Raw genomic sequence first — 72,089 nt, forward strand, 5'->3', positions numbered from 1 at the left:
GATTTCATGAGTACACGCATTATTTTTTTTGAATTGTTAAAAATACATCAAATATTTAACAGGGGTGAAGTTATGTAATATATACATCAATTTATTTCTTCGTTTAATAGATATGTACACCGTAAAAAAATTCCGAAACATTCCTGAGTGTTTCCTTGCAACGTTTCGGGATTTCAATGGTTTTTATCCACTTCCCGGAAATATCAAGTATCATTGTCAAAAAGTTTCCTGAATGACTACAAGTTGTCCGAATGCAGACTTCTCTCTGTTGTAAAAAAATATTTTTAGCTTCCAGTTTAAAGATTAACTAAGAGTATTTATAAGGTACATCGGCATTCGTTCAATTCTGGACCATCCATGCTGATTAAACTTCCAAAGGGAGCAAATAAGTATGGACTACGTAGCTTTGCAAGAATTGCAATCAAGCGAGATGCTTAATACTTGCAATTCTGGCTTAGCTTTGGCTATTTTTGCAATACATACATTTGCAAATGACTTGATTAACCAGGAAGGTGCCAAGCTGCTATATTATCCCTACCAAAGATTACTCTGAAGTTTGGGAGACACGACTGGCTTTAAATGGGAAGATTTCTGGATTTTTCAGAAAGGTTACTGAATTTTGTCGAAAAAAATCCCGGTTTTTGCGAGATATGTTACCGGCAGAAATTGGGCACATCAGCTGCCTATTATTTTCCAGGAAGGTTTCTGAATCGTTTTTACAGTGTAATCGTTTACATCATCATACATATTATATTCAATGATCGAGTAACGCTTATGACGTCATCAACAACAATGAAACTCACTACACGTCATGATTATTTTATGGAAAGTCTTTATTGTGACGAGGTTGAACTGGATCCGGTAAATTAACTGTTTTACTGGCAAGACTGTCATTTCAGAGGAATGAATAAAGGAAAAAGTGGTCAAGAGTTGACGGTTTCCATTTTGGAATTTAGGGTTAATCCACCGGAGTTAGGGTTAAAATATCAACTATCAAACTATCACCAAACAGGCAATGGCTTCCTTCAAATGTAAATGCAATCACCCGTCATATTTTGCCTTGCGATTTTCTAGTTTGATCATATTATTGTTCTTAAAGTAGCATCCTATCACTTAAATAAACTATTGTAACAAAAACCAATGAAATAGTTAAATGAAATCGAATTTCATAGATGACATTGATTTCACAAGATATGAATTGGTTAATCTCTCCCCCAAACATACGTCTGGTAACGGCAGCGGCTTTGATTGAATTACAAGATATTTTGCATAGTTTTATATTTAAGTTTATTATTTGTAATTTTAATTTATTTACTTTTTTGCAAATTAAAAAAATGAATGCCTTTTTATTTATGTTCTTTGTCAAATTTCCAGATATATTTACTTCTTACAACTGAAATAAATTAATGTTTCAAAGAATTTTAAACCAAGAAGTAAAATGAAATATTCTTTACAATATAAAAAAGAAGCCTTGATATAAACTCGAGTTTATGGTTTCACATTTCCCTTTTAGTACACAATTGGATTCTTGTTTTATAATCTCCCGGTGGAAAAAAAAAGGAATGAATCAAGTTTCAACAGAATAAAGCAATCTCGATTTTCGAGAACTTTCAAAAGGTTTCTTTTTTATTGCACGAAAGCAAAAATTACTCGAAAGAGTTTTCGAATTTAATGTTATAACTCGTATTTCAATTTCTTAGAGAACGTTGCTTTGGTTTTGGTTAAATTGTTAAATGTCGAGCAGTGTATATTAAAGATGGTTCGAAAAAAATCAATTTTTTTTATTTCGGAATCACGTTACCTCTCAAAAGTTGTAGTTTAGTATACTCAATTAGGGAAAAATAAAAATAAAAAAATTCTGAGTTGGCATCTTCAATTCGCGCATGAGGCTGAAAATTTGAAAAAAATATGCTAAAAATTGAATTTTTAAAAAAGTAATAAAATTAGTTTTTTTTTTTTTTTTAAATATTTTTAAAGCAACAGCCGTAAGTTGTCCTTTTATGGCGTAGCTTGAACCTAAAAAAAATATTTAATAACTTTTACATAAGATCTTTCGTTTGCGTTTATGCCTTAAATTTGGATAAAATCTCCTGAAATTTGAGGCCCAATTTAAGGCGTATGCGCGAACTAAAGATATTATTTAAAAACTATAAAATATTTTTTTAGGTTCAAACAACCCTTTTTTCTGATAATGTACTGCTGTTACGTTAGGAAAACATACAAAAAAGAAAAAAACTAATTTTATTATTTTCCGAAAACTTCAATTTTTAACATATTTTTTCTATTTTCTGCCTCAAGTGCGAACTCAAGATGTCAACTTGGAATTGTTTTTTAGTTTTTCCCTAATTGAGGATACCAAACTACAACTTTTGAGAGGTAACGCGATTCCGAAATAATAACTTCGATTTTTTCGAACCACCCTAGTTTAAATTTATCATCAAATAAATTGTTATAAACTGATCACAGTAGAAGAAATATGCTGATAAAGGAACTTCGTAAAGTTTGAAGAAAGCATTTTGATTTCCTTTAATCAATTACCTTTGTTAACAATAATTTCAAAAATATAATGGCAATACTATTTATTTCGTAACGCATGATGGAACTGAAACTACCGAAAAAGGAATCATCTTTTTTTTTTTTTTTAAGTAAAACTTTTAGTAAGTAAAAAAGTTTTATAGCCGAAAATTCGATGCGAGAATTTTTTTAACAATTATTTACAGTTTTTAACAAGAATTTTAATTATTAACTATGTACCATATGGAAATAGAAAATTTAAAAAATATATTTTTTAGAACTATAGGGAATTCAGTTTCATGCCTGTTCGGTTGAGTAAATTATGCAGTCATCAAGCAAAATTGATTTTGAAACCTTTTTTTTTTTATTTTCTTATGAATGCTTAGAACAAACATTCTTGCTACGACCTTAACTGCCGTGTATTCAGTTTGTGTTTTATTGTTGACAACTTTGAAGATTTTAATGCACGGAAGAAGGAGGAATATCTATTACTGCCAGAGAAATATATTTTTGTTACCATCCTGACATGGAATAAAGAACAACCACGATAATCCGAATGTATTTCAAACAAAATATAGCTAAGCCAGCGTTTATTTTAGTAAAATGTATTATTTGGGAAATAAACAATACTTCCTTAAAGTCACCGTTTAAGAAGTCATTCCTTCTCCAAGTCTCGTGAATGACTTTTTTCTAATATAAAAAAAAACCTCGTTCAGGTGGGCTTGAACCACAAGCCTTTCCAGCCAAACGCGCAAGCCGATGCTCCACAGAGACTACGCTTCGGGTGAGTTGCTAAACCGTGGTTTATAAAAAAAAAAAAAAAACTCAGCGTATGCACGTCGAAGGTAGTAGATAAAGCACTTTTTCATGTCGTTTTATTCTTGATTACTGGGGCCGCACAGCGTCCCATAAAAAGCATAGCATCAATGACATTAACACTATTATTATTAACTGGAAAATCGCCCGTCAAGAAAATTGCTTCCACATTTAAAAGAAACAATTGCCTGTTTGGTGATATGTTGATAGTTGAAATTTAAACCCTAACTCCAGTGAATTAACCCTAAACTCCAGTAGATAGCGTTCAATGCACCATTTTTACGTTTCTTCACTCTCCTAAAATGACAGTCTTACCAGTAAAACAGTTAAGTTACCGGATTCAGTTCAGCCTCGTCACAATAAAGCATTTCCCTGCATGCCAAAAATTACCAAAAAATCTTATTAAATTATCATGCCGTGGCGCGAGTTGTTGCGCGTCATTTTTGATGACGTCAGGGAAACATTGATGACATAGGGTTACTCGACCACTGACTATTATACGTATGAGGATAATGCTACAAATTGTAAGATTTTTATTTTTTTTTATGTCCGACTAAATTTATACGGCATATATAATGTTTAGCTTGTTAAATAATCAAATATAATAGTAATAAAGTACAAAACATTGCATTTTGTAACTATTTTGTAAAGGTGTATGTTTAAATACAAATTAAAATTTATGTGATTAATCATTTTCAATTTGATATCTTTTATCCGGAGTTTTCTACTTACCGAAGGAGGTTCGGTCCCGACAACTTTGTTTAGTAGATATTCCGCTGTTCACCAGTTTTGCAAACTGAGTTAAACTTGGTTGACTTGTTAAATGTCATGATTTAATTTGCAGACTAGGCTGTAGAACACAACACTCCTAGCCAGGCTATGAATGTCATTTGAACAGTATAACCTTTCCCCGTAATTCCTAATGATTCCGAATCCACTTAAGACTGTAAGCTTACCAGCAATCGCTAGGGGCAGTTTGTTCTCCCCCTCTTTAGTCAAAGTAACAATTATTATATTTTAGATTGGCGCGTGACATTCCAAAATGTTATCTAGTTCAAATCTGATTTCGAAGATAATCCAATAAACGAATGCACTAAAAATCTTTAAAATTTCTTTTTATTTTTCTCAGAGCCTGACATTAACCCTAATCTGACGTAAGAAGAGTTACTTTAGTCTGCCCATGGATGATATGAAGTTAGCAAGCATCCAGCTAAGACAAATCTATCTGTTACCATCGCAATATGTATTGGACAGGTTAAGTCTCCGGACAATAAATGATCTGAGGTCCTCCTGTTTAACGGCGTGATATGGACCGATAATCATTGTAACAGAATTTCTTATAGTATGTCTTGTAGATTCTAATGATTTGTAGTTAAAGAAAAGTTTCAATAGTTTGAAGACAATATTCATTTCGGTAGATCATGATGGTGTTTGGTTTACGGTATTTAATAAAATCCGTTACTTATAGTATTTATACAGTAAATAGTACAACTAACCAACCAACCTTTGCCAGTCATCTTTGTTGTTACAAATAAAGCAATGATTTTTAAAAATGTGACCAAATGTGGCCCCAATCTGCTCTTAATTTAATTCCCAAATTTAAATGTAACAACTGTTCTGCGCAGGACGCTCAGTTTTTGAAACGTATTGGATAAATATTTGAGCACATTGCTCTAAACGAGTTCCCCATGAGAGCCGGAGCCATTTCTTTATGTTTGGTTGTTTGAAAAAAGATTTTAAACTTGCGGGAAATATATATCCTATGGTAGTTTAACCACTTAACACATTTAGCGCTGTTTGGAATGGGTGAAAGCTACTGGTAAACATTTTAATTTTATATTATTTTTTTATAAATAACCACTACCTCTCCCACTGCTCCCTAAACACTTTACACTCAACACAACTAAGGGTGTAAAAAACCCCCCTCAAAACAAGCCTATATTTTAATTTTCTGTAAATATATATATATATATATATATATATATATATATATATATATATATATATATATATATATATATATATATATATATATATATATATATATATATATATATATATATATATATATATATATATATATATGTATATATATATATATATATATATATATATATATATATAGTTTTCCTGTGGAAAAATCGTTCTTTAGAGATTAAAGGGCTATAATTAGTGTCACAAACCGACCAGCATACATCTGAACTGATGCAGTTGTAACGAAAAATAATTTTCACTAGTTCCTACCAGTGACCATTTGTGTAACGAATTTTATTACTTACTTATATGATTAACTGAATAATGGCATCCAAAAAAAAATTTATAATGTGTTAATGTGACATTTCGAAATCTGGTAAATGTCTCTGTTCGCCAGTGAATGTCAACAATTTAAGACCAAAGACATCAAGGAAAGACCCAATATTTCACGTACATTACTGGTGAAAGTCGATATTCTCCAACTTTGGTCTTTCACGGTAATATGCAATCACGAGAAACCAGTCCCTATAAAAAGTTCACAGTTTTGTTCAGCACCTCATTGCTATCAAATTGTGTAAATCCATCCAAATTCAAATCTTTTTACAATCTAATATACCTTTGTTTGTATTTGTTACATATATATGAAAAAATGAAACGTTTTTTCCAAACTTGTTTAAGGCTGAAACTTATCTGCTAATGCAAAGAAGACAAAGAAAAGACATTTAATTAAAAAATATTCGAATAACAACGAACATCGTGTTTACATTATTATCTTTTGTTATTATTATTATTTAAATATGGGGAAAAAAAGTTGAAAAAGAAATGTTCCTTCGTTTCTTAAAGAGTCATAAAGTACTGAGATTGCAAAAAAAAAATGTTTGATTTCAAAAATAATAAGTTTTATTAATATTATTGAGTCTTTTGATAAAATCATGTCATTTTAATCCTCTAATGCGCTTAAGAAGAGGGAAAAAATAGAGTTAAATGAAGCATACAACTTGGTCTTGTACAAAATCAAAAAACAAAAATTTTCGTAAAAGCAAAGCTACTTAAAATAATATAATTTCAACTTGGTATCATTTTTTATAGAAGACGTATTAAAAACTGAATGCAACTCAAAATATATTTAATCGAGCATACAAGAAACATAAGCTTCATTAATTTTAAAGAAATACTTCTTTCCTTATGTATTCCTTCTGATTTTAAGAATTTTATAAATGGTCACAGTTCTGGATTGTTATTTCATTCATGTAATTCAAGAGTAATAACGATAATATTAATTTAGATGTAAGTTTTAAAAATTCCTTAAGCGAACTGGTTTTTGTTCTAAACTTGCAAGTCTACGTGGTCCTTCTTTATTTAAATATTTGAAAAGGATGAAAAAAAAAAGAAAGGATGTAGGAGGTATTTGAACTCTGACTTGTCACTTTGTAAATATAGGTTCAAATATTTTCAAGAATTATTTCTGAATAGAAAGAATGACGATTACAAAAGTACATAACCATTTTGATTTTTTTAAAGCTTCGTACGTTGAAGAGATTTTAATGTATTTTTCTTAGTGATTGTCAGCTTGTCGATCACCAAATGACTAGTTCCCAATATCATCATAATATTATGCGTTTCAAAAAAAATGACCCGATTTGAAATGCGTATATTATGAAAACAATGGAAAATAGACATTTCGGCTAAACTTTATACTACATGGATAGTAATAAACATTTGTTCAATTCAAAACTAAAGGTGCTCAATATGTCCACCCTTGGATATACGGCATATGTCTACACGGTATTCAAATTCGTCCCAAATGCTAGTACTTATACAAACAACCCGATCTTTAAATTGTTTATACCGTCTTCTAATGCTCGTCAGGACAAGAGGTTCAACACCAGGTACTCTCGACGAAAATCACGCTGAAAAAATGCTACGGACTCGTACTTCGCGAAGCGTAGAACACAATATGATTTTTGTCGTGTAGTCGAAATTTTCAAACACTGAAATGGCCGCGAAGAAAGAGATTTAGCGTTGCATAGCAGCAACTGCCTGAAATTCGAGATTTCCCCCATCCTAACGATACCTTTATTTAATGAAATGGATAAAAATCTGAAAAGTCATGATTATTTTGAAATCGGGTCCATCTTTTTGAACCGCCCTGCATTTCATGTCGGTGGACTGTCGACAGAGAAGAACGCCTCAAGTTTAAATCTTTTCTAACCAATCATTTTGAAAGTTTATCTAGTGGAATTTCTTTCAGAAAAGTATATTTTTATAGAACGAGACATAGTTCAACTTTAAACAAAAAAGAAGTCTAATGCATCATATTCTGAATTTAACTGAATTGTCTTTTAACTCATGACGCATCGGCTCAGTATTTTTCTGAGTAATGCGAGGGACTTTTCACTTGAATGAATTTTATTCTAAAGCTTACAACTTTATTCCGCTGATAAAAAAGTTCGTTGTTACCAGGAAACATTTATATGGACGATTTATTTCCTAATTTTAAGCGTCAAAACGTTTCATCATTCCATAGATTTTGTTACAAATGCATGTGGGTATGTCACATTAATTACTTTCCCAACTTTTCCTTAACTGAATGTACAGAACAATCAACTGAATTTGAACACAAAGTTATCCTAAAATTTTTAAAGTTTCATCTGAGTTCGAGTTTGAAATTTATATACCTTTTGAAACTAGGGGATGTGAATAAGCTTTGAAAATTAAATCGGATGAAATAAATCTTTATTAGACGATCAGTAAAGCTTCTTTGTCCTCATTAAAGTCTAACTACCAAACGGCACGAACTTGAGGGTCACGGATTTAGACAAAATTCTATATATAGGTTCATTTCCGCCAGATATGAGCCCAGGTAAAGCGGTTTGACAGCATAGGCTCTAGTTTGGTTGAAACGAGGGTTTAAAGTTGCTATTTTGGCCCAGAAATGCAATAGCATTACCATTGGAATTTCAGACTTCGACACTGTGTTCGATGTCCCTACACATTTGTCATCTTTTGTTAGTACAACGAGTGGAAGGGAGAACATCTATTTATTTATGAGCATTATTTAAGTTACTTGAAAAGTCGAAACTATCTTGCATTTTTGTTTTTGTATGTGCAATAAATTAGAGCTTTTTCTCCTCTCCCATTTTTTCCTTATCATTGTGGAATATTTCTGATAGCAGACGATAAATATCCAGTTAAAATAAATGTTTTCATTAGCAAACGACAAATACTTTTTACTGGCAAAGAATTAATATAAAACCAAAATAAATAGTTTCATTTGCAAACGATAAATATCCTGTCACCATGTTATTTTGGCATTCAAGTTATTAAAATTAAAAGTAGTGTTCAATTTGAATTTGAGAACCACTTATTAAAAATTGGTATTCACCGTAATTAATTCAAAGGTAGGTACATGCAAATAGCTCATACTGAAGTACAATAGCAGAAAAAGGGGTAAAAATGGGAATTCTAAAGGAAACCCCATTGCGTTTCTGGGTCCGAATTATCAACTTTGGACCCCCGTTGCAGCCAAACTAGGGCCTATGCAGTCAAACCGTTTTACCTGGGCTCACACCTAGTAGGAATCGACCTATATCTAGGATTTTGTCCAAATCCGTGACCCTCAAGGTCGTGCCGTTTGGTCGTAAGTTTTCTACACTTGTAGTAAAAGTAATCAATCGCAAAAATTTTGTATTAAATAATTTTCGTTTAAAAAAAGGATATATTTTTTTATTATTATTTAAATTTGGGTATCTTAATTAAAGCTGCGTTAAAAAAACGTATCAAAATAAATAATAGGTGAAAGTAGATAGACATTTAAAATGATTATATCATTTCAAATTCTTTCAAAAATCCAAAAAAAAAAAAAAAAAAAAAAGCACCGCTAAACATGTAGCACTGGAAAAGCTAGATAATAAATTTCAAATCAAGCCACATGAGGGAAATAGCCGTAGTTAGTACTTGGAAGTTAACTAAACCTCTAGAGCTGTAAGGAAATCCTCTGGGAACAAGAAAATCGTGTTCCAGTTACCCCAACTAGCTTCTTAAAGACGATTCAAAAGAGATATCCTCAGGTACAGAAAAAGTTAATGTTCTTTTTCTTTAGCCATCAGTATGTTAGTTGCCTCGTCAAACAGTTTCCCTCTTATCCTTTGAGGAATCTAAAGTATTCCTGGAATTTAAGGGGAACTGCTTTGGATAAAATAGAATTGATAGCTTTATGCGAATGTTCTAACTTAAGGTGCTTTAGAGAAATGGTTCTGGTATATAGTGTAAGTAGATTATATATGTATATAACAGAATTCAAGTGTTCTTAGGTTTATATATTAGGAATAATGCTACCAAAAATATTTCTAATAATCATAAAATGAAATACAAACACATAAAATAAACGCTAAAAGGCATAGGTCATTGTAAAAATACTAAAATTAAAGGTACTAACTTGAAGATAAGCAAAGCAGCAAATTCCTAAGTTTCTTATGTAATTGTTTTAGTAAATTGACGTCAAATCTTTCTTAAAAGGGACAATAAATTAAATTTGAGGCATTGAATTGAGACTAAGGTCATCAGTGTTGGAAGTTTTATTAAAAATGGTGTATCAAAAATTGTTTAAAAATTGGGGAGAGTTGGAAGGAATGCGGCAGTGCTGCATTGATACGAAAACAAATTGTAAAATATAAAGTGCTGATAAAAAAAATTGCGTCACCCTCGCATTTTCAGACCATTGGGATTATATGAGAAGTTTTGGTCGACCGATTAACGATGAATGTATGTTAACGGTCTTGTTTAGCTGTTCCAAAGTCAGCGGCTTTAATTTCAAACTGCCACCGGAACCCTGTTACTTTGCTTTACAATTACTTTTAAATGTTTTTTGGTGTATTGTGTTTTTATGAAATTTCTCCGTTAATGCACTCAGTAATCTGTGTGTTACATGTAAGTGTAATTTTCAAAGCAAGAAATTTAAGCTGTTTAAGTATTTACACATACGATACGTTTTAACTTTAATTCTACATACATCTAATTTGCAAAAAGGACGTAAGTACGTGGAAGTATAAAAGTGTTACATAAGATAAAAAATTTCTCCGAAGATAATATGTGAAATGTATGCGCGCAAGCATCTATTGCAAAAAAAGGCCATTGAAAGAAAGAAAAAAAAAACACTACAAGCTTTAAAGGTATACATGAAGATTTAAAGAAGTTAATATTTATTTTATATACTATTTCTTCGTTCTGAAATCGTTCTGATGTAGCTCACTTTTAAATGATTCGGCATAAGTACTTTTTTTATTCTTAGAATAAAATATTTTAACATTATATTCGTGTAGTTGTGTTTATACTTTGTAACCCACACCCCAGACATAAGTAACAACTCATATCCCACAGAGTGACATTTTTAGCATTGTTAAAGCACCACTCTCTGACCTCAAAACAAGCGTGCAAAATATTTTTAAAACATGTGCGATTTAAGCATTGGTTTACAACATGTATAATGTATCAAAAATGTATTTGGAGATAATACATATTGTTTGCATTCAAAAAAGTAAATTTAAGAAGGAAATTAAAAAGAAATAGGAATAAGATTGTGAGAAAAAAGTTAATGATTATCAATATCATACCTATGTTAATCAACACATAAAAACCTACCCTAAGGAATTTGCTCTCAGAATAAATTTCAGCTTTAGTGGCACTAATACTTAAGATAAACTTCGAAATACCTTCCGCAAAACCTGTCTATAAGTAAAGTAATTACTATCGACAACCTGTCCCTTTAAACACGAAAGATAAACACTACACGGAAAAAACGCGAAACTCAATGCGTTGAGTTTGGACGTGAAATCTTAGAGTTGTTTAAATAAACTTCCTTGGTAAAAAAAAAGAAACTTATCTGAGGTTTTAGCATTAAAGTTTTCTCGCCACACTAAAACGCCAGCTGTACTCTCATTAAAGTTTTTTTTTCATAAACAGAGAAGATTTAATTGCATTTCTTCCTTTTTCTTAATTATGTTTATCATGCTACGAGAGGAAAAGTGCTTTCCAACTTAATTTGTGCAAGCTTTCTTTGAATTTTTCTTTATTAACTTACTGTTTTTTTCTTTTAAACTTATTTCATGATTCAACTGTGCTTTCTTTAACCACCACTTCAAAGACATTGTTTTGATTTATATTTAAGCATACAATATATTTTCAGAAAAGTAAGACAACTTCAAGACTAAAAGAAAGATGGAAAAAAAATCATTGATGACTTTTCTATAATTTAACTGATGCTTTTTGATTTTAATATAATTAATTAGTTTATGATAGAGCAAGAATTAATTTATTGAACAAATTAATTAATTAATTCTTTAAAAAACATACACGAAACAAAAATTTGACTATCATAAATTATAATCGATTTTCCCTCAGAGTAAAATAAAACGAAGGAAATTTCAAGTTAATTGCAGAAGAAATATATTAATGGATACAGTTGAACCAAAAAACATTTAATGTAATTTTAACCCATTTATAAATTTAAGCAATCTTTTGGGCAAGTAATTCACACAGTTCATAATGTTAAACCTTAAGCTGTTGCTTCTGTAAATGTTCTATACTACACCTACACTTAAGATGATCATTTTAATTTAAAAAATACAATTCATATTGACTTAAAAACTATATGCATTTCTCAAACTTGCAATACTTTTGACCAATAGTGTATAAACTAAGAGTAATGTTCGAAGAAATGTAAGTACTAATAAGGAATTAAAAAAAAAAGACACACTTCAAATTATTAAGTACTCCTGCCCCAATTTAAAGTGAAATCTGGCCCCGTAACTTGGATCTTTACCCATTCATCAGGATAAAAACTCAATCTTTCATTCGCAGTTAATGGTAAAAAAAAATCTTGAAATTACTTTGGAGCTGTTAATGATTTGCATACATTTTTTTGAAGTTAAAACTTCATTTTTCTGCATCGGTATAGTGTTTAATCGGAATAGTAGGTTTAATGTACAAAGCTAAGCTTGTACTTTAAACCTACATAAGTTTTCTCTAAAGGTTATAGAAACACGACAGGCTTTAACCGGAGGTAGAGCCCCTTGAAAAAGACAGGCTGACTTATCCGACATTTTGGTTCCAAGACAGAATTGGATCCAACCTCGTTTCTAGTATTTATAAATACGTTATAATATTCGCTGGTTGCTAAGTCGTAAAATAATTGATGATAAGTTGAGTAAAATGTCACTTTAGGTAAATTTTGAAAGATAACTTCGTTTACAAATTCAGCTAAAATGCATCGGGAAATGTTTACGGTAATAAACCTCATTTTCATACCTTATTTGTTTTTAATTTGTATTAATTAAATTGTATTCATCCACAGAATAAAATAATCAAACATCAATCGGGCAACACACCTAAAGTTTGGACACCAGTTTTCTGCAATGAGGCTTTTGTACAAATGTTTATTTTTTTCGCCCGATAATTTTGGAACCAAAATGTCGGATAAGTCAGCTCCCCTTATATAGGAGCCTTAACCGGAGGTATTTCTGTATTCTTCAGAAATATTTTAGATTAATTTCAGGAACATTGCTGGCTTTTTGCTGTTTTTTTTGAAAGATTTGTTACTGGCTGAAATTGGGAGCACACAAGTTGCCCTTCATTTTCCAAGAACGTTTTTGAGTTTTTTTTTGCAGAGAAGTTATTTATTTAACCCCACTTAGAACCCATATGGTATGAAATAAAATAGACTCGTTTTGTTTTGGACAAACTTCCCGTTTACTTCTCGTATTGTTTAAAATATTAGGAATGTAAAAAGAGTAAAATCCTAGAATACACATATTGGGGCATTCCAAGGTATTTTTGACATTTATATAGAGTCCGTAACGTGACCTTTTATGCTATAACTTTTTAATTTACAGTTTGATTTGCAAATTATTTTAATTTGAGCTGGTGTGTTGGTAGGAAAAGATCAAAATAAAATAATATGCTAATCAAATAGTAAATTAAAAAGTTATGGCAAAAAAGGTCACGTTACGGACTCTACATAAATGTCAAAAATACCTTGGAATGCCCCTATTACCAACTTTAACACTAACATTAAAAAGTGTTAGTTGTGTGTAATTACGATTCTTACACTGTAAAAAAATTCCGAGACGTTACTGACTATTTCCGTGTAACGTTTCGGGATTTCAACGGTTTTTATCCACTTCCTGGAAATATCAAGTATCATTGTCAGAAAGTTTCCTGAATTGCTACAAGTTGTCCGAATGCAGACTTTTCTCTGTTGTAAAAAATATTTTTAGCTCCCAGTTTAAAGAATCACTGAAAGTATTTATAAGAGGTGTCCCGGCTTCTGTGCGAATACGGTTCGTCTATACTGACTAAACTCTCAAAGGGAGCTGATAAGTATGGACTACGTAGCTTTGCAAGAATTGCAATCAGGTAAGATGCTTGATACTTATAAGCAATTCTGGCTTAGCTTTGGCGATGTTGTTTTTGGAATTGGCCTGATAAATCAGGAAGGTTCCAAGCTTTTACATTTTCCTACTTAGGATTACTCTAAAGTTCCAAAGGCACGACTGGCTTTAAACGGGAAGATTCTGGATTTTTCAGGAAAGTTACTGAGTTTTAACGGAAAACGTTCCTGGGTTTTACAAGACATGTTTCTGCCATAGATTGGGCACGTCAGCTGCCTATTATTTTCCAGGAACGTTTCTGAATCGTTTTTACAGTGTAATAATTATGGGCAACTTACGAGAATGAAAGATAAAAGTACCTGTGATTTAAAATTCCTTTAATAACGATGTTATAAACTTATAACGGCGTTATAACCATAATTATAATGTTACATAGAAGTGGAAATATACATTTTCAACACACACACACACACAAACTAATATATTTATCTATACACTTTTAAGAATGAAACTATACCAACTTTCAAAAAAACAACCTTACAAAATAGTTTTCATATTACTTCTCAGAATCTCATCGTAACACGGATTTTGATGTTCCTTGTGTTTCCTTTTTTGTTGCAGAGTCCATGCAGGGTCCTCATGAGAAACGCCTCCTCAACGACCTCCTCTCTAGTTACAACGTCCTGGAAAGACCCGTGACCAATGAAACCGAACCTCTTCTAATTAGTTTTGGCCTCACATTACAACAGATAATTGATGTGGTGAGAAAAAATTTATCATCTTTGATTTCAGTTAGTTCGTACACTTCAAGTAAGTTTTTTTTTTCTTTTGTATTGTCTCAAGAGAAGTTCTTTGTAGTATGAACGGATGTTTGGAAAAAATATATATTTTAGTTTAAGAATTAGTTAATATAATTGCAATTTCTGAGAATAACATGCGAAAAGAAGAACATAATAACTGATAAATACAAAAGTAAATACGTTGTTGATTATCAGAATACTTCATTTTTCAGTGACTTCCAATGCAGAACTAACCCATTTGACTCAGAAATTTGCTAAACAAAGCACTAATAAACGGGATTTTTTTACTTAACATACAAGTACTTGAACGTAATGTTTACATAATTACACGAAATTATTGTTAGTCCTTTTGGTTTTTTTGGTGTACCTCAGTTTTGAATTTTTGGCTTCAAGTTATTAAAAATGATATTGCGAACGTTAAAATTGCTAACAAAACCAAAACGAGACAAAAATGTTCTTTTTGAAACACATTGGTAAAATATAAATGTACACATAACCAGTTAGTTGAAATATCGTTTCCAAGATTCATATTAGGTGTATATAAAGTTTAAATTCTTGAAATAACGAAAAGAAATGACTCAATTACTCAATTCAATTTCAGCTTTAGCTTCGTGGTATTTGCTATTATGGTTAAAACCCCAGTTAAGGATTTAAAGTGTTTCTTTTGAAAATTCCATTTTTTTAAGCATTTACGGTTGGGTTATTGGGACAGCTTTCCAAGATTTCTGGAAACGCGGTGCTTTCTCAACCATTAAAATGTCTGGAGCCTTTTTTTTCCTTAATAATTCAGAGAAGATTTTTTTTTTTTTTTTTTTTGTAATGCTTGGTTACAACTGAGAACATTTCTTATGACATGCATTACAAATATAAACAAACAAACAAAAAAGGAAACGTTAATTTTTTTACAAGCAAGGATTTTATACGATGATAGATTGGTATCGCGTAAGAAAATGTACAAATAAAAATGCAAATATCTTAAACTAACTTTAATCTTTTATTTGCTGTTATTTTTTAATTTCTTAACTCATGGCAATTAATACCGAGGAAAAAAAGAAAAAACTATGATCAGTGATCACTTCTTACTAAGACCAATCCACGAAAAGGAAATATTTTGTCCCGCACGTTATAGATCGAGATTTGGTTTCAAAGCATACATTTAGCTTTTTTTTTTTTTTTAACCTAAGAAGTCACACTTGTATGAGTTTGTTAGAGAAAAAAAAACTGTGTATCGGAACATTTTTCAACAGTAGTTTTGAAACAAAATATATAGCTATTAAGTGTGGGATAGTTTGTTTTTCAGTTTTTTTTTTTTTTTTTGGAACCAACATTTAAAAAACAATTAGAAGGAAATAATAGCATATAGTTCATAAATTTGTAACAGCAGATTTGAAGGAGATATTACTAGAATCAAAAACTCTAAAGCAGATGTCCTCAAGTGTGTATCACACGTGGCTGGTATACTTTATTAAAAATAATACAAATTAAAGCAAACTAGTGTTTGCGCAGTAGTCGAAACTCGACCATATTCATAAATGAATATTTGAGAAAACTTGAATGAATTTAAGTATTTCCAACATTTTCATTTCTACTCTTACTCATGTTTACTGCATATCGGGGGAAACGTATAATTTTTATTCGTGCAAACAAAAATATTTTTTTTTTCGGTAATGGGGTCGTTTTCTGAAAGTTTAAAAGTTTTTTTTTTTTTTTTTTTTTTTTTTTTTTTTTTTTTTTTAAAGCATGCTAAAAACGTGGGTTTTGCCTTTTTTAAATAATTTGAAAAAAAAATTATATTTTTTAACAATTATTTTATTTGGTGCGCAGATTGAAATTCATTTTTACGCTTCTGCACGTTGCATCAAAAGCAATGAAAGGCCATTCACTGATGCCACTAGCGCACACCGCAAATTATCATAGCCTGAAACGCGGTTGACAGCAAAGCGTAAACATTTAGAGCGACAATGGAGCAGCGCGCCAAAGTACATCACTTGTAACGTCATAAAGACAGCACCTTATTTCCAGAATCGGGCATTTAAAAAAAATTCTAAAAAATAACTGTTGTGAAAATAAATGTTTTATCTGGCTCCACGTTATTTTATTTTTTTGCTTATTCTATCAATTTCAGTGACTAACAGTAGTACTTTTGACAGAAGGAAGCAACCCCATTGAGAAATTTGTGTGGTCGTCAAATTCTTGGCTTGAACAATTTTATTTTGGATACCATGTTTCTTTGTGCTAACCCTATTTAAACAGATATTTTCCCTTTTTTTTACGTATGCAAAGGAAAAACATTTTTCACCCTGGCATTGGAAACAACAAATTTGACGCCAATGGATAAAAATCGATACCTATCCGATTTTCGAAATCTTCAATTATGAAATGAAGCATCAAAAATCAGTTTATACGTAAAACTTCTGTATGAACAATATTACTTATGAAACGTCTACTATTATTGAGTAAGTTGCTTCTTTGGAAACATAAATTTCAAAGTAACAAATGAACGAACTCTACTCGAGGCAAATGTCCATTCGAAAACACAACGCCGCAATAATAGTTCATTTTTAAAACAAGGTTGTCTTTGTGATTTGCTTATGGTTAAGGGCGGTGCATAACTGATGTCACACTTTTCAACATTTTCGACACTCTCCGCCCTTTGTCACAAAGTTTCGCACTTCAACAAACCCCATCTTCCTTTAGTCACATGTCACGCTGTTTTTCATAACGTTCCTATTAAAAGGCTAGTTCTCACATTCTCCCCACTGTATGTTCCTTTTGTCATTTCTTTTTCCTCTCTTGTCACTAACTGTTACTCTTTAGTGAACACCACCTTAAAGCGGGACTTTATTCGTGGACTGCTCTTATTTTGTGATAACAGTAAGCAATTATACTTTTCCCCACTCTTTGTTTTCGTATGCAAAGAAAAAGCATTTCTCGCGCTGCATATGGTGCCAAAAAATTTACGCCAATAGATGAAGAGCGCCAATTTCCCAATTACCAAAATCTTCCCGAATGATGCTGCAAAACTCAGATTATACGTAAAACTTCTAGATGAAAATATTTCTTTTTAAAAGTTTAATATTATTGAGTAAGTTGCCTTGACCTCTGCTATTAGAAATATAAAATTTCAAACAGTCAAATGAACAAATCCTACTGGCTACCTTAAAAAGTGTCCATTTTAAAACACTGGAAGTCGCAATAATAGTGCGATTTTGTTATAAAAATCGTGTTTGTGATTTGTTTACGGTTTAGAGGATAACTGACTGATGCACATTTCAAAATTTTTGATCCCTTTCCTGTTTGTCACAAAGTTTAACACTTCACCATACCCCCTCTTCCCACTCCCATATGTCACACTGTTTTCATAAACGATCTTATCAAAGAACGGTTTGTCATTTATTTCTTCCAACTTGTCACGGGGGAGGGGGGGCAACACCACAATATTATCCAGCAATTTCCTCACGCTAACTATGTCGCATGAAAAAAGAAAATGAAAATGAATTTTCACTAACTTTTAATTGCTTCTTGCTAATTTTCTAGTCATCTTAGCGGGTTTCCCTCTTTCGCGCGGTAAAACCGGATTTAACGTGTTTCAAAGTATTTTTCGCGAGATTTCCTCGAAGCATTAAAATGAATTTTTCGTGTAGAAAAAGCGGTTTAAAAAATGAATTAAAACTTGATGTTTTACGCTTCCAACAATGAATTTCAACAATGGAAAAGAGACGAAATTAAAATTTTTGAGTTTTGTTAACTAAAAACACGCTTATAACTTTTTCTCTAGTGGATTTAGGTTATTGGACTTTGGGCGTCCTGACAATTTCTTCGTTAGGAGTATTTTTTAAAGATCTTTCCAGCCATATCAAGTTCGAAAAAAATGGACCATCCGTTCGCGTAGAAAGGGCCATTTAGGACGAAAATGCGTTTTTAATTAATATGTCCGTTAATGAGCGATCGATTTCAAAAACTTTTATTGATGACACTAAAACTCGGCAAGAGCTACCGAACAAAAAAATAATGAAGGAAATCGGTTCACAAACAGATGAGAAATCAATACCGAAAGAAAACGGCTTGCCTATTAATATATAAAGATAAATACATTTTTCTTTGCTCAATAAATCTCACAAGTAAAGAACGTTCATTAGGTCAACAAACTTTTACATTTCACTCCTTATTAATTTGTAGACATAAGAAATTACAAGAAAAAATATTCCAAATTATCGCACACGTGACCATGGACTCACTCATAAAGGACGTAAGAAGATCATCTGCAGATATAAATTCTAAGAAAAATATATTACTAAACTTATTCTCAATGCAAGTTGCGTAAATGGGAAATGTTCTTTTATAGTTTTAATAAACGTGTAAGCAACAATATGCGACTAATTATTTTTTTAATGACTGAAAAATGTTCATTGCCTTTGGAATGATTTTTTTTTTCTTTTTTTAATACATTTTCCGTAACATCTAAGTTGTTCTAAATATCTAAGTGCTCAATTTCTACCATGTCTAATTAAACAAAAGGTATTATTTGAAATATTTGTTTTTTAACAGTGAGGCAATTTAAGCGAAGTCTTAAGTGAAGCCCTTTGCATTTGGAAAATTAATCTAGTAATGTAATGTAATACAATGGAGAAAGATTAATTACAGTTGCGTTTTCAAAAGATCTGTTTTATGCTTAAAATTGGACTGGAGCTTTAAATTAAAATGTATAGTACACCGCAAAGAAGGAGATCGTAAATTTCTGTAACGGCCGTTAGACTTGTCTCCATGTCAAAGTTAATTTATTAGGTTGAGTAAATTATAAATCCACCTGACATTCGTTGTTTTACTCTTCAGAAGAAGCTTTTTCGTAATTCCTTTTACCGATCAAAATTACTACTCTCAACATTTTGTAGCTACCGTTGAATTCTTTTGAGTGTTTTTTCAAGTATGAGTGTTTTTTTTTTCTTTTCTTTACGTGATAAATAACCATTTAGTTTCATAATCATTTCGATTGGTTTGTTCAATATGTCGTTTTAAATCACGAGATGGTGTGGAAAATCAGTCAACACTTTTGTTGGATTTTTTTAGAATATTACTTTGAAAGACAATTTTACGGACTCATAGATAATTGTTAGTTCTTTTTAGTATGTAGATCATGTTTATTTTTGTCAATGATGACAGAAATAATCATATTTTCTAAATAGCAAATGAATCAAGCGAATTGATAAGATAATCTTAACGATCGAGTCCCACTCTGGGCTTTTTCTTCTCTCTTCTTTTTTTTTTTTTTCGCTATCACATCAATTAGTGGTAACGCTTTTCACCCCTATATTTTTTTCTGAAATTTATTTTTGCCAAATATCGCAAACTTTTTCATTCACTGAAAAACATTCTTGCTCGATACTCTGTACGGTTTGTTTTGCCTAGTAAAGGTTTTTGACTGAAGTTCCCTTACGATTTTAATGGACATCTGTGCATAACTGTGTGACCCTGTGATAATTGCACTGCAGTTAATTTTTCTATTTCGTGATGAACGTGAATTTACGAGTCTATTTCATTAAATGTAAAGTTGTCGTACAATCAAAATAAAAAATGTTGGCTGAAGAAGTTGCTGGTCTTTCTGGAATGGGAGAGAAAATTCTCAAAGGATCTATGTATACAATACACTCCGTTGGTGCAACCTTGTGATGTTTACTTCTACAGACAAGTCAAAAATTTCATAAAGCGCTTGCAAAATAGCAGCGAATTGTTAGAACAAAGTAGAGAAATTAATTTCCGAGAAGATTGTATAAAAATTCTTTCAATTATTCACCATCAATTATCGTCACCAAATTCCAAGACATGATTCAATACGCCTGGTTCGCGTCTAAATTATCCACTATTCGAAACTTTTCATGAATGTTAATGAGGTATGTTTTTCTACTGATATATTGCAAATTTCCTGCAATTGTAAAAAATACGCTTTTATTTGTTGCGCGAGAGGTCGCAAAAATTATTGCTTGTTTGCTTATATAACTACCACTTTGGTTTCGGTTTTTGTAAATAATCATTACAAACTAGTATGTTGTGGCCATCACGAAACTTTCTTCTATATTTTTATTTTCTGATCCCTCCCCATGCTTGACGAGGAAGCAATATTCCCAACAAAAACAAAATGACACATGCAAAAACTTGACGACTATCCCAATGTCTGAATTATTGCAAAAGCAAAGCAAAGAGCGAAAATTGAAAGTTATTTTAAAAGCCTTGCTTGAATTAATTACAAATATTTTATTTGTTAACAAACATAAGATGGCAACAGTTAAAAATTTTAAATCATTGAGATAATATTTCCTATCATTTCCATACAATTAAAATCACGAGAAATACGCAGACGACAATCTATTACGATTTATCTTTCTTATTGTTGCATTAATAAAAATATTTTCATTCGCAAAAAAAAAAAAAAAAATCAACACCTCTTGGAGCGATCGGCGTCAAAATTGAACCAAAGCCTGTTTACATATGGATTCACATATATTCCAAATTTCAACCAGAACGTAGCATTACTTCTTGAGATAGGGCACTCAAAATGGAAAAAAAGAACGGGTGATTGCGCTACCCCCTTTTTAGCTGTTGACACAAAAATAAAATCAGTTCTTATACCCACTAAGGGCTACTTGCCGATAAATTTTTTCTTTCATTCCGTTCATTATTTCTTGAGATACAGCAGTCACAATTGACGACAAAAAACGTTCTATAGCTCAACCCCCGTTTGAGTTATTGACACCAAAATTGAATCAGCACCTGTTCTTGTTAATACCAACATATGGACCAAATTTTGTTTGATTCCGCCAGTTACTTCCTGAGGAATAGCAAGCACGCGTAACTCGAAAAACGTCCCATTGCTCCACCCCCCTTGGAAGAATTCGCGCCAAAAACTAATGGGCACAAGTTCACATAGGGGCACATATGTGTACTAAATTTCGTTCGATTTCATGCGGTAGTTTTTGTTGTAGAGCGGCCACAAAAAACTGGTCACACACAGACGTGACACACATACATACACACACACACACAGACAGACAGACATTTTCCAAAAATGGTCGAAATGGACTCAGCACACCTCAAAACGTTCGAATCCGTGAAAATTCGAAATTCGAAAATTTGCACGAATCCAATACTTTCTTCTATATATTAGATATAGAAGAAAGTAAAAATGAATTTTTCCTTATAGACTTGGTTATTCTCATTAAAAACTCAATGTTCCTCCTCACATAATTTAGAATGAAACATTTGAATGGTTTTAAATTGTTTTGCTGGAAGAAAAAGAAAATAATTTAAAAATAAATAATGTAAATAAACTCTTAAAAATTATGTAGGGAAGAGAAACTATATTTCAATAATTGCTGTGATAACAAAACAGAAAAAAAAAAAGATGCGAATGTCAGTGGAGCAGATGTCCCTTATAACCGAGACCACAGGTCAAAAACCCCTACTAGGCAAAACAAACCGTACAGAATAACGAGCAAGAATGTTTTTCAGTGAAAGAAAAAGTTTGCGATCTTTGGCAAAATAAATTTTAGAAAAAAATATTGGGGTGAAAAGCGTTACCACTAAATGTTGTGATAGCAAAAAAAAAAAAAAAAAGAAAAGGGAAAAGCTCCAGAGTGGGATTCGATCGTGCTATTTTTGGAGCACGAAATCGCTCCATAACCAACTAGGGTATCGGCGGCTCGTCGAAAGACTGACATTTTAAACTCATAAGGCGCCTAGGAGACTCCATGGCGATCTTAAATCGATTTTTCTCATAATTTTCTGAGTATTGCGTCGTATTGCTTTGACCACGTAAGATACTAGGGGTCCTCTTTCACCACAACAAAAATTGACGCAAATCTCCAACCCAACGGTCGTGCCGTCTTCTTGTAAGACATATTTGCAAGCAAGTACCAAGAATCTCGCTCGACTGCTAATCTTTCAAAGTTGCGGAATCCAGACACTTATCAGCTCTCATTGGGAACTTAGTCAATCGAGACGAACCGTAATGGATTCAAAGCCGATACATTTCAAAAATACGCTCAGTAAATCTTTGAACTGGTAGCTAAAACAGTATTTTTAACAACAGTAAGAAGTCTGCATTCATGCAACTTATAATAATACTTTAAAATTTTTGACGAAGATACTTAATTTTCACACAAAATTGATTAAAATTTGTGCAATCCGGTAACGTTCCATGGGAAATATCGGTAAAGTTTCGGATATTTTTTACAGTGTGCAAATGCTGTTATGAATAAATGGAACAAAATGTTTTCGCAGATTTTATAATTCTACGAAAATCAGGTCAATCTTAAACATTTAAAAATGTTTTTAAAATAAATGATGCATAATATATATTGCTACATCGAGAGGAGAGAGAAAACAAAAAAACAAAAAAAACTTCCCAAGCTGTAACATAACTTTGCAAAATAAACGGGTAAAAAGAGAACCGGATTTTTCTATGCTTTTAAACTTAGCCGTACTCCTACTCCTGCAGATGGGATTGACATGTACAAGAAACTCTCATTGTAAAAATATTCGAGATATTTTTTAGGGAATTGCAGACGAGAGAAATACTGGAAAAAATGCGTGCATATTTTACTAGATTAAAAAAAAAGCTTTAAAAAATGCAAGAAACGTGAAAAAAAAAGAAAAAAAAGCTGGCATTTGACAATGCTTTTGAAAAATGCTTTATTCATTTTTTTTTTTTTTTTTTTTTTTTTTTTTTTGTGGTTTATCTTTATATATCCTTAATCCTATAATCACAAACTTTTTTATAAAAGGATTTTTGTAGTTTAAAGTATTCGGGAGCTTAATCATAAATCTTTTTATAATTAGGAATTTTTGTAGTTTCAAGTTTTAAGAACGAGTCCTAACTTGGGTTGAAATGAAAACACTTCAATAGTTGAAAAGTTTTTTGGCGCATTCATTAAAAAATAATCCTATTTTCAATGTTAAATTATTGCAGACTTTTATGATTTTTAGAAGAAATTAAAAACTTCATAAGTTGCACTCGTTATGATTGCATTTTTAAATCGGTAGCAAAGTTTTTTGTGCTAAAAAAGCCCTAGTAGCGAAAACAGCGTTCATAGTAATAAGCTGCGGCCCGTTAATGTGTAATTCTGATAATGCAAGTAAGTCATTGCTGTAGAAAATTGCAACATAAAATGGTTGTTTCTTCACAGAATCTGAATGGTTGTTAAATACGTGAGTGAAAATATAAGTATTTAAATAGTATAAACAATAAGATAATTCAATACCTTCGTGCTGCAAAGTAAAGTAAGGCGTTACAAGGAACGGCTTTTTCAATGCGAAGAAATGAGGTTATGGGTGAAAAGTCATCCGACAAAAGCCAGAAAGCTTTGTCGAATGTCTTTTTTTCCATAAGGTTATTTCTTTGCATTGAAAAAGGCGTTCCTTGTAACGCCGAAACAAGTGTCTGCAGTAATCTGCAATTTGTGCTTCCTGACGTTGTTGTTTCTTGCTTTAGTGTGAAAAATGTTTCATAGTCTTGCAACGAGCGGGTGGAGTTGAAGTCAGTGACATCCCCCCCCCAGCCTTTGGTTTCAGCACTTACTGAAAATATGCTAAACAAACTACATTTAAGTGCTCATTTCTCAGCAGAAGGTAATACCTCGACGCACAAACATCGACTGACACTATTTTCCTGCCACAAAAGTACAATACATGTTAAATTTCATTGAATGAAATACACAAGTGTTATATGCTAAATTTAACACATTTGACAAAATATAAGATTTTTAAATTATTTTTGCAAGAAAATAATATCATTAATGCAGTTTTGGTTAACGCAAATATAACTCTGCAGGAAGAACAAAAAGACATTACTTTGGTATATTCTTACACTGAAAAAACGATTCAGAAACGTCTCTGGAAAATAATAGGCAGCTGATGTGCGCAATTTCAACCACTAACATATCTTACAAAAACCAGGAACGTTTCCCGATAAAAGTGAGTAACCTTCCTGAAATACTGCGAAATCTCCCCTGTTAGAGTCAGTCGTGAACCTTCTACAAAAATTGAATAGGTTTAATGTATTTGATTAGAACCTTCCTGGTTTACCACGAAATCTACAGAAGCATTAGCTCAACAACGGCCAAAGCTATGCGAATACTTGCAAGCAAGAACCAAACAAATTCCTTGCCTGCAATTCCTGCCTCGCAAAGCTGCAGCTATCCAGTGACTTTTCTGCTCCCATTGGGAGCTTAGTCAATCCAGACGAGATGTAATTAAACAAAAGCCGATACACTTAACAAGCACACTCAGTCAACCTTTAAACTGGTAGAAAAAAACATTTGTCACACCAGTGCATTCTCTGCATTCATGCACCTTTTAGCAATTGAGGAAACTTTTTTGCGAAGATACTTGATTTTGCGGGGAAATAGGTTAAAACCTCTGAAATCCTGAAACGCTCCATGGAAATAACCAGTAACGTTTCGGAATTTTTTTACAGTGTAGTGAGACATGTCTGAAAGTTTTGTACCACTCTTAAAATGAACTTTTAGACCCTTAAAGTTTGAAAAACAACATTTTCGAAGGCTGCTATGCTATTAGTTATTTTTTTGCAAAACAATAGATGTTCTTAACTCCACCCTGTAGCAAAGGTTTCTAAATTAGCTAATACGATTTGTATTCATAAAAAAAGAAATGGTAAAGTTTGCCCACGAAGTGATCGCGGATGACCTTGACGTAGAGACATCAATTATATCATTTAAAATAGGTAAAATCAGCCCAAAAGGGCGGAGTTGTAAGTGGTGGGTTATCGATAATCCTAACTATTACAAAATAATGACCTACACCCTTTTACAAATGATAAAATTGATGTTTTCGCATTCAGGTCATCCAAAATTTCTCCGTGGTCAAGCTTTAGTTAGGATGCGGTAATAAAAATACAGATGTTATGCTCAATTTTACACCCGTACTCTTATCGTAAATATAACATTTACAGCGTATACTGTTATGGTTCTTTTATGTCTTATCAATCTTAGATAATGGGGATAAGTAGTCTAGAAATTTTGTATTTAGATCAAAAGTTTTGCTGTTTAAGTTCACCTATCTTGGTGTTTTACCGGAGCAAATGTAATTTTACACAGAAAAAAATAGTTATTGAATCTAAAATCTGCTTAAGTTAAGCCTTGAATGAACGCAGACGATTGGCAGCAATGACGATGAAAATTAGTCTCTCTAGAAACATCAAAAACTGTCAGATGAAGTAAACAAGCTATTCGTAATTGCTTCAAAAGATATAATAACAATACTTCTAAAATTACATTTATTAAAATTCATTTCTTCTCCTGCAGAAATGTATTAAAAAAGGAAAAACGAAACTTTTTATTCCATTATAAGATCAGTTGCAGCCTAAAAGAAGGTTCCTCTGTGATCTATCGCATTGTTATAAGAAAGCAAAGAAACATGTACGACTACTTTCGATTCCTCCATCTCAGATGCATGTTAGGAATAAAACTTCTTACGTCTCTATGCTTAATGCCTTTCGAAGCAGCAAATAAAACATCGAGGTACCTCGTTGTTTATCTTTCGTGTGACGGATGCGGGATGCATGCATTTGAAAAAGAATTTGCAGAACATTCGAATATCCTTTTGTAAATAAAAGAATGCGAAGTCACTTTCAATTAGTTTTCTTTTCTTTCTTTCAATGCACTATCTTTTTAAATAATACGTTAATTGTAGCTCATATTAAATGTTAATTTCCGAACGTATAAAGTCAAAGATTTTTTTGCTTTTAATAAAATGAATGATACAAATTGATTTAAAAAAAATAGTACATGCTCAACGGTTCTGTTACAATCATGTGCGCTCCGAACTAAATTTATCGAGGGAGAAATTCTGAATTTTTCGAATGAAATTCCAATTTTACCGAATGCACTATTATTATATACACATATCATCTAATGAGGTGTAATGTTAGGAATCTAAAGAAAGAAAAAATAATATTACAATATCGTCTCCAAATTTGTGGATCGTCTGCAAATTTTTCCGAAAAAGGACATTTTTGGGAGTCATGGTGATCTCTCGTAGCCTCCCATCAAGACGATCCTGGTTACTCATTCAGTGCAATTTTTTGCCACAATATCTCCACTATAAACTACCCCGATCTAACATGAATAGTTTACTCTATTTTTGGCACAAACAGAAAAAAAAAACGATCTTAAAATGTTGTACAGTTACGGTAACAGCACCAGTAACGGGCATGCTTAAGATATCGCTCACAGGTTAACTCAATTTTCGGAGCCTTTTCAAGTATTTAGAATTTTTCAACTATTTTTTTTTCTCATGTAGCTATTTCTCATTTAACGCTTGGCTGCTTCTGGATCCTCTGATTTAGTTAATTCTTTTTTTTTTTTTGAGCAATCACGATTGCTTATTGTTCTCACTTGACTGTTTTTGGCGTTACGCTGATTTCATTTTCTCCCCGCCTCCCTCTTCAGCACCACCGTCGACCGGCCTCACGATGCTGCTCGTCTAGCGAAAACAGTCTCCAGGTTGCGTCCATATCCTACACGCATACATACACACACGCATGTCTACACTCACACTCACACACACACATACACACACAATCCACGCACCCGTGCCTCCACACAGACGCAAACACACACACACGTCTGCACACAGACACAAACACACACACACGTCTGCACACAGACACAAACAGACACACACCTACACACCTACACTCACGTCATACACATACACACATACCCAGACACATACACATATATACACTCACACATACCCACATACACACACATACATGCCTGCACACAGACACAAACACACACGCCTACATACAAACATACCCGCACACACACACACACATGACTGCACACACGCAAAAAACACGTGATTGCGAACAAACAAAATTTCTCAATTTCGAAAAAAACTTCGGACCCCAGTAGCAGACACCAACAATTCTGATGACACCCAGTAACAGATAGGATGAGGAAATGATGAGTAATGGACATAATTCCACTTTTCTCTCCAAAATGTGCAAAAGTACTTGATTTTTAGATCTAAAACCTTATGCCACTGCCTTGTAAGTACCAACTGGCTCGCGAAATTCACTCTGATAACACTAGATGGTTGCACCGTATTCATGGGTCGCAGCAACATCGGTTTTACTTGCCTATGATTCTTATTATTTAAATCCAAACTTGTGAATATGTGTTACTGAGCCGTTGTCTCTTACTGGTGCCGTTACCCTATGCAAAATTAAGAAATACTTATTATTAAATTCGCTTCAAATGTCTTGTGATCCTGTTTTTTTAGCTATAATGCCATTTTCACTTTGATTACTGTCAAAAATGGTATGAAAAAATATTTTAATCAAAGTCTTGCAACTTTTATAAAGCAAAAAAAAAAAAAAAAAAAAAAAATTCAAACATTTAAAAACGTTCCTTTTGTACCTCACACCTTCACATGATTTTTGTATTTATTATTTGCATAAATTGTTCCAATGTAGGAGGAGTGTTTTCAACAACTTTATTAATAACTTCCCTAAGAGTTACTTCAGAAAATTAAAGTAATGCAATGGGTTATGTTATGTGCATTGTTATCAACTTTTTTTTCTAAATAAAGAGTAGAAAACTTATTGAATAACGTGGCTTGGTTAATGCATCGGCATGTGTTTTTTTTTTTTTTTTTCAAAAGTCAAAAACACTAAAACATTAAAAGTGGCTCCAGCTAACCGGAATTGGTTACTATTTGGAAACCTGTTTCTAGTTACCAAAGCTGCAGTTCTTCAAATATAACCCTTATAAAAATGATGTTAACTTTAGAGAAAGCAAAATTAAAATAAACTTTTTTACGTGTATTTTTCTATTTTAGGAGGAGAAAAATCAGATTATAACTACAAATGTTTGGTTAAATTTGGTAAGTAGCTTTTCGTTTGTTATGTGTCGTGACATATTCATTTCAGAATCGACTTAAATAAACTAAATAACTTAGCCTTAAATCTACAAATTCCAAATGAAATCAGTTTCATTTTTCGCAATTTTTCATCATAAAATCGTTGTTTAATGTTGAATGATAATGTTTGTTTGCCGCATGGTTATAGTAATTATAAAGATAAAAATCGTTCTTTTTTTTTTTTTTTTTGAAAGTTTTACTAACATGAGTCATTATATATAATTTTAGCTTTCAAAAGTTAAATGCATCAATTCAGATATTTCAAGATGATTAGTTCTTCAAATGTAATAGTTATCTTTTATTATAAGTAAAAATGTGAAATACCTCCAGCATATCGATTTTAATATTGGAGCGGAAATGTAATTTAATTGAGAACTCTTGTTTCAACTTCATTTATATGACAGAAAGAAGGAACACAGGTGAAAGAAATTTAAGGCATAGTGAAATTACATTCTAAGTAATGCAAATCTTGCGTTTCCAAGTGTATTTTTTAGAATTTTTTTAATCAATTATCCGTTAATCTCTTTTTCTTCACAAAATAATATAATAATCTCCTAATATATTTTAACTGAGAAAAATGCTAGTAGTTACATGTTTCACTACATCGCTTTTACCAACAAAGTAACCATTCGAAACATTGTTCGAAAAAAACTCTTTGTTTCTTTATAAGTAGTAGTTGTTTTCGGAAAAATGTGTCAGTATTTAAAAACAGGGATAAATTTGCATAACATTTTTAAAAAAGCTTGTCTTTGTTTCATTTGAAGAGTAAAACGCAGAAGCATTTAAATAAATAAAAAAGACACAAAGAGAGTTACAAGTGCTTCAAATATTAATAGCAGAATGTAATTAACGGTCCGTCAATTTGTAGTGTAGGAATGTGCATGTGCATATTGATGGATTAAGTTTACATTTATTTTTAAAAAATACTTTTGTTTCATTACAATGCTATTTTAGAGATGAATGAAGATAAATGAGTTAAGATTGCATTTATTTAAATATAAATATAAATATATATATGTGTTACATTTAATTGGCGCTTTTATGGAAAAGTGTATATGAATGAATAAAGTTCACGTTTATTTTAACTGAATTGCATGTTTTTGACCACATTTCTTCCCCTTAAGGAATGGGTGGACGTCAACCTCAGGTGGAATGCTAGCGAATACGGTGGAGTAAAAGACCTGCGCATACCGCCTTGGAGAATTTGGAAACCAGACGTTTTGATGTACAATAGGTCAGTATTTGCCCAGAATATAATTAAGTGGTTTTTTTTTAAATAAATTTACTAATTAATTTAAGCGACATTCTCAACAAGTTGTTAGGACTTTATCTAAGAAATTAAGGGGGAAGAATACATTTTTAGTTTTGTTTCCTTTTTCATAAGTTCAATTCTTTTTATTTTTGCACTATCCGAACTTTTTAAAAATATTTTGACCAATGCCTTGTTAGTATTAATTCCCGATGCTTGAAGAAGTAACAAATTATCTGATTTATGCATGAATATACATGAAATAAATCAGTTTTGTTTGCAACAAAAGAGCGTTAATATTTTTGTTAACGTTTGAACAGTAGTATACATGCCATATTAAGTTTATGGAAGTTATAACATTTCACTAATAAGATTAAAATATTTTGTGGCGATAATTCGCTCGTTTGGAAGAAGATTGCGACAATACGAAGAAAATAAATTTTACAGGAGAAGTGTTTGACGCTTAACTCTTCAGGAAATTTGCTGAAAGAAAAATAAATTTGCTGAGCTTGCAGTGGTTCATATTAGAACAAAAAAATCGGCCATTATTTTCCAAAGAAAATATCGTCATTTGAAGCCCTTCAAGCGAAAAAAAAGAAAACTCAAAATTTCCTATTGTGGCACTCTTCTTCCAAACGAGCGAATTGTTTATGTGACTTTTTATTTCTAAAGATTTGCCATAAAACACATTTATTTTATCATTGAAGATATTTTATCATCAAGAATTATATTCGCGAAAAAAATTTCACCCAAAAACCGGCCTTAATTTCCATTTTGTTCACCCCCAAATGAATGTTGAGTTTTTTTTTCAACCCGATCACACGTGGATATGGGCCTAGAAACGTACAGACACCCGAAATATCCATTTTGACGATCCCCGAGTTAATTACAACGAGTTTTCTTGTGACGTCTGTATGTACGTATGTATGTGCGTATGTGCGTATGTGTGTATGTATGTCACATAACTCAAGAACGAAATGTCCTAGAAAGTTGAAATTTGGTACGTAGACTCCTAGTGGGATCTAGTTGTGCACCTCCTTTTTTGGTTGCATTCGTATGCTCCAAAGGGGGTCTTTTGCCCCTTTTTAGGGGGAAATCATTGTTAATTTTAATGTAAACTGAAGCGGTGTTATAATTTGGCGGACACTTGGCTATATATCGTCAGTCTTTTGGTCGCCAACTTTTGTCGCCAGCTTGGCGACAAATTTGGAGTTTTTTTTAATTTTTTTTTAAAATCTGGTTTCAATTTAGCCACTGTTGATTATATTTAGAGAGTAAACTATTGAATCATATTAAAACTGCTAATAATGAGAAAATGACATTAAATTGGAGTAAAAGGAAGTCATGTGATGCACACATCAGTTCGTTTAGTCTATATATATATATAAATGGATGTATGTTTGTGGGTGTGTGGGTATATGTGTATGTTTCTTATACAAATCCACAGTTTTCGACGGATTTCTTCCAAATTTGGCACAGAGGAAAATTGTTACTCTGGAATTCATATAGGTGGGTTTTTGGAATTTAAAAAAGATCCGAAGAGGTTCAAGTTTATATTTTTAATCATAAATTGCTCTTTTCGACACGAACAAATTTTTGTATAGTAATGAATTTAGTCTGAATGAAAAGCCCGTAAAAAACTGCCCTATATGAAGTTTCTTCAAGATTAACTACTATCGCTAAATTTAGGAACTTTGATTCCAAGCTAATAAAAATGATTTGCAACTTCTAACCACCGGGAAATATTTTAAACACAATCAACACAAAAAGTATCATAAACAACGGCCGTTAAAGTCTTTTAGCGACAAGTGAAACGCATGGTGGCAAGAGAACCGTAGATGTACGAAGTAATGATGTACATCATTTCGTAGCCCCAGGAATCCATTGATGCTACCCATGGCTCTACTTAATGTGAATGCTACCGTTAAATTGTAATTTTTAATATCGCTTAATTAAAAAATCCACAACAGTAAGGGTTGCGTGTAATTTTTATTAGTGTTTTCCAGGTTAATAGCTGAGAAAATACAAATATTTAGTAAGGTATTAATATTACATTCAAGATTGACGTACTATCTTCGACTTTTTCAGCATTCGAATAATTTTATTAAAACCACATCGATTTCATTCATATGATCCTTACCAAATCAATTTGCAATGTGTAAATTTTCTGTATACAATTCCTTGATTTACGTCGAATCTTTAAGAAATTCAGTTCAACTATAACCAAACCCCTAATTCGGTTAAATAGAAGTCGCTCCAGGCTATCAAAGAACATGTATGTTTATGGGTGTGTGAGAGTGTATGTTCCTTCTACAAATCTAGTTTTCGTCGGATTTCTTCCAAATTTAGCACAAAGGTAAATTGTTGCTCAGGAGTTCATATAGGTGGGTTTTTAAAATTTTAAAAAGACCCAAAATGGTCTAAATTCATATTTTGAGTCATAAAATTGCTCTTTTCTACACGAACGAAATTGTGTATAGTTATTAATTTAGTCTTAATGAAAAGCCCGTAATAAACTGCCCTAGATGAAGTTTCTTCAAAGATTAACGCTTATCGTTAAATTTAGGAACTTTGATCCCAAGCTAATAAAAATGTTTTGCAACTTATGACCACCAGAAAATACTTTAAATGCAATCAAAACTAAAGGTATTCTCAACGTTGGCCGTTAATGCCGATTCGCGACTACAGTAAAGCATGTTTGGAAAGAAAACCGAACGAAATCGAAATGCTGCTGTTTAGCGTTTTTTTAATGGTATCCTGCAAAGCAGGAATACATTACGGTTTTCGACGAATCTGCTTACTTTGTATGCTTTCTTTTGGTATTTCCGTTGCAGTAATGGTAAAACGAAATTATAGACCAGTATTTCCCACAAACCAGCTTGGTATCAATAATTTATTCATTATCCATGTACAAGCTCCAACAATTTAATATTGGATTGTCCTTAAAACCAATCTGCATATGTTCTTTATACTATTCCATGATTTACGTCGGATCTTTACCTAATTCGGTTCAACTAAGTTTAATCGCTGAAGGCGAACAAAGAACAAGAGTAAAAGTACTAATTTCGCAAATAAATTGTAAAATAATCATATTTGGGCTTAGTAGCGTATCTGGAATTTGTTTTTCAAGGGGGAGAGGGTTGGTCATGACGTTTCTTACATGCACAATAGCTACCATACTAGGATTGCCAATATGTGCTAAAATCAAAGGTTGTGCATCTTTTTTAACCGCAAAAACCACATGGAAATATAATTCGGCGGAATTCATACACTTTGGGAGGGTTGGAGTTTTAAGTTTGGAAAAAATGCAAATAAATATTAATTTATATTTAAACTGTTTTAAACTGCAAAAAATACGTTTTTTATATAAACAAATTTCTTCATTTGAAATTTTATATTACATTAACGCTCGAGTAATAGTGCATCTGATGAAGCATCTTTGCCGACAAGCAATAATTTTATATCTCTTAGCAGGTAATGATGCAACTTTTGACAGTCAGAGATTGCTATTTAAAGGCATGATGAAACATTACTCCACAATATGAAGTTTTTTTTTCATCGTGAAATATGTTGAAAAAAGCTGCATTCCCAATTAAAAAGCTAAGTTCGATACCTGCTATTGTAAACAATCGAAAAATATTGGAAGTTTGTAGCTACCATTAAGCATTTCAACCGTCATTGAAAAAGTGTTGTGAGACATGAATGGAAAATTATCACTATAATAACTTAAACTCTCTTAAACAGTATAGGGATAAGGTGAAACACTTTGTATCTCACGTGTAACCACATTGGACGATTAAGTGCTGTAAATGTATGTCAGATATAACTAACAAGTTTGGTCTCACTCACAAATGTAATTCTTCTTGCTGCTGGAAGGAGGACTAAGAAAAATATTTAGGAGAAAGTTTTGAATTAAATTTATGGATTAGAAAAATTTGAATCATTTACGTTTTAAATTTTTAAACTACGTTTCGAAACGTGAAATACATTTCATTTGCTTTTGAGCTGTGGATAAGGGGAACAAAATATGCAAGAAGATTCTGTAAAACGTAAACAAAAGGTTTGTCTATTATACAGTTGTAAGTACAAACAAGTCATTTATTTTTCAAAAAATTTCACGGCCTGCAAATAATTAAAAAAACAAAATCCAACACGGATAGTGACCAAAATGCACACGCCTACTTTTTTCTCTATAACGCAGTTTAATTTTGACGGTTTTTAAATAGTTCGTTTAATGACTTCACGTCTACCTACTTCCATTTTTAATGTTTTACATACCTTAAAATAATGACTGTAATGCAGTCAGTGGACCCATTCCCACCTCTCACGACGATTGTATCCCTCTAAATTAAAATTTTGATGCCCTCTAAGGAATACTCTCTCTAAAGCAACAAACTTAAATACGTGTTCTCTCTACCTGCATCAGTGTGAGATATCATGTATAACATTTACGGCAAGTATTAGGTCTTAAAAATTTGAACTAGAACTTAAATCTTGACAAATTTTAAATCTCTACAAGACATTAATATTACTGTCTAACTGTCATTTTTACTTACGAAAATAGAAATTTGACGTCAATATAAGAAAATAAAACGTAGCTGACGTGCGTCTTTTTAGGCAAGTTACACTTATCCAGTTTTACTCCATGGCATGTCACTAAATCACCATGGCAAGAGCGAGCAGACACATTTGGTAAAGTTTTTTTTATACGAAGCAAATTTTTTCTGCGAAATGTGCTTGCCTGAAAACATACAAAATAACCTATCACTTGATACCTTCATTCTCAAAAACACCGCCAAAAAATCCGTAAAACGGAGTGTTATCGTCTGTTAACAACACTGACTGAATTCTTTATTTTCTGTACGGTGGACTATTTGTTTAGCTTTTGGACACTGAGGATGATTTTAAATTAATCTGAAAATATTGTAACCGTGTCCAAGAAGATTATTTTGTATATATTTGTGCCTGATAATAGGTATTGACTTTTATTTTTGGTAAGCTCACGACTCTTTCTAAGGAAACATTCAATGATTCATTTCCGAAAAAAAAAGTATGTGAAAATTACTGTTTTATTTTTTGATGTAATGGGGAAAACAAAACCTACAAAGGCGGCACAATGTTTTTCTTTCGAAGCATCACGTAAAAGGTTGTCCCATAAGATGTGCAAAAGACAATCATTTGTCTTTGCATTAAGACAATTTACGTGCCGCCCGTCTGATTCAACCTCAGACAACGTACCAGTGAACACTACAGAGCCCAAACAGTACTCCTCATATTTTTTGCTTTAAGCTGATGCTACCTTTTTGGCAAATGCTTGATTTTCTGTGTTATTAAAAGTATTTTGAAGATTTGAGCCTTAAAAGCGTTGTGAATGTATTTTGTTACGCTCATTTTGATAAAATTCATTCAATTGATTATCCAAAAGATATGTTGCATTAAAAAGCACCCGGGCAACGCCGGGTAGTAAGCTAGTTTCATATAAATCAAACCAACCTACAAAGTTAACAACAACTTTAAACCAATTTCAAAAATTCTGCAATTACAGAATGATTTTATTTCGTGCTAGCAGATTTGAAAAAAAAAGAAAACAAAATCTAAGTTTACCGATAGCATAATAGTCAAGAATAGCCCGTACTACATTAAAAATGTAATGAAATACATCAAAAATTTGTTAAAAAAACAGCATGGCGGAAAATATATATACCGGACGGAATCTGATAGGCACACTTACATTTACCACAATTATTTAAGGGAAAATAGTGCTTGTGTACAGGTTATTTCGAACACATGAGGGGGAAAAGCAAGAAGGAATGAAGCACATAAAACACCAAAATGTTAATTTCCAATATTTTGAGTGTTCCCTTGAATATCTGTACTTACGGTAAAAAGTAAAATCTTAATCATTTTTGAAAACATTAGATTTCTCCCGCCGAACATAGGACGTGTAGTTTGTATTTCTACTTTCCCACTCTTAAAAGTTCACTCAGTAGTATAAGCTTCATTATACATTTTAACTATTGCTAAAGCAATAACAGTGTATGTAAAACATGTGTGCAAAACTATGTAAAAAGGTATCAGTTAATATTGCAAACGGATTACACACATATGTGAGCAAATCTGGCAAACAGATTGACTGAAACAGGTCAAACTAGGTTACATCAAAAATATTTAGGAAATGACAGATGAATTTTGAGTGGAGTTAAAGCACTTAAGTAGTGTAGAGTTAAGAATCAGTAAGTAGTGCAGATCTTAAAATCAGTAAGTTGTTTATATCTAAAAATCAGTAAGTAGTCTATATTTAAAAATCCGTAACATTGTCGATTTAAAGCAGTAAGTAATGTTGATCTAAAGATCAGGTCTCAACTAGTCAGGTTTTGGCAACATTGGACGGTTTGACATCAATGGGAGGGAGGGGGCAAGGAAGAAACAGGAATGTATAAAAAGAGATTTTGCACTTGTTAAGTTAAAAAGGATGCATTTATCTACTTTCAGTTAATCATTGACAAAAAAAAGTGAAATGTCACGGATTATCAGCATTGCGTAAAAGCCGCACTGGATAATAGGAGCTCACTATAACATATTGATTTTATTTTGTGAATATCAAATTATTATATTTTGTTACCCACTGTAACTTGCAAAAAAGTTCGATTTGATTCAAAAAAACTTGCCTAACCCTGCATGCGTATATTACGTAGTATAAAACAATCCTACTTAGAGAAGCAAATTCAATACTTTACTGTGATTTTTTGTTGCAGCGCAGACGAGAAATTTGATGGAACCTATCACACAAACGTCGTGGTTCGAAACAACGGAAGCTGCACGTACATTCCGCCGGGCATCTTCAAAAGCACGTGCAAGATTGATATCACCTGGTTTCCTTTCGACGATCAGAGATGCGAGATGAAGTTTGGTTCGTGGACGTACGATGGAAATCAGATAGATCTCCGTCTTGCGTCGGAGGATGGCGGAGATTTGTCGACGTATATATCCAATGGGGAATGGCAGCTTATTGGTAATCGCATTTAATATGTTCTAACAGTAAAAATTTAATAAAAAGAGTTTTCATCGGTATATTTCGAATGTTTCTGAAAGTTTTTTTTTTTTTTTTTTTTTTTTTGTGAGTGTTCAACAAATTAGAATTAAACGGTCAAATTCCAAACTGATACTAACTGACCATACTGCGGCGTGCAGGTAAACGGCAGTATCTGCAGAAATGAGTTTTCGAGAAATTTGAAGAAATATGTGTTGGATTCAGTACCAACTATAGGGAAATGCTGGAATTAGAAAAAACTTTCGCTTTTTTTTCCAGCGGAAAACAAATAAGCAAGCTTGTACACACAAAAAAAAAGCAAAATAAATAAAAAATGTGCAGTTACTGCCCTTTACCTGCCAATGACAGTAAGCAGGTCCCAGTGACTATTTATTACTGGGAATTCGTGTGTGTATCCATGTCTTTTCTGAATGACATGGTGTTGACATGACATTATGTGATGCAGGAATTTTCGTCCTATTTGTAAGAATTTTTAATAGAGCTATCTAATTTGTTTATTGTTAAATAGGTATAAATTTATTTAGAAACATAGGTCCCATAAAATATTTGTAGATAAGTACAAATAATAGTTAACAATTTTATGGTTCTAGATTTCAACTTTCTTAGTCTAAAGACTAATATTGGGCAGATTTCTATCTGGGAAAAAAATCATGTATTAAGAAGAAATATTTTTGTCCTACCAATTAAATCTTTATATATTAGTGGGAAGCCTGGTTTCCATTAAATTAATTGTTTGTCTAATGCTAGTAAGTTTAAATTTAACTGTAGTTTGTATCAAGTAATAGCAGAAACGTACCATCTAGAGTATTGCAAAAAAAGGTATTATCTGGAACAGCGACTCGGTCCCGTGGACCAGCACCGGTGCTGAAGAAACTGGACTGATCCTCGGAAATTATAACCTGTTCAGTGTCCACATAAAAATACTACTAGTAAGACCTTCTACGAGATTTTTTACTTATGTTTCAGTGTTTAATTTTCGTAATACTTTGGTTTTTACACTCTAATTACAATAATTATTTATCTTCACAATTAAGAGCTGTTACAAGCAAATCACAATAAAAACATCAATAAAAACCTTAAGTCCTTAAAAAGGTTTTAGTATTTTAAAAAAGTCTTTCACCTGTCTGCGATTTTGTCTCAGTAATTTTTACCAGTCCGGGGATTGAAAAACATTGAGAAACGCTACTCTACATAATATCTGTGTACGGCTAAGGGAACTATACTTGCTATCAAATACAGGCGTCCCTCGTATAGCACGGTACTTCTACAACACGTTTTTGATATTACACGCGGTACAGAATTTGCGATTATTATAACACGGTTTTGATATTACACGCGGTACAGAATTTGCGATTATTATAACACGGGTTTGATATTACACGGTACGAAACTTGAATTTAATGCACCATGGTTTTGATTCAATACGAATGTTATATTTTCAAAAGATGGAATTTCATTTTGGTTTAATACATTCTGTTCATTTTTGCTAATAACTCTAATACTTTACTTTGTTTTACGAAACTTGGTTTCGTTACAACACGGTACACATTCCTTGATTTACATTATTTCTAAGTCTCGTATAACACGGTTTTGATATAACACGATACACATTAACCTGATTTTTCTCATGCACATACATAATTAGTATTGAAAATAAGTAAAAATACTATTTTTAAAAAATTCCCGTATAACACGGTTTCGATACTACACGGAACGAATTAAACTTGTTATTACGAGGGACACCTGTACACAATTCTTTAAATACTAGACTACTGTCCCAGCCACAAAAAACGTAGAGAGTAAAAGTTAATTTAATTGTACCTAAGGGCCTAGCTTAAACCATTGTATGGAAATTCTTTAACCTGCGACCAAAACAAAAATCGTACAAAGGGTTAAATTAACTTAGAAATTATGCTGTACGTATATTCCAATATTCTTCAATGTATTTTGTGTCTTTTAGCACTGCCAGGGACCAGAAATGTAATTGTTTACGCCTGCTGCCCCGAACCTTACGTAGACGTTACATTTTACATCCACATTCGCAGAAGAACCCTATATTATGGTTTTAACCTCATCATCCCATGTGTGCTCATTTCATCTATGGCGCTGCTTGGATTTGCGCTGCCTCCAGATTCTGGAGAAAAACTAACTCTTGGTATAAAGAATATTTATACCCTATAGTTTAATTAATTTATTTATTTTTTAACTTGTCATGAAAGGTTTTGATTTCAAGTTTAACACATTTCATACATCATTAGTATTGCTTGTTGTAAGCAGTAGTTGTATATTGGCAACATATACCTATATTTCATTCAGCATACTTTACCATGAGTTTGAAATCCATGATATTAAAAGAAAATCTTGAAATTATTGTTATTGTATGCTCAGTACATTGCTCAGTTTAGTCATACTATCACATAATATACGTAGAACTCTTTTCCAGTTATATTTCGCTCAGATGAAATTTATTCGCAATTAAACTGGATGTCGTCAAATTGTTTGTCCGATTATATAGCTTCAGATAACCGTTAAACTTTTTAAAAACCAAGCATCATCGTTTGTTTACATTGATGTGTAGCATGTAATCTATTAAAATATACCCACAAAATACGTTATTATTGCCATTTAATTACTTTCAGTTCTCATTTTACTGCCCCCCCCCCCCGATTTCTAAATTAGTAGTTTTATTCTTTTGTAAATATTCCATTATAGGAATTGCTATGTTTTCTGAGCCAAATACATTTAAAATAAGGGGCAATTGGATTCTTTTCGCTTAATGCTTTTCACTGTAGTGATTTTTCTTTCTTTTTAATCACTTATTTTATAGGCATTCGTTCTGTATAGAATTAAGTAAGTAAGCAGGAACAGTTAAAAAATTCAATAGATTTTCAAGGGCGACTATTTAGTCCTGTTTGTGATGTGCAGACTCTGATTTAAGTAACTAAACACTGATGATCAGTATCCTTTAAGTAGTGAAATTAAACTTGTTGCACTTTCTACTTCTATAGAAAGCCATGCATGTTCAAGGTGGTATATTTTGCTGAAAACTGAATGTACACTGCAAATAATCAAACACTTTTTGAACACTTTTTCCACACGGACACTTGTCTCCTCTTTTAGAACACTTATTTCAGAACATTTATTAGAACCGTTGTAAGATCACATTTTAAAACATTTTTTGAACACGTACACTTGTCCCCTTTTTTAGAACACTTTTTTGGGTCAGTTTCCAAAACACTTCTAGAAACACAGTTCGGGACATATATTTAGTTCAGCATTCTTTTTAGCGCACTTTTTAAGCACTTATAGGATCGCATTAAAGACACGTTTTTGAACACTTCACTGAACATTTTGTGGCACACATACAGGTACAGTTTCTAGAATGCGTTTTAGAACAATTTCTTCGCACTAATATCATCCGAGGATACCTACCGCACAAATATAAAAGTAGCTTTTAGAAATTATAAATATAACTGAATTCGTGTTCATTTTGAGACTGCAGGTTGATGATGGTTTAAGCTTTGGATGAATCTAATTATTAGTCAGCATAGCTACTATGAAAATTTAAAATACAACGATATTTCCAAGATAATTGAATAGCTTACAGCAGAATTGCACACGAACAGTGTTTACCAATAAAAAGGTTGCAGGAAAATGTAGTGCACAATATTACTTAGTACAGAAACTGCATACATTTAAAATATTAATTTCCATATTTCAGTTTTTTAAGCTAATCCATACTGTAAAAAGTGATCAAAAGTGTACAAACAAGAGCTCAGATAACTTCAGTTTGTTGCTTCATAAATTTCATTTTCAAAAATTTTAATTTCTCAAGGTCAAAATAAATTTGCCTTCATTGTTTGAATTCGTGCTACTTTGCTATTCAGTGATCTATTGATTGGTGTCTGATCAATGACTTTAAACATTAGTTGTGTTCTTTTAAAAATGTAAGTGCAGTGGAATTCTTTAATGACTAATTATTTCCTTGAATATTAACTAAAACGATGAGTGCTGGATCTGGGGGCGAAGGGGGGAGTTGGGACCCTTGCCCCCGTGAGACAATTTTTGGGGGACAACAAATTTGTTCTATTTTCGTGGGGGGGGGGGGGAGGTTCGTTGAAACTCAATATAAAACTTGAAGGAGAATGAGTAGGAGCATCAGTTTCAAGATTTGCCCTAACTCGGAAAAATCGTATATCCGGCACTGACAATTAACAATTAATTATTTTTAGTTTTAGTTCCTTGCATAAGGAAGAAAAGTGTTCGCGAAAAACAAAATAAATAAAAAATTACTTAGTCGTCAGTGGCTGGCATACACTTTCAGTTTAGTAGCCCTTTTTTACCATTAGTAGCCCCTTTATTCAAAACATTTATTTATTTCTTGAATGAGGAAAAAATGTACTACATTAAAACATGAGCTGTGGAAAAGGTATTACCGTATGAGATCTAACTGAAATTCCATTCATTTGCCTTTTTTCTATCCTCTCCCCCCTCCCGCCAAAGGTGAGTACAAACCTTTTGTATAAGCTTCCAGGTTTGTGCTTGTTTTTAAGGGGTGCGGTTTGGATCCTGAAATTAATAATGGCTTTTATTATTGATTGAAATGCAACATGTATTACTAAGGTTGGGATTGTCATTACATTGCAAACTAATTGCTTCAAAATATAAATGATTTGTGTATGAAAACTCATTGGTGCAAAAATTGTGTGGCCGTTTCGGTTCTTAAGACGTGACTGGTTGAGTACTCTTTTTAGCTTCTATCGTATGGCATTTAATCTCCAGATGGTAACTAAATGCCATACATTCAGGTCTAACTCAATCAGACAGTTAATATCAAGTTCAATAACTAATGCAGCTAAATTTAAAATACGCATGGGATTTCTGTTTCAAACTTACGCACATAACACTGAACTGAGTTCATCAAACTTATCTAGTCATTAAACACAATATGTTTAAAATGAATTTATTTAATTTTACACATACACATTAAAAAATTTACATAACAATACTTGAAACTATCATTCTTCTACAACCGGGTAAACCATTACCTAAAAAAAAATAAGGAAAAGTCTTTTTTTTTTTTTTTACAAACATACGCTTAATTACGAGAACACAAGCAATACGTTATACATTTATTTGTAGGCTGTACGGGAATGTTGGGCAAAGTGAAATGGTGAAATAATTACTTTTACTGCCAACAATCTCGTAATATTTTAACTATATAGTAGCACATGTACTCTATTCCAGTCAGGAAAAAAATACATCTGGAGCTTAAAATTAATGATAATAATGGCAATTTTCAAAAATGGACATTCATATTGTAATATTTTGATGTAAGTCAAAAATTATTTTTGTAAGAATAAAAAGATAAAATTATTGTTACTAACATTTTAAATATTAATTGAGACCTTCTAATAATTAATGCGGTATTTTTTACTTTTTTCAGCTAATTTTAAGCTTACTTGTATTTCTAATATTGGCAAGGTGAATGGGACAAAGTGAAATAGTTTATTTCGTTTACTCACTCAATTACACTGTTCGGCAAAAAAAAAAAAAAAAAAAAAAACTTCAAAATGTTTGTGACATTTCGTCGGCTGATTCTTATGTTAAATGACCCCCTGAATCCGAATATGACCTCCGTTTTCTCCCTATACGTACCAATTATTTTTTAAAGGCAACCCCAAGTTTTTTTTAATTTTCCTTAGTTTTACAGTATTTTTTTTTTGGAGGTGAAAGGAGCTTTATATTAACTGCTAACATAGTTTTGGTGGGCAAGAGAGGTTCAAAGTTCAAGATCATGGACACCCATCGCAAAAAAGGGGGGACTTGGGGTGTATACTACCCTCCAAATATTAGAAAAATCACGAAAAACGATCTTTTTATTCTGCTTTTTTAAAAAAGATGTTTGTAAAAAACATTTCGGTGTAGAATGAGAGTATAAGACTCTCTTCTATGACTCCTATGTCCAAAAAATTTTTCGCGATGTAAAATAAAATTTAAAAAAAAATGTCTTATGAATGTCGCACGTTGCATACGAGTTGAATCGCAGGTCTTCATTCAAATAGATATTCTTCTGGCTGATTCTTATATAAAATGACTCCTTGTTTCCAAGGGGTTCCATCTTTCTCCCAATCACGCCCCCTTTTTAGAACCTCCCCCCTCCCCTGATTCAGAGCCATTTATTGCTTTAAATTTTGAGGCGAAAATGAGCATTACAATAACCGTAAACATCATTCTGAATGACTAGAGATGTGCAAAGTTCTAAATCTTGTGCATATATAGCAAAAAAAAAAAAAAAAAACTTAATACCCTCCCCCCAAAAAAATAAAAACGGGGGGAGTTCTACAAAATCGGTACATGTAGGAGGATCACGGAGATCATTTTTGGATTCAGGGGGTAAATTTGCAGAAGAATCAGGCGGATTAGCCTCAGAAGCATTCGAGAGTAATATTTTCTGCACAGTATGTTTGGAGGGGTGCCCCCCCCCTGTTTTCCTTTTTGCTACATATGCATAAGATTTTGAGCTTTACACATATCTAATCATTCAGAATTATGTTTGCGGTTATTGTAATGCTCTTTTCCCCCTTCAAATAAAAAATGGCGGGGGAGAGAAGGGGGGTAGGTTCTAAAAAGGGAGCGTGATAGGGAGAAAGAGGGTGTATTTGGAAGAAAGGGGTCATAGGGATCATTTTGCATAGAAATCAGCCAGAGGAATGCCTTTTTGAATGAAGACCTGCGATTCAACTCGTATGCAACGTGCGACATTCACGTGATATTTTTTTTTTTTTACGTCGCAATTTTTTTTTTTTTGTATATAGGAGTCATAAAAGCTTAGTCTTATACTCTCATTCTGCTCCGAAAATTTTTTTACAAAAATCCTTTTTAAAAAATCAGAATAAAAAGATCGTTTTTCGTGATTTTTCTTTTATTTTGAGAGGCTATACTCCCCCCCCCCAAGTCCCCCTTTTAGTGATCGGTTTCCATGATCTTGAACTTTGAACCTCTCTTGCCCACCAAAACAATGTTAGCAGTTAATATAAAGCTTCTTTCACCTACAAAAAAAATAATAATTGCTCTAAAACTAAAGAAAATTGAAAAAAAACTTGGGGGGTCCTTTAAAAAAAATTGGTACGTATAGGGGGAAAACGGAGGTCATATTCGGATTCAGGGGGCCATTCTACATAAGAATCAGCCGACGAAATGTCAGAAGCATTTTGAAGGGTTTTTTTTTTTTTTTTTGCCACGCAGTATTATTTACAAAATCACTTACGGATTCATTTATTAATTTATTTGCATTCCTTCATTCATTAATTCACTTATTTATTCATGCCTTCACCCATTTTCTTATTCATTCACTATTTTCTACGGTTATTTATTTTTCTTCATGTATTAAGTATTTTATTTATTTAAGTATTCGTTCATTGTTTCATTATCTTTTTATTATTCATTCTACCCTTCTTTTACTCATTAATTTGAACAAATACATTTTTTATGAGTGAATAGAACATTTTTCATTCAGAAAAATATTTTATTTTTTGCTCTTTCTATAAAAAAAAATAAAGGGAAAAATTTCCACTTTTTTTTTTTTTTACAATGTTCTTTCTTTGTAAAGTGTAATTTTCAAAAGAAATTTCCAATTTGTTCATTCAAAAAAAAAAAAAAAAAAAAAAATCTAGCCAGCTTAGCAATTTCACTTTACCCCACATTCCCCTACAATTTTTTTGTATAATAATAATTTTTCTGAAAATAGCCCCTATATACCTGTCTTCCTCCTTTTCTCTTTACATCATCAAAGATAGCTAAAATGTTTTAGACGCATCAGTTTTTACAATTTTCCGGAGACCCCCCCCCCCTCCAACCAGAGTTTCCTTCCTCTAACATCACCAAAGATAGCTTTGAACTATACTTAAAAAAAAAAAAAAAACATTTTCAAAATATTGTGGTTAATAATACCCTTATTCCTCAAGTTACCTTACAAAAATGTTTTTAACACTTTAGCTTCAAAATATTTTCAGCTGAAATGAATCCCGGAACATAAAACCCAAAGTTCCTTAAAAATGCCCTAAATGTACAGTTTTAAAACTGCATTCTTACATTTTTTCCTAGAGGTATCCTTCCCCCCTCTCCATACTGTTCCCCATCTTTACATAATCAAAGACAGCTTAAACATATTTTAAACTAGATAAATCTCCGAGGGAGATCTCCCTACGCCCTTTCCAGAACTGTAAAAATGGCTTAAACTTGCGTCACTAACATTGAATTCGGCATTTTTCTCAAAAAAAGGTCTGATATTTCCTGTTTCCTTAGTCTGTGGTCACCCTTAATCTATCTCTCAATGTGATAGAACATATAACAACTAAATTACAATTGAAATAGTTTTTACACTGCAACAGACATCACGTTAAGTTATCCAATTTTGAAAATATGAAATTTTAGGTGAAATTTTTTATTACACGGCAAATTAAAAAGTGGGATTAAAGAAAAAGAGACCCGATACATGTATTGTACGTACTCAAAACAAACATTTATATACGGCTTCCTGTTTGCTCTAATTGCTTTAATGATTTCAAAAATTTGACTAAGATAGGATTTTTTAGCTAATGTTTTGAACTCAGATTATTCATTCGAACAATACTTTGCTTGGCATTTCTGCAAAACATCCATCATGAAACTCAAATTTCATGATTTTTTTAACTGCAACAGATAATAAAATTAATTATCCATAAACAAGATGCTAAATGGTACGCAAAATTTTATCCTCAAAATTCAAGATAAAATTGATTGATATGAAACATTAGATAATATATTTTGCCAAACATCATTACTTAGAAGAATCTTGATTTCTGGACCTAGGTTCGAATTCTCATTCATACCATTGTGGTAGATTTTGATCATATTCAAGTTTATAATCTAAGCCGCAGAACCTCCAGCGATTCATTCTTTTTCGGTTTGTTAAACCAAAAAGTTGTGCACAAGATGATCGATCTTATGGAATGTTTACAAACAAAAATACTAACGTATCAAAAAATTGCTAACCAGAAAAATAAAATCACCTGAACTATTTGTAAAAACAAAAAGTAGATGACAGAACTTATAAAAAACATATAGATGAAAGAGATGCTTTTTTTAAGATTGAAATTGAACAGCGTAAGAAATGCTCTTGGACCTTCATTAGAAATGTTTTTGGGTCATAACCCGTAGTTTAAGAATCCTTTTTTAAACCTCTAATTCCGATGCTCTTAAAAAATTCTAAATCGAAAGATAAGGACAGGAGCCCTAAATCAGTCGTCATGTTTCAAAATTGGAATCGTAACACGTTAGTCTTAACGTAACCACACAGTTTTAAAACAGAGGATTTCATTTTATTTCAAAACTTAAGCGGTATGGTAAATTATTAGTTTATTTAAAACAAAAGTATGAAGCTCAGTAAATGTACAAATACAAAAATTATCTGTAAAGAACATAAAAAAGGAAAGTGGCGTGCCTTTTGAGCATTCAAAAATATCACGAAAATGATTGCGGTCGATCCAGATTGTTTACAAACATGGCGTAGCTAAGAAAGCAGTGATTTCACAAGCACTCTCAAATCTGCGCGCGATGTGTTCTCAAGTGTATTCCCAAACTTCGGCTGAATAGAGATTCTCAGCAAAACACATTCGGTGCACTTTTGGAACGTTTTCTTTATAACGGAATGGATTAATAAAACATTTCAGCTTCATTTCTTTGTGCATAATACATTCGAAATACATTTTAGCACATATTCAGGCAACTGGAACACTTAAAGAGTTTCAAATGTGTACCGATTATTTGCAGTGTAGCAGTTGTCTCCTTAACCATCTCCTTAAACATCCAACCGGTACTGAATTTCTAACAAGGCAACTGAAAAAGAAGTCAAGAATAAGAGTTTTGAATTTCTATTCCCTTTTTTACACTTCTTCAATACAAATTATCTTTTTCTTCTTATGCTAGATGGTCGCAACTAGAGAAGCACAGCCCAATTTCGGTATCAGGAGCCTCAAAATAGATCATAAATCCGAAAAATTTATGAAAATGAAAAACCGTTGTATTCTACAATAGTGGTTAAGAGATTCCAAAATACGGGTTACACTTTCAGGTTCCACCATCTATTACCAACTGGTTAATTTAAAATATTCTATCCACAGTAAATTAAGCAATTTCAAACCCATGTTCACAACTAAATGTAGAGAACTACATAACGGATTTTTTTTTCTTTCATTCGTAACAACATACTAGCAGAAACTGTTTTTTGCTCCGACTGTAAGTCGAAAATAAGTACAGAGATTGACTTCAAAGAACTAACGCAACTTTGATGATTGCAGTAATTAGATCAATTGGTGCAAAAAAGGGACAATTTGGTGAACGACGATTAGAAGCCAAAGAAACCTTAGTACGTACTCGCTGGAAAATATTATAGGCTTCTGAAATAAAACTATCGTTATGCAGTCACATCTTTTTCTTTTACTACGTAGTATACAAGTTTTGGTATTATTTTTGGGTCGATAGACGCCAAAGATTGAACGCTGCTCTATGACATCTATTTATTATTTAAAAATGATATTTCTGTATCAGATAGTTAATAGGGAATAATTTATAAAAACAAAATTAGCTAGAACATGAGTTTCAAAGTTTTCTTTATACTATGATTTGTATTTCCGAATTATTGTTTACTGGCATATAATGAACAAAATTGTGTATTTAAACCTTAGTGCTTTATACCTAGGTCTGATCACTGAATAATCTAACTAGGGCATATCCTATTACAACCACTTTTTAATGACCTCCAAATTGCTAAAATTACTTAAGCCAATGGCTAATATTGTGAGGTTTAACGGAAGGGGGTCTCTCAATAATTGCTTGGCCTTCGAGATCCCCATATCTTTATGGGGCCCTGATTTATACCTTTGAATACAATGTAAAAAACTGACTAAGATGGTGTTTAAATCTCATTTTTTGAAGAAAAAAAAGGGTATGGTGAAATTTGCATCCCAGGAACAAATTTTTTTAAACAACCTCTTAAAAATAGGATGTAGAATTTTAAATTGAACTTAATAATGAGATCTATTGTTTAATAATCGGATTTGGAGCAATGTTTACGACCAGTTACCACAACAATGCAAGTTAGACAAATAAAAAGTAACATGTCCTGATTATTTATACGTCCCCCTTTCAAACTTTTAAGTTCTGCTTTCAAACTAAAATCAAATTTATTTCTTTAAATAAAAAAGTGCAAAACTATAGGGTATAGTGGCTGCACAAAACTAAACTCAGATCTATAAAACTAAACAGTTGAAGTCCTAACGGTCAATCGATAAGAGGAGGTTAATGGCATTTTTAGTGTGAAGGTTTCACGCTTGGCTAGTGTCAAATTGTTGACACCACATAACTGAAGAATTGAAAGTTAAAAAGTCTAAATGGTAAAATAAAATATTAATATTTCTTCAGGTGTGACGATTCTGCTATCACTGACTGTGTTCATGCTACAATTAGCTGAAGCTATGCCACCGACTTCAGATGCCGTCTCTATTATAGGTTTCACATTCGTCTTGATTTGTGTGTCGTCTGCTTGATATGTGTCAATGTGCATTCTATTTTATATCTCATCAACTATTCCTTTAATAATTGCATTTTAGAGCATGGACTGTTGCTTGTTTTTGATTTTAAAAAAGGCGTATTTGATGCTGCTAAACAAGGGAAAACATATTCACAGAAATTCAATAGCTAAGAAAAAAAAGTCACTGGAATTCAGTAGTTTAGGGCATATGATAACTATCACATCTTCAAAATCCAGTGTAACTTTTACCTTGTTGGCAGAAACACTTCTTTCAGTTGTACCAACAAAAGTTTTGTAAAGAAAATGTTATGAGTATAGCACGACGGCTGAATATAAATTGAATAACTCTAACGGGATTTAATTACTTAACCTAAATTAATGCAGTTTAAGTAATTATTTCACTTCTAATATCATGAAGTTGAATTACTCCTTTTTCTGCATCGTTATAAATGTTTAACTTTCTGAAGAGAGATTGTCAAAAAGCTGATTGACAGTTGAATAACATTTTTAACAAGATATTTGCTTGCGAAAATTCATTTTCAAAATGCTGCAAAACGGTTTGGTAATCATTATTCTAAAGAAAAAAATAATTATTTATATCGCTTAAAATGCAGTACAAAATATGTATTTTTTTTATTGAACGTATAACATGAAACAAACAAGTTTTTCATTAAATTGCCGGACTCATTTTTGTAGAAAGAACACCAGTAAACAATTATTAGCAGTTTTGCATTTCAGGATATTATGTTATATTTCTTTATTCAAGCTTTTAAAATAGCACCTGCGTAGTTAGTAGCATATGCTTTACAGTCTACGTTACGATGTTTTTATCTAAAAAAAATGAAGCATCTCTTTTCAGTGGAAAATATATACAACCATTTAAATTACAATTACTTAAGAAATCTTTATTAAGTATTAACTGTTTCCTAACTTTAAATTAATGTTTTTTAAGATCTAACACACATAATTTTCATTTCTTTAACTACAATTCGTTATTTAAATAGAAAATAGTTATTCATTTGATGAAACGTTTGAAAGCAAGACATTTCTAAAAAATAGCAAAATTAGATATTGATGCGTAAAATACTTCACCAGCTCAGTTATTCCATCCGAGAACTGTAATTTCGTGCAATTGTCGGGCGAAAAAAATAGTATTTGTGCAAAAGTCTCATTTCAGAAAAGTGGTGTGAAAGCTTTAGATGTGTTGCCTGATTGATGTTTGATTATTTTATTCTGTAGATGAAGACGATTTAATTTATACAAATTAAAAACAAATAAGGTGACAAAATGAGGTTTATTACAGTAAACATTTCTTGATATGTTTTTTTTTTTGAATTTGTGAACTAAGTAATCTTTCTAGATTTACCTTAAGTGACATTTTACTCAACTTATCATCAATTGCTTTACGACATAGCAACCAGCGAATATTATAACGTATTTATAAATACTAGAAACGAGGTTGGATCCAATTTTGTCTTGGAACCAAAATGTCGGATAAGTCAGCCTGTCCTTTTCAAGGAGCTCTAATCCGCCCGGAATAGGAATCACATGAGCTGGAGGCAAAAAACCTCTTAAAGGAGCCAAGAGAGCCAAACAAACTGGTAACTGATGTAGATTTAGCACACCACATGAGTGACCGCAGCAATGATGCGGTTCAACTGTGCTAATTCTACATTAGCTACCAGTTTGTTTGGCTCTTTTGGCTCCTTTAAGAGGTTTTTTGCCTCTAGCACTTGTGGTTCCTATTCCGGGCTGATGAGTGCTAAAAAGCACAAAACTGCAGTCCTCGGATGGAGTAACTGAGCTTGGTGGTGTATTTTAAGTGTTGCTGCCTTAGGCCTGGCTATGAGCGGTAACTTACTACAAAATAGATATTGATGGTTTAATCAATTCATCCAGTCATACCTACCAATAAATAACAAATAATGTTTTATATACCCGTCATAAATGTGACTTAAGAGATGGACACATTGAAATTTCTATGACTTGATGAGTTAATGTAATGCAAATGACTGTAATTTATATATGATGTGAGTTTTTAGAGCTACAAAAATATCGACTTTCATCCAACATAAACTATCATTTGCTGGAAGCATTAATTGTTAATATTTTTAACTGAAGCAATTTGACACCGAGTATTATCGGTTGCACATCAAAGCTACTGAAGCACTGGGGTTCACTCCCAAAAATATCAAGAAATCACATTGAGGAAATTACCATTACATAAAAATATCTAGGAGCGTTATTTTTATGTATTCAATTTAAAAATCAATAAAATCGATGCAAAAGCAACAGGTATGCTATTGTAATTGTCTAAAAGTCAGCACATGGATAAAGTATGGCGTTAACGGTGAAAAGTTTAATTTTGCCACTCTAACTTTACTCGTTGAATTTATTGATGATATACACTTATATTTATTAAAATCCAGTTTATTGATTATTTCTTACTTTTATCTCTGTCCTTGTCTTTATTGCGTATTTTCCTTATCTTCATTGAAAATGGCTCTGTGACTTGTTAATCAAAATGTTTGATGTCCCTAAGTGTTGTTATTGTAAGTTTATTTCGCATTAGTCCTTTGTTATACCTTCATTTTTCCAATATTTTGAAGCAATATGTCAGGTAGTGCCAAGTGGTAGGTTCGTGCCAATTCAACGTGCCAACCGGTTTCAATCGAAAGCAGCTTTAGATACTGAATTTTAACTATAACAATATAACCAATATAGAGTCATGAGCATATCAATTAAAAAAGGTGTGAAAATGACACATATGAATTAATTACTCTTGAAAAAAAGCAGTACGTCCAAAATATAATTGTTTATTCATAGCGAATTGAGCAATGTAATTCAAATGTAAACTACATTTCGGAGGATACTTTTTATCTTATATTTTCTGCTTACATTACTATTTATTTAATATACTTTAATGAAAGTATCAGGTTATCAGGTGAAAATAAACATGCTTGGAAAAATGATATATACTTTTATTGCAAAATTTATAGCTGTTAGATATTTCTAGTCTGTTCTAGGATAGATGTAGTGATGTGGAAGAGCTATTTGTATTTCGAAGAGATTCTCGTACTTCAAGATTGTGTGTCTTTTCTTATTTTTTAATAAATGCCAACCATCACAATTTGCAATTACATAGTGTTTGGCCAACAATTTAAAACATCATTATAATAGAATGAACAGTTGGACATTCATTTTCAAATATGTTCTAGTTAATAAAAAAAAATACTATTAAACGTATTGTTTTGGACTGAAAAAGGACGTATTTTTCCCATAACTTGTATTTAAGTCTAATGGCCGCCTGTTTTTGGTCAATGTGAGCTATAGACCAGAAGGACAAATTCACAATGAACCACGTGCTTAGAAGTTTCAAACTTCCACTAAACATTCCGTTTATTTCCTTTTTCTTGTATATCTTTTTTTAGCAAATAAATCTTCAGTTAGTTTTTCTGTGGAAAAAAAAACATCATAGGTTTATAGTATAAAATCAGATTGTTTCTAATGCAACAGAATGGTTATTCTAGGTGTGACTATCCTGCTTGCTATGATTGTCTACCTTACGCTGGTCGCTGAAGTTATGCCTCCAACTGCAGACGCAGTCCCATTAATAGGTTTCGATATACATTTGTTATACTTTGACCATCTTCACCACTACTTTTCGCTAAGTTGCACCATCACAACTACATGTTGCTTCAAAAAAAAAAAAAACTTATTTTAGTCTGGACTTTTTATTGGCAATTCGTCGGCTCACCAACGACGATATTTATCTAAAGATTTCTTATCAGTGTACTCATCTTGATGTCTTAATCAGCTTCCCTTCTAGTATCGCATTCCCCAAGTAAACCCTAATTTTGTTTTTTCGTGTCGGTGTGCTATTTGTTTTCCCTATTGTTACATGCGATAAAAATCCCATTCTTCTACTTGGAAAAAGAAATAAAAATAAAAAATAAAAGAAACAACTGTTACTACTAATTAAATATATGTGTAGGGGAGTCTCATAAAAACAATATTTTTCAGAAATTCTTAAGAGCTGTAGCATTTGGTACGTGACATTAAAAAAGAACTAATTGATAGGTGTATTAATTTCTTTTAAAAATTGGAGAAATTTAATGGTTTCACTTCAAGTTTTTGTGAGTGTTTAAAAGATGTATTCTGTACCTACTTAGTAAATAAACATGTCGAAAAACTAGACTAACCCAACATTTTAAAGTCGTTTATTTATTTTTTTATTTTTATTTTATTTTATTTATTTATTTATTTATTTTCGAAATCGACGGCAGGTGCTAATTATCCATTAAAAACAATTTTGAAACTTATTTGTAAGGGAAAAGAACTGGTCACACACTCGGTAGTGTTAATCCTCTGGTCTGGCTCTCCTATGTACCACAAAACATTTGCCGTCAAACTTAAACACATTAGAAATTTACCTGTATTTATTCAATGCATGTCATTAATATCATTGTCAGTTTTTATTATTACTGCAGCTACCTTTTTTTAAAACGGAACGGTTTTTTTTTTTCACAGATTGTTTTACTTTTAGAAGTTTACATTATTTATTTACTTTTTTGCATTGTAAAAGAAGTTCCTCACAACCTTAAAACACGTGCTTGCAATTTTTTGCCACTTTTGTGCTAAACGCTGCTCTAGTTTGTGTTTCTGAAATACGCATATCGATAAAAATGTGTTGACTCTAATGTACGAAAATGGTGCCATTGTTAGTGATATTATTGATATCTGAACAAAAGTTATGCTTAATCGATCAATTTATAGCCAAATTACCCAAAATACTAAATTACATCGACATATCGTCACCTCAGAGCAAAAGTACGACATCGAATTCCAGAAATATCGCTAAGATGTCCCATTGTTGCTCTGAGGCGACGATATATTGCAAAAAAATATAAATAACTACTTAAATAACTGATACTATGTCAACATTTTTTTTTAACATCCAAGTAATAGTATTACCCATTACTGGGTAATGTTACTTTGACTCTTGAAACGAACTAAAAGAATTTTTTTTTGAAGCAACATGTGGGAAGAAAATTCTTTTATGATACACTTCACTAGCTTTTTTAAGTAGCAGCACTAATTTGTAGTAGATCACGACTTGCCGCAAATGATTATTAACGCTTTTGGCTATTAGTAATCACCATTTCAATTAATGCGTATTTAATAATGTTATACGTTTCTGAAAAGTTTCATAAAAACATACATTTTTGAAAAGCTCATTGATAGAAATGTATATTTTTTTCATAAACGTAGAGCTATTTTAAATAACTAGAATGTTTTTTGAAGATGCTTTTAAAATTCTTATCTACGTTCGAAAAGTTAAAATTGTTGAAAACGAGCTTAAACAGCACAAATAGCAGTAAAAACTGCAGACACGTGTTTCGCGGTTGAAAGGAACAAATCGTTTAATGTAAAGACATTATTTGCACAGTACACCATTAAACACAGCACACTAACTTTGGTCAAACGCCTTATCATCCCCAAACGCATTCATTTATATAGAATCTAATGTATGCTTTGAGAAGTCAGCAACAATAATCTATTAAAGTTAGTTACTCTAAGTATATCACTTGTGTACACTTGATGGAACATTAACTTAGCCTTACATATCTTTCAAGCTTGGATAACTAATCGATTAATCGTACAAGAGAAGTAGTTATTGCTGTTATATGCTTTTGCATATTATTAAAATGCTAAAAACAAATTGGCTCAAGAGCAGTTATTGTTCAGAATAAATAATTACAAACAACATTGAAAACAAAGTTTAACCTAAAACACGAAAGAATTTCCAAAACTTGTTTGTTTCGTGTATTCGTTTCTGTAATATCACCGTTTCCGTGTCGATGATGTCATCTTTGTAAATGACACGTTTAAAGCACATAATTATGTCTATACGTGCAGTGTGCAGTATGTTTATAATCAATTTTACACATTTACTAGTAAAATTTATTCGCTAATATATACATTCTAATGCCTTACTCTTATGCTTTTACTGTTATCGGAAATTTTAAGTTACTTTACAATGTTTTTTTTTTTTTTTTTTTTGAAATTAGGGTTTTTTTTTACATTTGATATTACAAACTCTTTTCAACACCATGGAAAAGGAAACAAAGATGATTGTTTTTTTAACTCGTTACTTTGCAATTGTACTATATAAGAAACACTACAATGTATTGCAAAATAAAAGGTAGAACCTAATAAAAGCAAAAAAGAGATATTTTTTCGGGTAGTTTTTCCTTCACAGGAATGCATTTTCTTCTCAACAAATGGTTATTTTTATCAAAAAGAATAAAAATAAAATAAAAAATAATCATTAGAACATTCTAGTTGGCTGTTTCAACAATATTATTAAGCTAAAACTATCAATTTCGAATCATTGGTGATTGAAGAAATTGTGACAGTGCTATCACTGCAACAAGCGTTTTATAGCAGTTCATTTTGCATGTGCCTCAAAAGACTTAGTTCCTAAAACCGTCGATGGCATTTTCTCATACGTAAGTAAAAGCGAATTACAATAAATCTCACCTTCATATAAACATCTATATATTTTTAAAATAAACTAAAACTAGCAGCTTAAAAGAAGAGATGCATGCTTTCAATGCACGGCTGAAACAAGCATGAATGTACCAATGTTTTTATGTCTGTAATTAAATGCTTTCTTGTTTCTTATGTGTATTTGCATGTGGATGTAAATATAAATGCATTGTTATTGTGTGAAGGGTTAAACGAACAAAAAGTCGAAACATGGGCCGTGTTTTTAGTTACATAGTTTTATATTAACTCTTTAAACATGTATATTTAAAAATTAAAAAATATAATTCTGCTAGAATTTCGGGATCCAACTTTTGCGAAACATTCAGAAATACTAATTAATTATCAAGTAGAAGTTCATGTTATCCCTTATTTGAATTATATGCTTTAATTATTACTTACATTTTTTCCTCACCACTCATCAAAAAGTTCTATAATGATCTTTAGTACTAATTAAGTGTCAAATAAGGGATTCACAACAAGAAACAAAGCTATTTGCAGTTTATTACTACTATTTTTCCAGGAAACAATAATTATATGGTAATTTATAAACCCCCTCAAAATGGAATTGCTGTGTTATACACCACTGACTATGGAACAGAACACCACTGATCAATAGTAACAGACTTATCACTTAAAATTAAGCAACCGCACTCTAAAAACAACAATTTCAAAAATGACTAAAAAGTACTCAAATTTGAATATGTCTCAGAGTCAAAATGGCTCTGACTATAGCACTAAATGAGAAACATTCAAATACTCATCAAATACTCAAATTAACATATGCTCATATTTTAGGTATTTGTTTTCACTTTTGAATACGCAATAATTTCAAAATTCAGTATTAACCGAGTAATGTACTCCTTTTTGAGAATGAAATAACTCAGCACACTATTTGAGAACATGGGTACTCATATTTGAAACAAAAGTTTTCAAGAAAATGCGAAAGCATGAATATACCCATTTTTGAATACTTCATTTTTCTCAGAAATTGTAACCAATTGCACATGTAACTGTTAGAAATTTTTTTCGATGATTTAACCAGACTGGCTTTCGTTCACGGGGGCCTACTAAGTGCATTCATTTTATTTCAAACATGTAGAGTTCGAAAAATTTGGTCTTATGTTAAGATTATATTGTTAGGGGTTAGGAAAAAAGGTTCGTCGTAATGTTTTGTGATGAATCCCACTTCACTGCGCCAATGGATACCCAGCACGTGTTGTTGTGCAGTTCATCAAAGAACTAACATTAAAGTGTGCTTTTATTTTTTAAAACAAACGTGTTTTAACTTAAAAAATGCCTTGCCAGTCTCTTTCTTATTATTCACACTTTAATATTTCCTATGCATGTGAATCACCTTGTTGATTCTGGTGTCATTTTGTTTACCTCATTTTTAAATTAATCCAATCAATTAACTACTTTTCTTAGAAAGAACTGAATATAAAACTGTTAAATATATTTTTAGGGGCATACTTCGCTTGCATTATGGTCATGGTTGCGTTTTCTGTGGTCATGACTGTAGTTGTTTTAAACTATCATCATAGAGGTACAGACACACATGAAATGCCAGAGTGGGTAAGTATATTTAAAGTGTTTGAATTCACACTCTGCAATATTTCAACAGCTAAATATTGAATATGTTTCTGAGCTGCAATATCCGGAAATTACTCTCCTGTCAACCAGGATCGACGAGAGGCCATGTCAGCCTAATCCAAAGTTAGGAGCCGGTAAGGGTTTGGAGTAGTATAAATATGCTAAGTTTATGAATGAGGAAGAGGAAGGAGGAGGTGAAGAAGCTGATAAGGGACCCACCTTGGCTCTAGAGGCTCTGATGACAATTGCACATATCGTGTTACTTCATTCAGTTGACTATGTCACTCGATATCTACTAATACTGGGTTCTAAACTTTTTAGGCACTGCTTACCCCTTTGAACACTGGTGTAAAATTAGGCCCCTCTCCCTTCTCTTCACCACCATATGTGTTCAAAACAGGTGGTAGAATCAAAATTTAAAACTGAAGCTGATTAGGTCATAAAAATGCATGTTTGTGCAACTTCTAACTTTGTTCCCAAAATTTAACATTATTTAACTGCTACACACTATAGTTTATTTTGAACATGCTGTTTATATGGTCGCGTAAAATCAAAGAACTAAACAAAAATTAATTTAGGTACAGGATCTCCACAAAGTGTTCGTACACTTTGAAATTTTTTAGTAAAACCAAAATAATGCAAAACTAAATTCGAATATGAAGTCCAATATTTTTTCACATCATTCCTATGTCATTCTAAATACAACCCAGTAGTTTTTTCCAAAATATTGACGGATCTTCTTTTTGAAATGAGTGAAAAAACGAAGAGACAAAGAAATAACACGTCAAAAAAGTCATAGTACACTCAAATATTTTCGAATAAATTCATGATTAAAATTATCATTTGCCGTTTTTTTTTTATTATTTTTGCATTGTGTTAACCATTAAGAGTCATTTGGCTGTAATTTTTTGTTTATTTATTCCTTAATATTGTGCTTATTACTTTAAAATGGCTGGTATTCGTGAAAAACAACAAACACCATTCGAAACTCAAATTTTTTCCTCACAGTAGCGGTAAATTGGTCTGAAATGGCTCTAAATTAGTCAATTTATTCCATTTTATAGTAAAGTGCTCGATAAAATGCTTTAAAGAAAAGAATCGGACCGAAAACAAGGGAAGAAAAGGTCAACCGGCAAAGTTGACAAAGCGTGATCCAAGATTTAAAGTTAAAAATATTATGAAAATTACACATTTGAGTGCTGTAAAAGTTTCTGCAGAGTTAAATGAAAATTTTTACTTTTTTTTCACCTAAAATTGTTTGCCAAGTTCTCTGGTTAGCTAGTTTAAATTCGACCTCTTCTCGCAGAAATTTTCTTGCTCGTGCGAAAAAAGGAAGCTTACGCTTTTCGTAGCAAAATCAATGATAAATAAGCTCAAAACATTTTGGAATTACGTCAAAAATGAATTCAACATTTTTGGTTAATTTGTTGTATAATTATAAATAGAAGAAAAAATTAGGAACTGAATATTAAGACTTAGTTGGATCAGTTAATCAGGACGGCGGAGGTGTTCTAGTGTGAGGTAGCATATTAGCATCAGGACTTGGTAGTTTGGAATTTTTTCATAAAATAATGAATCATGCTGTTCCTTTAAATATTTTAAAAAACCAATTTTGAACTTTTAGCCAAAAATTTGGTTATTGGAAACAACTTTGTTTTTTTTTTTCGAAATAACGCTAAGCAGCACACGGTTTTCAATTTTTGCATCTAGTGCCTCGAAAATTGTCCTAAAGTTTAAAAAAAACCCCTAAATCTCCAGATTTGAACTTAATGTAACATATTTAGAGATATCTGCAGGCTAGATTACGAAAATACGGCTTTGAAACGAAAATAGAGCTATAAAAAGTGAGATTCGAAGGGTGGTTTAACACTTACTAAAAATTACGCAAAAAAAGAAAAAGAATAAAGAATAAAATTATTCCCAGGCGTTCAAAAGGTGTTATTGATACTGCTTGATATTCTACTAAATAATAACTTAATAAAAAGTTAGATTATTCAATAATATATAGAAATTTTTTAAAGCGTACGAAGACTTTTGTGAGATAAAATTTCCGTCACTTTTTGGTTTTTGATTTTAAAAAAAATAAGTTTTAATATTTTTAAAAAACTTTTCATGTAGTTTTGTTAAAAATTAATCATAGATCTTATAATTAAGTACTTATTCCGAAATATTAATTCTATCCAATGGATATGGGCCTATTACATTGAAAGTCGTAGGTGTACGAAGACTTTTGGGAGCCACTGTATTTACGTGAGGTTGGTATAAAAAATACCAGACACACATCTCATTCCATCAATAGTAGGAGTGCCGCTGTTTAACCTCGATGAGTTTATAATATTAGGTTGTGACTGTATGTGATAAGGCATATACCTTAACCCCGTTTAAATAACATGTCTTGCTCTATTTTTTGACTTTATGTACGCCAGTGTTATCTAGAGTATGGGGATAAAAACTCCACTAAAAAACTCAAAAGAAAAGAAAAGAAAAAAAGAAAAAGAAAGAAAAAAAACGAGTGTTATGACTGAATTACTTACATGTTACGTTACGTACTCAGTTAAGAACAGTTCTTTCGAACGGACTACAATTTTGTACTAGTAAATTTCCTACCTTGGACACTCTCGCTTCTGCTTAAGTTAAAACATAAACTCTTAGATTGACACAATGTCAATAATCTTAACCACAATGTAAACCGACTGTCCCTACCCTTATGTTAACGACTAGGGTATTTTAGCCTCAGTAGATTGAAGCCATCTTATCAGAACATCACCACTTATCGAGTTTTGTTAGACTCGATAAAATAGACAGTTATTTCCGTTCTTAAAGTAAAATCACTTAAACACTTTATAAAACAATTCATATTTAAGCATAAATATTTACTAAAAACTATTAAAATCTAAATAAATAAAAACCGCTGAATTACTTTCTGCGTGGACCCATGCATGGTGTTAATACACCGTGAGCTCAAGTCAAAATAGTCGCCTAGTGAAGTTGATAACACACATTGAGGAATTTAACTGTTCTCAGTGGAAAGGCTTTATACCTCCAATAACCCACAACGTTATTCCAAATTTTATTCAGGACAATACACATGAAATATTTTCGATATATTAGAAAATGCAAGAGCACCCAAGGCGAGGTGGGAATCGAACCCACGGCCTCTGGCTTAGAAGACACAGCTTCTACCACAGCGCCACCGAGGCCCTACCTCATGAATTGTTTTCTATATTTCCTTTCTTTACTGTGCAAATGTATCTCCCATAATTTGACTTCCGCATGTCATTTCATTCGGATTTTTCTGTGTATAGCCAAATCTAGTAAAACCGCCGTGGGAAGGTATCTACATCTACAAAAATGAGTTTTTGAGTTATTTAAAGAAAATGGGTTCTTAATCCCCCTCAAACACAAGTAAAATGCTGGAACTTGATGCTCTTCTTGTTCTTTATTTACAGAGGAAACCACTTAACCAAATATGCAAAATAACACTGAAATTGTACAAAAAAAAAAAAAAAAAAACAATGCAGACACTGCCGCTTGCTTGCCTCAGGCAGCACATTAATCGATTGTTTTTTTTTTTTTTTAATTGCTGATTATTTTGATTTTTAGATCAGAAAACTTTTCTTGAACTGGCTACCACGCATCCTCATGATGAAACGTCCACCCCCCAAGCTCAAAAGAAAAAAGAGCCTCCTCGTCAACTCCCGGAAGGACTTCGAGCTGAAGGAGCGCTCGTCCAAGAGCCTCCTGGCCAACGTCCTGGACATAGACGAGGCCGGGTTTCGCGGCACAACCCCTTCCACCATCGAAGTTGGCGCCAACCCGGCCTTCGAGGAACAACTGCCAGCGACCGTCCGAGGCTGCTTCGCCACGAGTCGTGAGCTCACTGCCATTCTGCGAGAGATTCGGTACATCACGAGTCGCATGAGGCGGGAAGACACGCTCAGCGAGACCATCGCCGAGTGGAAGTATGCGGCCATGGTGGTTGATAGGGTGTGCCTCATCCTTTTCACTACATTCACGGTGCTATCCACATGTATCTGTCTCTTTTCTGCACCACACCTTATCGCCTGACACACCGCCGAACATCTGCTCTGGTTCTTGACGGGATTCTGAAGCTGTCCCACAAAAGCTCACTCAAAAGGACTCGAATTCCCACCCATTACGACATCGACAAAAAAGTTAGACGTTGACTTATCGCTCATGTTGGTTCTACATCCTTAGAGCATAGTAACGAAAATGTAAACCGCATGTGAATGTTGTGTGTAGATCAATCACATTTGGGGTGATCGTCGGGTGACAGTCACAAATCGTCCTTGTAAAATCATCAACAGGTTGCAGCAGCTTAAGTATGTCAGACTGCAGCGATGTTGTAAACTGATGTTGCGGTGACGAATTGAAAATGGTACTAAGTGACTGGTCGCACATTATTTGTTCCAGTGACGTTGCAGTGAAGTCACGTGAAACATGTCACAAATGATGTCACATCATGGCGCATGTGACACGTTGCAGTCTTGTCACTTTGTTACTTGTGACCGTTTTGGATGCGCACTGACGTCATTGTATCTTTGCTGGGACAGGATTAGCTATCAGTGACAGTTTGATTCACACTGCCCCGTGTTGCCAGTTGCTTACGATTTGGTCTTTTCTATGGGATTATTTTTAGCCGGAGATCTATGATTTGTGGATTCCACTAGACATCATTAGGGAAAAGTAAATTCTGGCTTTCGTTGAATCACTATAACATGTCTATTTGGACACATTTTGTTGTTGTCGCAATGGGTGCGAAATCACAATTAGAGAAGAAAACAAATTATGATACTCAATTAAAAAATCAAAAGCGCACATCAATCTGTGTTGTACTCTTACATTTGGGTAAAACTGAAAGGTATTTTCCATGATGCTTAAAGTTAAGCAGAAAAAGTTTATAAGTATGAATGAAATTCTATATTATGAAATTTTCTATGTACTTGCTTTTGTTACGAGCTGCAGAAAAACGGTATGATAACAAATAAACTCGTACTATACACAGAAGCACTATATACACAATATATAACATTTAACTAAAATATATCACGTTTTTATAATGAACAATTTTTAAAGCTAACTTAAAAATAACGCTTTGTAAAATAAAATTTTTAATAATTCCTTTTGAACCTTAGACTTCTTAATTTATTATTATTTTTTAAAATTTACTCTGAGTAATTTCAGATTCATATTTTATCATTTCTTTCGATGTACATAAAGAAAAAACTAAGTTACAAATTTTCATTACGAAGTTATTATTTAAGTCCTTTGATAACAAAATAGTCCGCAAAAATTAATTTCAACCAATTAGAAATTTAAATTTAAAGAATTAATAAAAATTGGTCAATAAATATAAGAATTACTCAAAGCAATGAATCAAATTGGTAATTTTATCATGCAATCCCCCTGGACTGCACCGATAAACGGAATAATCAATTTCGATATCAATACATTTCCTATAATATAATCACATATTTTGGAATGCCACGCTATAGTCACACAAATATTTGAACTGTGGATGTTAAATGCATCATATTTCGGCAAATTCAAGCATTGGACCACAATGTAAAAGTTTGAGTGATATATATTGAAATGATTATATACATAAGGCGTACAAAATGCAATGAGGGGTCCATACATTTTAGTATAAGTTTTACTACATATTTTTATTACTTAATTTAAAACATCGATTTACAAAGTCGGCAGTTTATGCAATATCGGCATAAAAGTTGCACAAACAAATCAGGTTTTAATTATGCATTTTTTTACTATGAATAGTAGAAAATTACGTTTATGTCCACTGAATACTTTAAATGTTATGCTTGTAGTTGTTATTAATAGAATATTATGTATATATTAATATATTTGTGATGTGTATAGATATAGTAGATTTTTATGGCAAAATATCTTTTCGTTATGGTGCACACTGTTCGAACTCCTCGTGCAGATTTACAGAATCAAAATATGTTTTGAAATATTGATCGACAATTGTTTTACTTACGTAATCCTCTCATTTCCTGAAGAGGGACTAAACTGAAAATTCTGTACCTCAAAGCTAGACTCATGCAAGTCCCACAATCAATAGTTTAAATGAGAGCGTAAAAATATTTGTTTGGTGCATACAAAGGTTGGAACTCGCGCTCTTATAGCATTGGTAAATGATTTGGAAGAAATTTGTGTTTTTGTAATAAAATTACGTTGTTATGGCTCAGTGCGGAAAATTAATTTACATTAATTATAGTAAATATATGAAAATTGTAACTTTTGGACTTACCCTAGTCTTGCACTGAGGTGCAGAGTTATGTTAAACTACAAAATATTTGCCAGTAAGAATCACTCATAGCAAAATTGTTATGCATTTTGTGTGTTTTTACAAAAGAAAAAAATCCTGGAAAGTATGGGACTATTCAGCAGGCTCATTGCAACTTTTTTCAAACCAAGATTTAAAAAAAAAAAAAAACTTTCAGGTAGAAATTTTGATCTACTTCTTACCAGATGGAAAGCGGGATGATTCAAAGTTGACTTTGCAAATCGGCAACAATTGCAATGTAAACGGTCATATTGGTTTATCCTTTATTACAGCTTTTAACCGGTTACTTTAAAAATAGATTCCGAACCTGTTCAGATGTACCGTTTCTACCCCAGGAAAAAATCTGCTTTAAACCGCATTCCAGTTATATCCTAGGTAAATGTGAATCTTTTTTCCTCTTGCTTCCACGGGAGTAAATTCGGGGTTTTGTTTTAAACCCAGAATAGAGATAACGGGAAACTACTTTGTTTACTTGATGGGTATAGCCACTACGGTTATCCTTTATTACAGCTTTTAACCGGTTACTTTAAAAATAGATTCCGAGCCCTGTTCAGATGTACCGTTTCTACCCCAGGAAAAAACCTGCTTTAAACCGCATTCCAGTAATATCCTAGGTAAATGTGGATCTTTTTTCCTCTTGCTTCCACGGGAGTAAATTCGGGGTTTTGTTTTAAACCCAGAATAGAGATAACGGGAAACTACTTTGTTTACTTGCTAGGTATGGCCACTACGGTTATCCTTTATTACAGCTTTTAACCGGTTACTTTAAAAATAGATTCCGAGCCCTGTTCAGATGTACCGTTTCTACCCCAGGAAAAAACCTGCTTTAAACCGCATTCCAGTAATATCCTAGGTAAATGTGGATCTTTTTTCCTCTTGCTTCCACGGGAGTAAATTCGGGGTTTTGTTTTAAACCCAGAATAGAGATAACGGGAAACTACTTTGTTTACTTGCTAGGTATAGCCACTACGGTTGCTGGGTGAAGCGACTTTCTCGGGTACAACAACCACAACCCAACAACCTCTTTTCACATGAGAACGATGAATTTCCCTACCGGTTTTATTCGGGGTAAGAGTAGGGAATTTCTAAGTACTGCAGTCTCATGTGAACGCCGCTTCTTACTGAACATGGCTAAAACCAAAAGTATTTAGTTTTTTCTTCATTTTTTCTAAATTTCATTCGTTCTACATCACGAATATTAGGAAATAGATAATTGCTCTATAAAAGTATTTCATTGAGTCATGTAAGAGCTTAAAGATATCAAAATACATGCAAGAGTGTTTTTTCTCTCTTTCTGGCATACAGTTTCAAAATACACATTTAAGTTTTAACACAGTTATATTCAATAAAAAGGTTAAATGCACAAAGCTTGAATGAATCAAGCAAATTTCATCTGTATTTTTTAAAGCTGAAAATCCTCACATGGAACCATATCTGTAAATAACCATAATTTTTGTTAGGGTAGATATAACTCAATCAAACATTTCCTGCTTACTTGGTTAAAGCTGCGTTACATCTTTTTTTTTTCTTCAGCAGTGTTCTTTCCAGTTAATATCATCAAAAAAAAAGAAAGAAAAAGAAAAACAAATCATTACACAGCTGTTTGAAAGATACATTTTCTTTTCACTACTCCCACTCCAGACTCCTGACTATCCTTTTGCTTGAATTTTCAGGGAACGTTAGAAAACCGGAAAATTAAAATAATGAATCCGAAATCCATAAATTCTCTAAAACGAAAAAAAATCTGCTTTTAATTGTGACACGTGTCTCAGTGACCCACCTGAAGAGACAGGCGCGTCATTAGTAAATTCATAGAAGCAAATATTTTTTACCCCAGTATAATTCTCAGAAAATATATAACTCCCAATATTTATCAATATACTTTTTTCTCTTTTCCGAGAGGTATCTCAAAATTTCAGACTTTTAAAAGTCATGAATCCAGCAACTCCGAGGCACTTGTAGCTAAATGCATAGCGGAGGCATTATAAATGGCTTCTTCTGTAGTAATTATTTTGTAAATCTCTGAAAAAGTGTCGAAATTTTTTTTTTTATTTAAGTTGAAATGGAAGTTCAAAAACATTCTAATTTCATCCGAAAAAGGAGGGCAAATTCTATATTTTTTTTTGGGGGGGGGACTTAAATCCTAACATAACGCTTTAGTGCTTTCAAGAAGAATTTTAAGACAAAGAAAACGTAAAAAGAAAAAGAGAGAGTGTAATTGATTTCCGTGTCGTCGAATAATTATCGCCGGGATGATCAGGAGTTTTGAACATAAATTGCATTTGGGGTGGTTGAGCTATATCTTTACTAACCTAAAGGATATATACATTTTTGTTAATCTCAATATAGATCGTAGAGTAGATAAAGCACTAGCTTCAATGTCAAATAAATGTTCTGAGCTCAATCGAGTTACACGACCATCGCAAGATATTAATTTTAACCAAAGTTTCAACTTGCAACTGAATTGATATTCTTCCTAAATCCTCATTAATGTTTTTTTACTATGTTTATGAAATGACAGATTTACATATTGACAAGAATTGTCTGGAACGTGTTTGTCTATCACTTTCACCGAAAGCTGCTTTTTAAAATGGCGGGAAAGGTCTATTTAGTGCAAAAACTGAGCAGTCGCAGAATAAAATGCTGCCTTTATTAGAAAGACTTCAGAAATTAGGTCATGCTTATACATAATCACTAATGGCTTGAGCATATGAAGTTATGAAATGTTCAGTCCTAATGATATGATACGATAATAATATGTTAATGTATTAACGATAAACGTCACTGAATTTTTTGTTAGAGAGAATGCTGAGTACTTTAATTGCGAAAACTTAGTTTTTTTTCGTTAATTCGGCTAACTCCGTAGACTTTGTAAAGTATTTCTGCAATTTTTTGCAAAATTACTTTACTATAGAAGAATGTATAGAATTTCTGCAGAGCTCATAGAAAATTTTCATTCCGTTGTTTATCACGTCAGCATAACACCTTATTCATACTGTCTAAGCACGGATTGTATGAACTTGGCAAACGTTTGGTAAGGACTTGTCTATCTAAATGAGGGGGGGGGGGGAAAGTAAAAATTTTATCCGCGTGTTCCACTCATTTGAGTGAGACTCTGCTTATTTTAGAGGTTAACATACATCTGCTCAAGCTAACATCCTAAAAACTAATAGATGCGTCCATTTCCGCCTGTAAACCGGATGTTTGCCTTTCCATACAATCCGTGGTTAGACAGTATGTTTCCTTCAAGTGTATCAAGTTGACCCACTTGATTAGGAACTTTGAATATATTTTGAATTTAAAATACATAATGTAATATAATCATGCCAACGAAGTGTTGAAATCATTATTTTACGGAAAAATAGTAGTATTCGATTACGTTTTATTTTTGGTACGTAACATTAGTAACAAAAAATGGAAAAATTAAAATGTTAAAAGTATATCATCTATATCCGGGTCTGCTTATAAACAACCTTTACTCAGTTCGAGAGATTTTATTATAGTGTTGGGACTCCTGATTTGCCAGTCTACGTAAATGTGTCAGCCATGTTTTTTCCCCATCCAACGAAATGAACAAATTTCGTTCCTCGGAAGATATAAATTCCCGTCCTCTCTTTTCATAATATCTAGAAGACATGTTTTGTTCCGAAATGAAAATAACTAGAGCGTGCAAAACAAGTTATACAGAAGACGGATGATGTTTTCACACGGTAGCTAATCAACAGTCTCCAAACTTTTACATGGTCTCTAGCAGAGTAAAGGTTATTTATATGTATCCGGTATCCCCTATTGCTGATGCCAAGTTATCCTATTTTGTCAAGTACCAAACAGTTCATTTATAGCTACTTCGCCTTACTTTTACATCAACAACAGACATTAGTTTACATATTTTACATATACTTTAAATTTTGGAGCAACAAAAATTCTACTCACGCATTAATACCATAATTTCGGTGCAGGAGTCAACGAAGGGTCACGAGTACAATGCAGCTTTGAAGACCAAAGCAAGGTGCTAGTTTGATGATAATCGCATTTGTAAAAGTAGCTTTTTGTGAAGGTGACCTTTGAGGTAAAAACGTCAAAAGCTTTAGCGAAGCAGATGTTAAAGTGGAATATACTACCTTTCTCAGAATTTAACTGCTCTATCACTTTTATTGGGTAAGGAAACGAGTCAGTCTAGTGCCTTTCCTAAAAACTTAAGTATCTAAAAAAACTTTTTTAATTCAAAAATATACTTCAACTTTCTTTGAAGCTATTCTCTGCAATGCAGCACAAAAGATTATATGAGGATATAATTTCTTAAATATTTCACACAAAAAAAGGTTTTAAATGCGATAGAAATAGCTTGAAGTAATCAAAATGTCCAATTTAAATGTTACTTTGTTTTTAACTTCTTACTTTTGAAAAGTTGAACATCACACAATATGGTGATTTTTAACCCAAAAATTAACGTTTTGGTTAAAAAAAATACCTTGAGATTATGTAAACTGGCAATATTTTCGTAATGAGTCACAGACGAAAAAAAAGTGCTTTTGTTTAAAAAAAAATGCTTAAAAATTAAGATCCAGAGAATATTTGTATGAACTGCATGTCTGGATTTATGAGGTATTTCAAAATTTTGATGAAATTCTAATGCAATATTACAATAAATAGTCTTCGTACTATATATTAAAAAAACCTTACTCATATTTTAAGGAAATTATCTGTTTGATGTATGTTTGATTTCATTATTGTTGATATAACAGTGGAAAAAATGAATTTTTACTGTAATACGATGCTCAAAAGATTACAAAAAAAAGTGCAAGCAATTAGTCAGCTAATTCGTTTATATTATTTTATTTTCCAAAACTGTCTCAAAAAATTGACAATGCATAGTGTTAAGAGCTTATGACAAATAAACTTATTTATTTATATTTCTGTCTGTATTCTGTTTTCATTTCTGACACACGTATTTTTATATCAGTAAATTTATAGTAAATAGTCATGAATTATATATAGCATAAAAGTAGTTTAAAGGTGGACTACCAGTGGGTTTTGGAGATTGCTCAGTATGATTTTTTCTACAAAGACCAAGACACACATGTATAAAATGATTGTTAATTGCTTTTAAAACGAAGTTGTTTGCTGGGCTACGCACAATAAAGCTGGACCACAAATAATTTAACTCTATGAAGAACATAAGATTTGTGCTAGAGTATGGATGGACAGTTGCGGTGTTTAAAAAAAAAAAAGAAAAAAAAAACTTTTTTTTTCCTTGCTAATGTCAAGATTTTGACTAATCAATAGCTTAATAAAAATACAATTTAGAAAATGCACTGCGCATGCCCACAAAAAGAAAAAAAAAAAGTCTGAAAATGCTTCTGTTACTATTCATGCTGATTCTTACACAAAATGTTCCCCTGAATCAAAATATAACCCCCGTGGTCCTTCAGCACTCATCCCTTTTTGGAGATAGAGAACACAGTTTTATTTCAATTTTTGACAGTTTCATAGTTATTATTTTTATTTGTAGATTAATCGAGCAATGTACCGCTAATTTCATGAACCGTTAACATTTTTTTGAGGGGCTAGCATATGAAACGTTCAAAAATAGGAACTTTTGCACCAAGAGAGGAGACTCATCTTATGTCATCTAAAATAAGGTTATAAAAATCATCCACAACGAGGAGAGTTTTTGGAATTTTTTACACTTATTTTTCAGGGTAAAACCAGAGTTCGGACTCACTCATAGAATAAAAGGAAATATCCAACGTTATTTAGCACAAATAAAGAGATTTCAGAATAAACTTGTTTCGGGGTTTCAAGGAACCCCTTTTTCAATTCAAAGGTGTGAAATTCTAGATGTAAAGACACCCAGTAAAAGCAATGAAAATGGACAGCAGACAGCTTAAATATCAAAATTAGCAATTAAAAAAAGCAAAACAATACAAAATGGAACTCAAAGTCAAAATCTATTGCATGATTCCCTCCCAGAGAAAACCGTTAAGCAATAAATTTCAGTAAAAACTTCGTTATGTTTATTGTAATAATATGTTATCTCCCCGATTCTCCAGAAAAGCTTCTAAAGCTAATACAGCCTACACTTAGGCATGATTCACTGTAAAAATGATTCAGAAACGTTCCTGGAAAACAATGGGTAGCTGATGTGCCCAATTTCTGCCAGTAACATATCTTGCAAAAACCAGGAACGTTTTCCGCTGAACTTCAGGAACCTTCCTGAAAAATCCAGAAATCTTTTCGTTTAAAGCCAGTCGTGTCTCTAACAACAGAAGAATCTTAAGTAGATATACCATAACAGCTTGAGACCATCGCGGTTTATCAAGACCGTTCCAAAAGCAGCATTGAACCACGGCCAAAGTTAAACCAGAATTGCAAGTACGTATCAAGCTTCTCAGTTGATTGCAATTCTTGCAAAGCTATGTAGTCCACACTTATCCGCTCCCTTAGGGAGTTTAACAAGCGTGGACAGGCCGTAGGTGAGCCGAAGCCGATACACCTTATAAATACTATCAGTTAATCTTTAAACTGGGAGCGAAAAATATTTTTTCAACAGAGAGAAGTCTGCACTCGAACAACTTGTAGCAATTCAGGAAACTTTTTAAAATTGATACTTGATGGTTCCAGGAAGTGGATAAAAACCATTGAAATCCTGAAACGTTACACGGAAATACTCAGTAACGTTTCGGATTTTTTTTACAGTGTTGTAAGCAACTACCAGAGAGCTTATTTGCGTGCAACTCTTGGACTGCACTTTGCCCTCGTTTTTTCTCAATCAATCTGGTTTTCTCGTTACCCGATTTCCATGAGAGTTCAGTTTCTGAATGTCTGTTAAACGATTTTGAAATTTTATTTTACAAATGAAATGTAATTCATGAGATTTTTCTGCAAAAATTTCCTAAAAACAATAGGAGTATATCATTTCTTCTCTCAATGCTAGGTCTTGACAAATAAACTCAGTGTTTAGAAAACGGTGCAATTTTGCCACTTCAGAAAAGCTTCCTTAATGCACAGGAACCCAAATTTTAAGCATTCGGCCAATCTAATGCACTGTTAAAAAAAATCCGAAACGTTACTGGTTTTTTCCGTGGAACGTTTCGGGATTTCACACGTTTTAACCTATTTCCCCGTAAAAACAAGTATTATCACAAAAAGTTTCCTGAATCGCTACAGGTTGCACGTGTGCAGACTTTTCACTGTTGTGGAAAATATTTTTAGCAACCAGTTTAAAGATTGAATGAACATTGTTTATTAAGTGTATCGACCTTAATCAATGAGTGCGAAGAAGGCAATGGATAGCTACAGCTTTGCAAGGCTGGAATTGCAGGCAAGAGATATGCTTGGTTCCTTCTTGCATAGCTTTGGCCATGGTCGCTCTGATTTTTATGGAGCATTTTTGATAAATTAGGAAGGTTCTAATCAATTACACTAAACCTGCTTAATTTTCTAGAAGGTTTCAGAGACATGACTGGCTTTAACAGGGCAGATTTCGCTAAGAAGCAAATATATTTTGGAGAAAAAAAAAATACCCAGAAAAAAAATTCATGCGAGTTCACTGTAAAAAAATTCCGAAACGTTACTGGTTATTTCCGCGGAACGTTTCGGGATTCCAGAGGTTTTCACCTATTTCTCCGTAAAATCAAGTATCTTCGCAAAAAAGTTTCCTGAATTGCTAAAAGATGCGCAAATGCAGATTTCTCACTGGTGTAAAAGATATTTTTTGCTACCAGTTTAAAGGTTGACCGAGAGTGTTTATTAAGTGCATCGGCTTAAACTTGATTACGATACATCGAGGTTGAATAAGCTCCAATGGGAGCAAATATGTCACTGGATTGCTGCAGCTTTGCGAGGAAAGAAATGCCGGTAAGGAATATGCTCGGTTCTTGCTTATAATTTGCGTGTAGTTTTGGCCATGGTTGCTCTAATACTTCTGTAGCTTTCTTAGAAAATCGGAAAGATTCTAATCAAATCTTTATGTTTGTCTAGAGGGTTCACGACTGGCTTTAAACAGTTTTCCAATATTTATGAAAAGGTTACTGACTTTATCGGAAAACGTTCCTGGTTTTTGTAAGATATGTTACTGGTTGAAATTGGGCACATCAGCTGCCTATTATTTTTCAAGAATGTTTCTGAATCGTTTTTACAGTGTTGTGAGAAGAAATATGATTTCCATATACCGAAAAAAAACATATTAAGCGGATTTTCTAAGAAAACTGTAACCAAACGTAATTTTAACATTACCGATATAGCAATTTTCACGAAGCAGCAAAAAATGAAATCAGAAGCAGGACAACGTAAGAAACGAACAATTCAAAATCGAGGATCCACAGTTTTAGCTTTCTGACAACATTGTTTATTTTTCTGAGCAGAGGTGCTACAACCTATGGAAAGAGCTAAGGCGCAGACTTTAGGGGGATATTTTTCCTTTTTGGGGGTGCTTTTATTCTTGGGGGGGGGGTCGTTACCTTAGAGTGCTGACCTTCTTCTTGGGTGGATGGGCACCCATGTTTCTGAGAAGCCTTAAATAATGTGACTGTCTTTTTTTTTCGTCACAAAAATAATTATCACAACTAAATTCATCATTTCCAATCCATGATATTAGAAACTCCTCTAAGCCTATATTCTCTCAATCTACAAACCTCTGAAGGACTTTTGAATTATCACAGTGAATGATGCCTTTGAAGCTTATTTTAAATGCATTAGCGCTTCTAAATTTCCAAGGACTTTCTTGGCTGAGCAAATGGATGAGACAAACTTGAAATAGAATTCATTTCAGGTCTATAGCGAATGAATTTGTAGCATCTAATTCCCCATTTCAAAGAGCAAAGCTTTGAGATAAGAATCTTAATTAGATTTCGACGAGCAGCGAACGTTTTAATGAAATATACATGCACCACTTTATATGCACCTAATGTGTTTAATTAGCTTGAGCATAAAAATGCTTAATTAAAAAATATTTTGAAACGTCATGTGAAAAAAAAATTGTTTATTTTAATTAAACAACAAGAAGAAAAAGAAATATTTTTGTCTGTTGAGCAGCTCTAACTTTCGGTATCTAACCAAACAAAAAAGTTAATGGTAGGAGTTAGGAGACGATTGCGTCCATCATTTCAAATTTCTCTAAAGAGAAGATGATAGAAAGTTTATACCTAATAACTATTTTACGTAAAAAAATGAATAAATAAAAATAAATAAACAAATTAAAAAATCGAAACCACTGCTACAATAAATGTATATACATTATCCTAATAAAAGGGTAAAATGTACTAGTCTTGCTTGCAAATGTCTGTTTATGGCTGTATTTCTCTGAAATCA

At 32.4% G+C, this 72,089-nt stretch overlaps 1 protein-coding gene across 1 annotated transcript; it reads left to right on the forward strand.

Annotated features, from left to right (window-relative positions):
- Positions 1-28,015: 28,015 nt before the first annotated feature.
- LOC129233566 (neuronal acetylcholine receptor subunit alpha-7-like) lies at positions 28,016-60,514 on the forward strand. Its single transcript, XM_054867575.1, has 9 exons — positions 28,016-28,027; positions 28,352-28,396; positions 29,557-29,666; positions 36,437-36,693; positions 38,693-38,887; positions 48,196-48,282; positions 51,835-51,921; positions 56,319-56,428; positions 60,050-60,514. The coding sequence occupies exons 3-9, from the start codon at positions 29,656-29,658 to the stop codon at positions 60,512-60,514; spliced, it is 1,212 nt and encodes a 403-aa protein (XP_054723550.1). The 5' UTR covers positions 28,016-28,027; positions 28,352-28,396; positions 29,557-29,655.
- The last annotated feature ends 11,575 nt before the right edge of the window (positions 60,515-72,089 follow it).

Source organism: Uloborus diversus, unplaced genomic scaffold (genome assembly GCF_026930045.1).
Source record: "Uloborus diversus isolate 005 unplaced genomic scaffold, Udiv.v.3.1 scaffold_532, whole genome shotgun sequence".
In the NCBI taxonomy this organism is placed as follows: Eukaryota; Metazoa; Arthropoda; class Arachnida; order Araneae; family Uloboridae; genus Uloborus; species Uloborus diversus.

Coding starts and splice junctions, on each gene's coding strand:
- LOC129233566 (XM_054867575.1), top strand. Junction 36,694..38,692: donor TGGGGAATGGCAGCTTATTG/GTAATCGCATTT, acceptor TGTGTCTTTTAG/CACTGCCAGGGACCAGAAAT. Junction 38,888..48,195: donor TGGAGAAAAACTAACTCTTG/GTATAAAGAATA, acceptor ATATTTCTTCAG/GTGTGACGATTCTGCTATCA.